The sequence below is a fragment of the Coregonus lavaretus genome, assembly GCF_964263955.1.
Source record: "Coregonus lavaretus genome assembly, contig: HAP1_SCAFFOLD_4044, whole genome shotgun sequence".
Taxonomy (NCBI): Eukaryota; Metazoa; Chordata; class Actinopteri; order Salmoniformes; family Salmonidae; genus Coregonus; species Coregonus lavaretus.
The window spans coordinates 1-54666 of NW_028156451.1; the positions used below are offsets into that span (position 1 = coordinate 1).

Here is a 54666-nt window from a genome sequence, read left to right on the forward strand (position 1 = left end):
GAGAGAAAGAGAGAGAGAGAGAGAGAGAGAGAGAGAGAGAGAGAAGAGAGAGAGAGAGAGAGAGAGAGATAGAGAGAGAGACAGAGAGAGAGAGAGAGAGAGAGAGAGAGAGAGAGAGAGAGAGAGAGAGAGAGAGAGATAGAGAGAGAGACAGAGAGAGAGAGAGAGACAGAGAGGGAGACAGAGAGAGAGAGAGAGTTGAAGGAAGTGTGTATCTGTATGTCCTGCTGAGATGAAATGTATTGCAGCCTGCCTTCCTTGTCTTGCGCCAATATAACATCATTCAACAGAATCATCCAAAGGAATACAAGATCATTCCAATCCAGACACATTTAGATCTTACGGCTGTTGGGCTGGACTTCCTTTGAAAAGATCCTGTGGTTTCACATATCATCACATCTCCGTACAGTTTCAGTACAGTTAGTTCACACAGGGTCTCAGTCCAACATACTGCACCCTCAGAACAGGACAGTTTTAAACCTAATTCTATGATCGTTGGTACAGTAGGCACGGTCCCAGTCCAACATACTGTACTGAGATTCAAAATGGTCACCACACCACTTTCTTTGGTAAAAAGCTGAGGGATGGGGCTGGGGAAAATGTAACCACTGTCAAATTCATAGACAGAGCTATGGATGCAAGGACTGACCATCCAGGAGATTAAAATGATAGTTTTAACCATGGATGTGCCAATCCCAGATTGCCACTTTCAAGATATCTAGTACAGAACATTCCTTTATAATGTACCTTGAACCCCAGGCTGATGTTCATGGAGCCGTACTCAGGTGTTCCTGGGTTCTCACAGGTCGTCCTGGATGGTTCTAGAAGGACATAGATCATAATCACCCTGGGTTATTATTATGATGATGAGTCTGTCATATCTACGGAAGCATAGATTGCACTTTGTGGAGACTCTTAAACGTATGGGGGGGGCCGATTCAGACCAGAGTTATGCGCACGTAAATGGTGTGTCTGCAGATACGCTGTATTCTGACCTTGACTTAATTCCCTCATAATTCCACCACCTCTACGCGCGATGAAACGATTAATAAGGTTCCAAGTTGAACAACATCTGCTTTCTTTTTTCCTATAGAAATAACACCATTCTCCATGCGCTGTCATTTACTAATGAATAAGAGCTATTGATAAGAGCCAGGTAAATGAGTAAGCTGTTTGGATAAGGGGATTGTAAATATAAATTATACTTGTTTTAGATCTAATTTACCTTATGGAGACGAATGTGAAACCAGTCATATGGCAGCAAACTGAAACATATCAACATATAAACTTTTCCACAGTGAAGTTTATGAAACGCTGGCCTTATAACCTGCAGGGACGATATTTGGAGACCAAAGCTATAGGCTTCTAGCCTCCTACGAACCATCCTGACCTCGCAAGCTTACGTTCTGTTTCGCTCCGTGTAGCAGTAAACAGAACGTAAGCTTGCGAGGTCAAGATGTTTCACGCGAGGCTAATAGTTTGCGAGGTCAAGATGTTTCACGCGAGGCTAATAGTTTGCGAGGTCAAGATGTTTCACGCGAGGCTAATAGTTTGCGAGGTCAAGATGTTTCACGCGAGGCTAATAGTTTGCGAGGTCAAGATGTTTCACGCGAGGCTAATAGTTTGCGAGGTCAAGATGTTTCACGCGAGGCTAATAGGCTTCTGTAGCTTCTTCTGCGCAAATGACAGTTTAGCGCCAACGCTACTGAGTTCATTTATGATTTCTAGAATGTTTGAATTTTTAAAAACAATTTGTATCATGTTAAATATTAGCCACTATAGGTACATTTTGGATCATTCCATTACATCGTTAGTTGAACAATTGAATCAAACCACTGTATTAATGATTCACCAATATATTTTGTGCGTAAAGGCTCTCCAAATCATTTTTTTGATTATTCAAAAGTACTTTCCTAACCCTAAATAATATTTAAAAAAAATATATATATATAAGTATTTTTTAATCTACCAATTGGTGCTGAAAAGGACACGAATATGCATGTATTTACATCCCTTTCTTTCATTGGTCCCTAATATTCTGAACCCCTTCCCTCCATATATTCTAGTGAGTCTGTCGAGAAAATTCGAATTAAAGGTACACCAAATTTAAAGGGATGGTTTAGATAAATGTATTGAAAACCCTATTGAACGAAAACTCCACGAGAAAATCCGTTGGCCCAAAAAGTGGGAGGGTTTTCTGCAGTTTAATAAAATGTACGTAGCACGCGCAAGGGAACCACGCCTGCAAAGCCGGTTACACACCTGCATAAGGTAAGTCTGAAAAACCGACTACTGAGAAGTGTGTAGGAAAGGCGTGCCAAGGAAAAGGTGTACATTTCCTGTCTGAATCGGGCCCAAGAGGTTTACTCTGTCATTACTGCATGTGATAATATATCATGGAGGGGTATTTATGACATTAGAACAGCTACCCAACTAGCCCACCTTGATAATCATGATGATTATTAACTATGGTAACTATGACAACTGTGCCAGTGACATTTTTGCAACGTTGATTGGTGTTGTTACCTATAGACCGTCTATAGACCGTAGCTGTTACAGTATGATGTTGTTACCTATAGACCGTCTATAGACCGTAGCTGTTACAGTATGATGTTGTTACCTATAGACCGTCTATAGACCGTAGCTGTTACAGTATGATGTTGTTACCTATAGACCGTCTATAGACCGTAGCTGTTACAGTATGATGTTGTTACCTATAGACCGTCTATAGACCGTAGCTGTTACAGTATGATGTTGTTACCTATAGACCGTAGCTGTTACAGTATGATGTTGTTACCTATAGACCGTAGCTGTTACAGTATGATGTTGTTACCTATAGACCGTCTATAGACCGTAGCTGTTACAGTATGATGTTGTTACCTATAGACCGTCTATAGACCGTAGCTGTTACAGTATGATGTTGTTACCTATAGACCGTAGCTGTTACAGTATGATGTTGTTACCTATAGACCGTCTATAGACCGTAGCTGTTACAGTATGATGTTGTTACCTATAGACCGTAGCTGTTACAGTATGATGTTGTTACCTATAGACCGTCTATAGACCGTAGCTGTTACAGTATGATGTTGTTACCTATAGACCGTCTATAGACCGTAGCTGTTACAGTATGATGTTGTTACCTATAGACCGTCTATAGACCGTAGCTGTTACAGTATGATGTTGTTACCTATAGACCGTAGCTGTTACAGTATGATGTTGTTACCTATAGACCGTCTATAGACCGTAGCTGTTACAGTATGATGTTGTTACCTATAGACCGTAGCTGTTACAGTATGATGTTGTTACCTATAGACCGTAGCTGTTACAGTATGATGTTGTTACCTATAGACCGTCTATAGACCGTAGCTGTTACAGTATGATGTTGTTACCTATAGACCGTCTATAGACCGTAGCTGTTACAGTATGATGTTGTTACCTATAGACCGTAGCTGTTACAGTATGATGTTGTTACCTATAGACCGTCTATAGACCGTAGCTGTTACAGTATGATGTTGTTACCTATAGACCGTCTATAGACCGTAGCTGTTACAGTATGATGTTGTTACCTATAGACCGTCTATAGACCGTAGCTGTTACAGTATGATGTTGTTACCTATAGACCGTAGCTGTTACAGTATGATGTTATTACCTATAGACCGTAGCTGTTACAGTATGATGTTGTTACCTATAGACCGTCTATAGACCGTAGCTGTTACAGTATGATGTTGTTACCAATAGACCGTAGCTGTTACAGTATGATGTTGTTACCTATAGACCGTAGCTGTTACAGTATGATGTTGTTACCTATAGACTGCCTATAGACCGTAGCTGTTACAGTATGATATTGTTACCTAAAGACCGTCTATAGACCGTAGCTGTTACAGTATGATGTTGTTACCTATAGACTGTCTATAGACCGTAGCTGTTACAGTATGATGTTGTTACCTATAGACCGTCTATAGACCGTAGCTGTTACAGTATGATGTTGTTACCTATAGACCGTCTATAGACCGTAGCTGTTACAGTATGATGTTGTTACCTATAGACCGTAGCTGTTACAGTATGATGTTGTTACCTATATACCGTCTATAGACCGTAGCTGTTACAGTATGATGTTGTTACCTATAGACCGTCTATAGACCGTAGCTGTTACAGTATGATGTTGTTACCTATAGACCGTAGCTGTTACAGTATGATGTTGTTACCTATAGACCGTCTATAGACCGTAGCTGTTACAGTATGATGTTGTTACCTATAGACCGTAGCTGTTACAGTATGATGTTGTTACCTATATACCGTCTATAGACCGTAGCTGTTACAGTATGATGTTGTTACCTATAGACTGCCTATAGACCGTAGCTGTTACAGTATGATGTTGTTACCTATAGACCGTAGCTGTTACAGTATGATGTTGTTACCTATAGACCGTAGCTGTTACAGTATGATGTTGTTACCTATAGACTGCCTATAGACCGTAGCTGTTACAGTATGATATTGTTACCTAAAGACTGTCTATAGACCGTAGCTGTTACAGTATGATGTTGTTACCTATAGACTGTCTATAGACCGTAGCTGTTACAGTATGATGTTGTTACCTATAGACCGTCTATAGACCGTAGCTGTTACAGTATGATGTTGTTACCTATAGACCGTCTATAGACCGTAGCTGTTACAGTATGATGTTGTTACCTATAGACCGTAGCTGTTACAGTATGATGTTGTTACCTATATACCGTCTATAGACCGTAGCTGTTACAGTATGATGTTGTTACCTATAGACCGTCTATAGACCGTAGCTGTTACAGTATGATGTTGTTACCTATAGACCGTAGCTGTTACAGTATGATGTTGTTACCTATAGACCGTCTATAGACCGTAGCTGTTACAGTATGATGTTGTTACCTATAGACCGTAGCTGTTACAGTATGATGTTGTTACCTATATACAGTCTATAGACCGTAGCTGTTACAGTATGATGTTGTTACCTATAGACTGCCTATAGACCGTAGCTGTTACAGTATGATGTTGTTACCTATAGACCGTAGCTGTTACAGTATGATGTTGTTACCTATAGACCGTAGCTGTTACAGTATGATGTTGTTACCTATAGACCGTCTATAGACCGTAGCTGTTACAGTATGATGTTGTTACCTATATACCGTAGCTGTTACAGTATGATGTTGTTACCTATAGACTGCCTATAGACCGTAGCTGTTACAGTATGATGTTGTTACATATAGACCGTCTATAGACCGTAGCTGTTACAGTATGATGTTGTTACCTATAGACCGTAGCTGTTACAGTATGATGTTGTTACCTATAGACCGTCTATAGACCGTAGCTGTTACAGTATGATGTTGTTACCTATAGACTGCCTATAGACCGTAGCTGTTACAGTATGATGTTGTTACCTATAGACCGTAGCTGTTACAGTATGATGTTGTTACCTATAGACCGTAGCTGTTACAGTATGATGTTGTTACCTATATACCGTCTATAGACCGTAGCTGTTACAGTATGATGTTGTTACCTATATACCGTAGCTGTTACAGTATGATGTTGTTACCTATAGACTGCCTATAGACCGTAGCTGTTACAGTATGATGTTGTCACCTATATACTGTCTATAGACCGTAGCTGTTACAGTATGATGTTGTTACCTATAGACCGTCTATAGACCGTAGCTGTTACAGTATGACGTTGTTACCTACCTATGCATCGTGGCTGAGAGCCGCTCCAGATGCTGTCGTCCTGACAGATGCGTGTAGTTGACCCCACCAGGACATAGGGGGCGCTACAGCTGAACGTAACCTCTGACTTGTAGATGAAACTACGTCCTTCTCTTTTCCCCTTGGCTGGGGTACCAGGGTCTCCACAGAACTTGGCTGGAATGGAGAGACCCAAAACATTGGCTTTAGTTCACTGGATTCATACTGACTTTATAAATTAAACATATTCCTCACTCGTGTTTGTTTCATCTATGTGTATAGTGCAGATCATGTGGCATATTATATGGCTGGAGTGGAGAGGAGAGACCCAAAACCCTGGCTTTAACATTTATTCCAGGGATGTCCAACTCATTCCATGGTGGGCCCAGTGGCTGCTGGTTTTGTTATTTCCTTTCAATTTGTTTCCAATGAAGACCTAGACAACCAGGTGAGGGGAGTTCCTAACTAATCAATGAAGACCTAGACAACCAGGTGAGGGGAGTTCATAACTAATCCATGAAGACATAGACAACCAGGTGAGGGGAGTTCCTTATCTAATCAATGAAGACCTAGACAACCAGGTGAGGGGAGTTCCTAACTAATCAATGAAGACCTAGACAACCAGGTGAGGGGAGTTCCTAACTAATCAATGAAGACCTAGACAACCAGGTGAGGGGAGTTCCTAACTAATCAATGAAGACCTAGACAACCAGGTGAGGGGAGTTCCTAACTAATCAATGAAGACCTAGACAACCAGGTGAGGGGAGTTCCTAACTAATCAATGAAGACCTAGACAACCAGGTGAGGGGAGTTCCTAACTAATCAATTAAGACCTAGACAACCAGGTGAGGGGAGTTCCTAACTAATCAATGAAGACCTAGACAACCAGGTGAGGGGAGTTCCTAACTAATCAATGAAGACCTAGACAACCAGGTGAGGGGAGTTCCTAACTAATCAATGAAGACCTAGACAACCAGGTGAGGGGAGTTCATAACTAATCCATGAAGACATAGACAACCAGGTGAGGGGAGTTCCTTATCTAATCAATGAAGACCTAGACAACCAGGTGAGGGGAGTTCCTAACTAATCAATGAAGACCTAGACAACCAGGTGAGGGGAGTTCCTAACTAATCAATGAAGACCTAGACAACCAGGTGAGGGGAGTTCCTAACTAATCAATGAAGACCTAGACAACCAGGTGAGGGGAGTTCCTAACTAATCAATGAAGACCTAGACAACCAGGTGAGGGGAGTTCCTAACTAATCAATGAAGACCTAGACAACCAGGTGAGGGGAGTTCCTAACTAATCAATGAAGACCTAGACAACCAGGTGAGGGGAGTTCCTAACTAATCAATGAAGACCTAGACAACCAGGTGAGGGGAGTTCCTAACTAATCAATGAAGACCTAGACAACCAGGTGAGGGGAGTTCCTAACTAATCAATGAAGACCTAGACAACCAGGTGAGGGGAGTTCCTAACTAATCAATGAAGACCTAGACAACCAGGTGAGGGGAGTTCCTAACTAATCAAGGAAGACCTAGACAACCAGGTGAGGGGAGTTCCTAACTAATCAATGAAGACCTAGACAACCAGGTGAGGGGAGTTCCTAACTAATCAATGAAGACCTAGACAACCAGGTGAGGGGAGTTCCTAACTAATCAATGAAGACCTAGACAACCAGGTGAGGGGAGTTCCTAACTAATCAATGAAGACCTAGACAACCAGGTGAGGGGAGTTCCTAACTAATCAATGAAGACCTAGACAACCAGGTGAGGGGAGTTCCTAACTAATCAATGAAGACCTAGACAACCAGGTGAGGGGAGTTCCTAACTAATCAATTAAGACCTAGACAACCAGGTGAGGGGAGTTCCTAACTAATCAATGAAGACCTAGACAACCAGGTGAGGGGAGTTCCTAACTAATCAATGAAGACCTAGACAACCAGGTGAGGGGAGTTCCTAACTAATCAATGAAGACCTAGACAACCAGGTGAGGGGAGTTCCTAACTAATCAATGAAGACCTAGACAACCAGGTGAGGGGAGTTCCTAACTAATCAATGAAGACCTAGACAACCAGGTGAGGGGAGTTCCTAACTAATCAAGGAAGACCTAGACAACCAGGTGAGGGGAGTTCCTAACTAATCAATGAAGACCTAGACAACCAGGTGAGGGGAGTTCCTAACTAATCAATGAAGACCTAGACAACCAGGTGAGGGGAGTTCCTAACTAATCAATGAAGACCTAGACAACCAGGTGAGGGGAGTTCCTAACTAATCAATGAAGACCTAGACAACCAGGTGAGGGGAGTTCCTAACTAATCAATGAAGACCTAGACAACCAGGTGAGGGGAGTTCCTAACTAATCAATGAAGACCTAGACAACCAGGTGAGGGGAGTTCCTAACTAATCAATTAAGACCTAGACAACCAGGTGAGGGGAGTTCCTAACTAATCAATGAAGACCTAGACAACCAGGTGAGGGGAGTTCCTAACTAATCAATGAAGACCTAGACAACCAGGTGAGGGGAGTTCCTAACTAATCAATGAAGACCTAGACAACCAGGTGAGGGGAGTTCCTAACTAATCCATGAAGACCTAGACAACCAGGTGAGGAGAATTCAAGCACAAGGGAGGAGTGGAAACGCACAGACACATTCGGCCCTCCATGGAACCAGTTTGAGCCCTGTGATTCATTCTTCAATAGGAAATGGAAAGGGGGATACCTAGTCAGTTGCACAACTGAATGTGTTCAACCGAAATGTGTCTTCCGCATTTAACCCAACCCCTCTGAATCAGAGAAGGGTTCAAGCAGCAAAGCCGTGAGAAACTATCGGATTGGTTGGCCTTCATTATTATGGATTTGAATCCCCATTCACTGACACCTCAGTGACCGCTAGTCTTGCTGGGGTCCTCCTGGGACATCACGGTTTGAAACAGATACATAACTAAAACATATTCCACATAACTAAAACATATTCCACATAACTAAAACATATTCCACATAACTAAAACATATTCTTCAGTCATGGGCCGATCATATGGCATATTATATGGTGGGAGTGGAGAGGAGAGACCCAAACATAGGCTTTAGTTCAATGGTTTATGATTTCTTGATTCTTGATTAAGTGATTTCTTGATTCTTGATTAAGTGATTTCTTGATTCTTGATTAAGTGATTTCTTGATTCTTGATTAAGTGAAGCCTTAGCAACCTCCACTGTGTTCTTCTTTTGTATTCTTGATTTGGATCCACTTGATTTGGATCCACTGTGCTCTTCTTTGTATTCTTGATTTGGATCCCCATTAAGTGAAGCAATCTCCACTGTGCTCTTCTTTGGCACATAACTAAAACATTCTGTTGTTTTTTTTATCCATCTTTTATCCATGGGTAGATCATATGGTATCATATGGTATGTCACTTTAATTTGCATTATTTTCAAGCGATTCAATCAGGTATTTCATTCACAACAATCAAATCACCAGCCACCAGCCACCAGTGAATAATTAAGAGGGTACCTTGAACAGAGACTCCAGCGGCCGCGGGGTGAAGATGGGGCGAGACACCCCAAGTTACATCTAAATAATTACCCTCTTCAAAAAATTTATTTCCTGACAATGGCCTTGGGGTTAACAACACAACTGAAGCCATCTATGCCAGACAGTATAAAAACTCAGAGCTCTTGCCTCTCTGGGATGCGTCCCAAATGGCCCCCCCTACTCCCTATATACTGCAGTACACTACTTCTGACTAGAGCACAGATCAAAAGTCTTGCACTACAAAGGGAATAGGGTGCCATTTTGGGACCCCCCTGCAGTAGCGGAGGGGAGGGAACCTGTGGATCACCACTCCTCCACTCCTCCACTGTCTGCCTAATCAAATGGATTAGGACCACCAGGAGCAGAAGCAGATGTGTCAGCTGTTCTCCCTCTCCTTCAGCTTATCCTCATCAGAAGGGTTTAAGTTAGCTTCAGGCTTTAGCCGCTTGATGCTTCATCATAAGAAAGCAGAGAGAGAGAGAGAGAGAGAGGGAGAGAGAGGGAGAGAGACCAGAGTCGGCTGGCTTGCGTCCCAAATGGCAGACTATTCCCCCTATTTAGTGCACTACTTTCGACCAGCGTTCATAGGGATCTGATCAAAAGTATGATCAGAAGCAGTGCACTATATAGGGAATGGTGTGACATTTGGGACGTAATCAGAGTCACTGTGTTCAGTCGCGCAGTGATTCCATGGGAATCAGGCAGCACTACGGGGATCAAAGTCAACAATGTGGCTCCGGCTGCAGCTTGCAGCTCCTCAGGACTTGACATCTGCCTCATGCTGCAGGTCTGTGGCTCCGGCTGCAGCCTGCAGCTCCTCAGGACTTGACATCTGCCTCATGCTGCAGGTCTGTGGCTCCGGCTGCAGCCTGCAGCTCCTCAGGACTTGACATCTGCCTCATGCTGCAGGTCTGTGGCTCCGGCTGCAGCTTGCAGCTCCTCAGGACTTGACATCTGCCTCATGCTGCAGGTCTGTGGCTCCGGCTGCAGCCTGCAGCTCCTCAGGACTTGACATCTGCCTCATGCTGCAGGTCTGTGGCTCCGGCTGCAGCCTGCAGCTCCTCAGGACTTGACATCTGCCTCATGCTGCAGGTCTGTGGCTCCGGCTGCAGCCTGCAGCTCCTCAGGACTTGACATCTGCCTCATGCTGCAGGTCTGTGGCTCCGGCTGCAGCCTGCAGCTCCTCAGGACTTGACATCTGCCTCATGCTGCAGGTCTGTGGCTCCGGCTGCAGCCTGCAGCTCCTCAGGACTTGACATCTGCCTCATGCTGCAGGTCTGTGGCTCCGGCTGCAGCCTGCAGCTCCTCAGGACTTGACATCTGCCTCATGCTGCAGGTCTGTGGCTCCGGCTGCAGCCTGCAGCTCCTCAGGACTTGACATCTGCCTCATGCTGCAGGTCTGTGGCTGGAGATACGTTAGTGTTTTCTATATCTCATTCTCTGACCAAGATTACAAAAACGAAAACAGTCTGTCTGCAAATATTACTATCTTAAAACTACAGTCTATCACTTTATTTCACGTCTTCCTCGATACTGATATTTTTCTAAATGTTTCAGACAAATGAATTGTGAATTCATTCCCTCTTAGGCGTTAGTGAAATGCCAACAGATAAAGGTCCTAATGACTGAACACACTGCAAGGGTCCTGATGGACCCGTCTGCTGTCACACATTCCAACAACCGTTCTCAATATTCCGACAATGACTGTCAATATTCCGCTGGCATTCTAGAGAGTTAAGGACCCAAAAAAAGGTAACAGGGCCATTAGTCATGGCTGTGAGCGGCAGCCTCAGTGATAACCTTCTGTTTCGTTTAAATATAACGTGGATGGGATGGATGGCTGGGGGCCAGAACTTGCTGTGCATAACAAATAGGCCTGGAGTTAAACCTGCCTGTGGACTCAGGCTCGGAGTCTACTAATTTTTTTTCCCTTGATTAGTTTTCTATGCTTTCCAGTTATCAGTATGCATGCAGAGAGAGGCCGGACAGTTGCAGAGTTGTTAGAATCATAGGCAATGTCCCAAATGGCACCCTATTCCCTATATAGTGCACTGCTTTAGACCAGAGCCCTATGGGTGACATTTGGGACACAACGCGACTCTCTCTAACCCTGCTGGACAGGTGAACTGCAGATATGTTGTTGTTGTTGTTGATGCTGTCGCCTAGCAGTGAAGATGTACCTGTATCTTTAGTAATATTATAAGATAATTGCAGTAAGAACAATGAGGGATCTAGTAGTGTTATTATTATATACTGTACTGTACTGATGTGGTGTGAATCTAGTGTTATTACTATATACTGTACTGCTGTGGTGTGAATCTAGTGTTATTACTATATACTGTACTGCTGTGGTGTGAATCTAGTGTTATTACCATATACTGTACTGCTGTGGTGTGAATCTAGTGTTATTACCCTATACTGTACCGCTGTGGTGTGAATCTAGTGTTATTACTATATACTGTACTGTACTGCTGTGGTGTGAATCTAGTGTTATTACTATATACTGTACTGTACTGCTGTGGTGTGAATCTAGTGTTATTACTATATACTGTACTGCTGTGGTGTGAATCTAGTGTTATTACTATATACTGCACTGTACTGCTGTGGTGTGAATCTAGTGTTATTACTATATACTGTACCGCTGTGGTGTGAATCTAGTGTTATTACTATATACTGTACTGTTGTGGTGTGAATCTAGTGTTATTACTATATACTGTACTGTTGTGGTGTGAATCTAGTGTTATTACCATATACTGTACTGTTGTGGTGTGAATCTAGTGTTATTACTATATACTGTACTGCTGTGGTGTGAATCTAGTGTTATTACCGTATACTGTACTGTTGTGGTGTGAATCTAGTGTTATTACTATATACTGTACTGTACTGCTGTGGTGTGAATCTAGTGTTATTACTATATACTGTACTGTACTGCTGTGGTGTGAATCTAGTGTTATTACCATATACTGAACTGTTGTGGTGTGAATCTAGTGTTATTACTATATACTGTACTGTACTGCTGTGGTGTGAATCTAGTGTTATTACTATATACTGTACTGTACTGCTGTGGTGTGAATCTAGTGTTATTACCATATACTGAACTGTTGTGGTGTGAATCTAGTGTTATTACTATATACTGTACTGTACTGTTGTGGTGTGAATCTAGTGTTATTACTATATACTGTACTGTACTGTTGTGGTGTGAATCTAGTGTTATTACCCTATACTGTACTGCTGTGGTGTGAATCTAGTGTTATTACTATATACTGTACTGTTGTGGTGTGAATCTAGTGTTATTACCCTATACTGTACTGCTGTGGTGTGAATCTAGTGTTATTACTATATACTGTACTGTACTGCTGTGGTGTGAATCTAGTGTTATTACTATATACTGTACTGTACTGCTGTGGTGTGAATCTAGTGTTATTACTATATACTGTGCTGCTGTGGTGTGAATCTAGTGTTATTACCCTATACTGTACTGCTGTGGTGTGAATCTAGTGTTATTACCCTATACTGTACTGCTGTGGTGTGAATCTAGTGTTATTACTATATACTGTACTGCTGTGGTGTGAATCTAGTATTATTACCCTATACTGTACCGCTGTGGTGTGAATCTAGTGTTATTACTATATACTGTACTGTACTGCTGTGGTGTGAATCTAGTGTTATTACCCTATACTGTACTGCTGTGGTGTGAATCTAGTGTTATTACTATATACTGTACCGCTGTGGTGTGAATCTAGTGTTATTACTATATACTGTACTGTACTGCTGTGGTGTGAATCTAGTGTTATTACCCTATACTGTACTGTTGTGGTGTGAATCTAGTGTTATTACTATATACTGTACTGCTGTGGTGTGAATATAGTGTTATTACCCTATACTGTACTGTTGTGGTGTGAATCTAGTGTTATTACTATATACTGTACTGCTGTGGTGTGAATCTAGTGTTATTACCCTATACTGCACCGCTGTGGTGTGAATCTAGTGTTATTACTATATACTGTACTGCTGTGGTGTGAATCTAGTGTTATTACTACATACTGTACTGCTGTGGTGTGAATCTAGTGTTATTACCCTATACTGTACTGTACTGCTGTGGTGTGAATCTAGTGTTATTACTATATACTGTACTGTACTGCTGTGGTGTGAATCTAGTGTTATTACCCTATACTGTACTGCTGTGGTGTGAATCTAGTGTTATTACTATATACTGTACTGTACTGATGTGGTGTGAATCTAGTGTTATTACTATATACTGTACTGTACTGCTGTGGTGTGAATCTAGTGTTATTACTATATACTGTACCGCTGTGCTGTGAATCTAGTGTTATTACTATATACTGTACTGTACTGTTGTGGTGTGAATCTAGTGTTATTACCCTATACTGTACTGCTGTGGTGTGAATCTAGTGTTATTACTATATACTGTACTGTACTGATGTGGTGTGAATCTAGTGTTATTACTATATACTGTACTGTACTGCTGTGGTGTGAATCTAGTGTTATTACTATATACTGTACCGCTGTGCTGTGAATCTAGTGTTATTACTATATACTGTACTGTACTGCTGTGGTGTGAATCTAGTGTTATTACCCTATACTGTACTGTTGTGGTGTGAATCTAGTGTTATTACTATAAACTGTACTGCTGTGGTGTGAATCTAGTGTTATTACCCTATACTGTACTGCTGTGGTGTGAATCTAGTGTTATTACTATATACTGTACTGTACTGATGTGGTGTGAATCTAGTGTTATTACTATATACTGTACTGCTGTGGTGTGAATCTAGTGTTATTACTATATACTGTACTGTACTGATGTGGTGTGAATCTAGTGTTATTACTATATACTGTACTGCTGTGGTGTGAATCTAGTGTTATTACTATATACTGTACTGCTGTGGTGTGAATCTAGTGTTATTACTACATACTGTACTGTACTGCTGTGGTGTGAATCTAGTGTTATTACTATATACTGTACTGTACTGCTGTGGTGTGAATCTAGTGTTATTACCCTATACTGTACTGCTGTGGTGGGAATCTAGTGTTATTACTATATACTGTACTGCTGTGGTGTGAATCTAGTGTTATTACCCTATACTGTACCGCTGTGGTGTGAATCTAGTGTTATTACCCTATACTGTACTGTTGTGGTGTGAATCTAGTGTTATTACTATATACTGTACTGCTGTGGTGTGAATCTAGTATTATTACCCTATACTGTACCGCTGTGGTGTGAATCTAGTGTTATTACTATATACTGTACTGTACTGCTGTGGTGTGAATCTAGTGTTATTACTCTATACTGTACTGCTGTGGTGGGAATCTAGTGTTATTACTATATACTGTACCGCTGTGCTGTGAATCTAGTGTTATTACTATATACTGTACTGTACTGCTGTGGTGTGAATCTAGTGTTATTACCCTATACTGTACTGTTGTGGTGTGAATCTAGTGTTAATACTATAAACTGTACTGCTGTGGTGTGAATCTAGTGTTATTACCCTATACTGTACTGTTGTGGTGTGAATCTAGTGTTATTACTATATACTGTACTGCTGTGGTGTTAATCTAGTGTTATTACCCTATACTGCACCGCTGTGGTGTGAATCTAGTGTTATTACTATATACTGTACTGCTGTGGTGTGAATCTAGTGTTATTACTACATACTGTACTGTACTGCTGTGGTGTGAATCTAGTGTTATTACTATATACTGTACTGTACTGCTGTGGTGTGAATCTAGTGTTATTACTATATACTGTACTGTACTGATGTGGTGTGAATCTAGTGTTATTACTATATACTGTACTGTACTGCTGTGGTGTGAATCTAGTGTTATTACCCTATACTGTACCGCTGTGGTGTGAATCTAGTGTTATTACTATATACTGTACTGTACTGCTGTGGTGTGAATCTAGTGTTATTACTACATACTGTACTGTACTGCTGTGGTGTGAATCTAGTGTTATTACTATATACTGTACTGTACTGCTGTGGTGTGAATCTAGTGTTATTACTATATACTGTACTGTACTGCTGTGGTGTGAATCTAGAGTTATTATTATATACTGTACTGCTGTGGTGTGAATCTAGTGTTATTACTATATACTGTACTGTACTGCTGTGATGTGAATCTAGTGTTATTACTATATACTGTACTGCTGTGGTGTGAATCTAGTGTTATTACCCTATACTGTACTGCTGTGGTGTGAATCTAGTGTTATTACTATATACTGTACTGCTGTGGTGTGAATCTAGTGTTATTAATATATACTGTACTGCTGTGGTGTGAATCTAGTGTTATTACTATATACTGTACTGTACTACTGTGGTGTGAATCTAGTGTTATTACTATATACTGTACTGTACTACTGTGGTGTGAATCTAGTGTTATTACCCTATACTGTACTGCTGTGGTGTGAATCTAGTGTTATTACTATATACTGTGCTGCACTGTTGTGGTGTGAATCTAGTGTTATTACTATATACTGTATTGTACTGCTGTGGTGTGAATCTAGTGTTATTACTATATACTGTACTGTACTACTGTGGTGTGAATCTAGTGTTATTACTATATACTGTACTGTACTGCTGTGGTGTGAATCTAGTGTTATTACTATATACTGTACTGTACTGCTGTGGTGTGAATCTAGTGTTATTACTATATACTGTACTGTTGTGGTGTGAATCTAGTGTTATTACTATATACTGAACTGTACTGCTGTGGTGTGAATCTAGTGTTATTACCCTATACTGTACCGCTGTGGTGTGAATCTAGTGTTATTACTATATACTGTACTGTTGTGGTGTGAATCTAGTGTTATTACTATATACTGTACTGTTGTGGTGTGAATCTAGTGTTATTACTATATATTGTACTGTACTGCTGTGGTGTGAATCTAGTGTTATTACCCTATACTGTACTGTTGTTGTGAGAATCTAGTGTTATTACTATATACTGTACTGCTGTGGTGTGAATCTAGTGTTATTACTATATACTGTACTGTTGTGGTGTGAATATAGTGTTATTACTATATACTGTACTGTACTGCTGTGGTGTGAATATAGTGTTATTACTATATACTGCACTGTACTGCTGTGGTGTGAATCTAGTGTTATTACTATATACTGTACTGTACTGCTGTGGTGTGAATCTAGTGTCATTACTATATACTGTACTGTACTGCTGTGGTGTGAATCTAGTGTTATTACTATATACTGTACTGTTGTGGTGTGAATCTAGTGTTATTACTATATACTGTACTGTACTGCTGTGGTGTGAATCTAGTGTTATTACTATATACTGTACTGTACTACTGTGGTGTGAATCTAGTGTCATTACTATATACTGTACTTCTGTGGTGTGAATCTAGTGTTATTACCCTATACTGTACTGTACTGCTGTGGTATGAATCTAGTGTTATTACTATATACTGTACTGTACTGCTGTGGTGTGAATCTAGTGTTATTACTATATACTGTACTGTACTGCTGTGGTGTGCATCTAGTTTTATTACTATATACTGTACTGTACTGCTGTGGTGTGAATCTAGTGTTATTACTATATACTGTACTGCTGTGGTGTGAATCTAGTGTTATTACTATATACTGTACTGTACTGCTGTGGTGTGAATCTAGTGTTATTACTATATACTGCACTGTACTGCTGTGGTGTGAATCTAGTGTTATTCCTATATACTGTACTGTACTGCTGTGGTGTGAATATAGTGTTATTACTATATACAGTATTGTAGTGCTGTGGTGTGAATCTAGTGTTATTACCATATACTGTACTGCTGTGGTGTGAATCTAGTGTTATTACTATATACTGTACTGTACTGCTGTGGTGTGAATCTAGTGTTATTACTATATACTGTACTGTACTGCTGTGGTGTGAATCTAGTGTTATTACTATATACTGTACTGCTGTGGTGTGAATCTAGTGTTATTACTATATACTGTACTGTACTGCTGTGGTGTGCATCTAGTGTTATTACTATATACTGTACTGTACTGCTGTGGTGTGAATCTAGTGTTATTACTATATACTGTACTGCTGTGGTGTGAATCTAGTGTTATTACAATATACTGTACTGTACTGCTGTGGTGTGAATCTAGTGTTATTACTATATACTGTACTGCTGTGGTGTGAATCTAGTGTTATTACTATATACTGTACTGTACTGCTGTGGTGTGAATCTAGTGTTATTACTATATACTGTACTGTTGTGGTGTGAATCTAGTGTTATTACTATATACTGTACTGCTGTGGTGTTAATCTAGTGTTATTACCCTATACTGCACCGCTGTGGTGTGAATCTAGTGTTATTACTATATACTGTACTGCTGTGGTGTGAATCTAGTGTTATTACTACATACTGTACTGTACTGCTGTGGTGTGAATCTAGTGTTATTACTATATACTGTACTGTACTGCTGTGGTGTGAATCTAGTGTTATTACTATATACTGTACTGTACTGATGTGGTGTGAATCTAGTGTTATTACTATATATTGTACTGTACTGCTGTGGTGTGAATCTAGTGTTATTACCCTATACTGTACCGCTGTGGTGTGAATCTAGTGTTATTACTATATACTGTACTGTACTGCTGTGGTGTGAATCTAGTGTTATTAATACATACTGTACTGTACTGCTGTGGTGTGAATCTAGTGTTATTACTATATACTGTACTGTACTGCTGTGGTGTGAATCTAGTTTTATTACTATATACTGTACTGCTGTGGTGTGAATCTAGTGTTATTACTATATACTGTACTGTACTGCTGTGATGTGAATCTAGTGTTATTACTATATACTGTATTGTACTGCTGTGGTGTGAATCTAGTGTTATTACCCTATACTGTACTGCTGTGGTGTGAATCTAGTGTTATTACTATATACTGTACTGCTGTGGTGTGAATCTAGTGTTATTACTATATACTGTACTGCTGTGGTGTGAATCTAGTGTTATTACTATATACTGTACTGTACTACTGTGGTGTGAATCTAGTGTTATTACTATATACTGTACTGTACTACTGTGGTGTGAATCTAGTGTTATTACCCTATACTGTACTGCTGTGGTGTGAATCTAGTGTTATTACTATATACTGTACTGTACTGCTGTGGTGTGAATCTAGTGTTATTACTATATACTGTACTGTACTGATGTGGTGTGAATCTAGTGTTATTACTATATACTGTACTGTACTGCTGTGGTGTGAATCTAGTGTTATTACCCTATACTGTACTGCTGTGGTGTGAATCTAGTGTTATTACTATATACTGTACTGTACTGCTGTGGTGTGAATCTAGTGTTATTAATACATACTGTACTGTACTGCTGTGGTGTGAATCTAGTGTTATTACTATATACTGTACTGTACTGCTGTGGTGTGAATCTAGTGTTATTACTATATACTGTACTGTACTGCTGTGGTGTGAATCTAGTGTTATTACTATATACTGTACTGTACTGCTGTGATGTGAATCTAGTGTTATTACTATATACTGTATTGTACTGCTGTATGTGAATCTAGTGTTATTACCCTATACTGTACTGCTGTGGTGTGAATCTAGTGTTATTACTATATACTGTACTGCTGTGGTGTGAATCTAGTGTTATTACTATATACTGTACTGCTGTGGTGTGAATCTACTGTTATTACTATATACTGTACTGTACTACTGTGGTGTGAATCTAGTGTTATTACTATATACTGTACTGTACTACTGTGGTGTGAATCTAGTGTTATTACCCTATACTGTACTGCTTTGGTGTGAATCTAGTGTTATTACTATATACTGTACTGTACTGTTGTGGTGTGAATCTAGTGTTATTACTATATACTGTATTGTACTGCTGTGGTGTGAATCTAGTGTTATTACTATATACTGTACTGTACTACTGTGGTGTGAATCTAGTGTTATTACTATATACTGTACTGTACTGCTGTGGTGTGAATCTAGTGTTATTACTATATACTGTACTGTACTGCTGTGGTGTGAATCTAGTGTTATTACTATATACTGTACTGTACTGCTGTGGTGTGAATCTAGTGTTATTACTATATACTGCACTGTACTGCTGTGGTGTGAATCTAGTGTTATTACTATATACTGCACTGTACTGCTGTGGTGTGAATCTAGTGTTATTACCCTATACTGTACCGCTGTGGTGTGAATCTATTGTTATTACTATATACTGTACTGTTGTGGTCTGAATCTAGTGTTATTACTATATACTGTACTGCTGTGGTGTGAATCTAGTGTTATTACCATATACTGTACTGTTGTGGTGTGAATCTAGTGTTATTACTATATACTGTACTGCTGTGGTGTGAATCTAGTGTTATTACCATATACTGTACTGTTGTGGTGTGAATCTAGTGTTATTACTATATACTGTACTACTGTGGTGTGAATCTAGTGTTATTACCATATACTGTACTGCTGTGGTGTGCATCTAGTGTTATTACTATATACTGTACTGTTGTGGTGTGAATCTAGTGTTATTACTATATACTGAACTGTACTGCTGTGGTGTGAATCTAGTGTTATTACTATATACTGCACTGTACTGCTGTGGTGTGAATCTAGTGTTATTACTATATACTGTACTGTACTGCTGTGGTGTGAATCTAGTGTTATTACTATATACTGTACTGTACTGCTGTGGTGTGAATCTAGTGTTATTACTATATACTGTACTGTACTGCTGTGGTGTGAATCTAGTGTTATTACTATATACTGCACTGTACTGCTGTGGTGTGAATCTAGTGTTATTACTATATACTGCACTGTACTGCTGTGGTGTGAATCTAGTGTTATTACCCTATACTGTACCGCTGTGGTGTGAATCTATTGTTATTACTATATACTGTACTGTTGTGGTCTGAATCTAGTGTTATTACTATATACTGTACTGCTGTGGTGTGAATCTAGTGTTATTACCATATACTGTACTGTTGTGGTGTGAATCTAGTGTTATTACTATATACTGTACTGCTGTGGTGTGAATCTAGTGTTATTACCATATACTGTACTGTTGTGGTGTGAATCTAGTGTTATTACTATATACTGTACTACTGTGGTGTGAATCTAGTGTTATTACCATATACTGTACTGCTGTGGTGTGCATCTAGTGTTATTACTATATACTGTACTGTTGTGGTGTGAATCTAGTGTTATTACTATATACTGAACTGTACTGCTGTGGTGTGAATCTAGTGTTATTACTATATACTGCACTGTTGTGGTGTGAATCTAGTGTTATTACTATATACTGAACTGTACTGCTGTGGTGTGAATCTAGTGTTATTACTATATACTGCACTGTACTGCTGTGGTGTGAATCTAGTGTTATTACTATATACTGTACTGTACTGCTGTGGTGTGAATCTAGTGTTATTACTATATACTGTACTGTACTGCTGTGGTGTGAATCTAGTGTTATTACTATATACTGTACTGTACTGCTGTGGTGTGAATCTAGTGTTATTACTATATACTGCACTGTACTGCTGTGGTGTGAATCTAGTGTTATTACTATATACTGCACTGTACTGCTGTGGTGTGAATCTAGTGTTATTACCCTATACTGTACCGCTGTGGTGTGAATCTATTGTTATTACTATATACTGTACTGTTGTGGTCTGAATCTAGTGTTATTACTATATACTGTACTGCTGTGGTGTGAATCTAGTGTTATTACCATATACTGTACTGTTGTGGTGTGAATCTAGTGTTATTACTATATACTGTACTGCTGTGGTGTGAATCTAGTGTTATTACCATATACTGTACTGTTGTGGTGTGAATCTAGTGTTATTACTATATACTGTACTACTGTGGTGTGAATCTAGTGTTATTACCATATACTGTACTGCTGTGGTGTGCATCTAGTGTTATTACTATATACTGTACTGTTGTGGTGTGAATCTAGTGTTATTACTATATACTGAACTGTACTGCTGTGGTGTGAATCTAGTGTTATTACTATATACTGCACTGTACTGCTGTGGTGTGAATCTAGTGTTATTACTATATACTGTACTGTACTGCTGTGGTGTGAATCTAGTGTCATTACTATATACTGTACTGTACTGCTGTGGTGTGAATCTAGTGTTATTACTATATACTGTACTGCTGTGGTGTGAATCTAGTGTTATTCCTATATACTGTACTGTACTGCTGTGGTGTGAATCTAGTGTTATTACTATATACTGTACTGCTGTGGTGTGAATCTAGTGTTATTACTATATACTGTACTGTACTGCTGTGGTGTGAATCTAGTGTCATTACTATATACTGTACTGTACTGCTGTGGTGTGAATCTAGTGTTATTACTATATACTGTACTGTTGTGGTGTAAATCTAGTGTTATTACTATATACTGTACTGTACTGCTGTGGTGTGAATCTAGTGTTATTACTACATACTGTACTGTACTACTGTGGTGTGAATCTAGTGTCATTACTATATACTGTACTGCTGTGGTGTGAATCTAGTGTTATTACTATATACTGTACTGCTGTGGTGTGAATCTAGTGTTATTACTATATACTGTACTGTACTGCTGTGGTGTGAATCTAGTGTTATTACTATATACTGTACTGTACTGATGTGGTGTGAATCTAGTGTTATTACTATATACTGTACTGCTGTGGTGTGAATCTAGTGTTATTACTATATACTGTACTGCTGTGGTGTGAATCTAGTGTTATTACTATATACTGTACTGTACTGCTGTGGTGTGAATCTGGTGTTATTACTATATACTGTATTGTAGTGCTGTGGTGTGAATCTAGTGTTATTACCATATACTGTACTGCTGTGGTGTGAATCTAGTGTTATTACTATATACTGTACTGTACTGCTGTGGTGTGAATCTAGTGTTATTACTATATACTGTACTGTACTGCTGTGGTGTGAATCTAGTGTTATTACTATATACTGTACTGCTGTGGTGTGAATCTAGTGTTATTACTATATACTGTACTGTACTGCTGTGGTGTGAATCTAGTGTTATTACTATATACTGTACTGTACTGCTGTGGTGTGAATCTAGTGTTATTACTATATACTGTACTGTACTGCTGTGGTGTGCATCTAGTGTTATTACTATATACTGTACTGTACTGCTGTGGTGTGAATCTAGTGTTATTACTATATACTGTACTGCTGTGGTGTGAATCTAGTGTTATTACTATATACTGTACTGCTGTGGTGTGAATCTAGTTTTATTACTATATACTGTACTGTACTGCTGTGGTGTGAATCTAGTGTTATTACCCTATACTGTACTGATGTGGTGTGAATCTAGTGTTATTACTATATACTGTACTGTACTGCTGTGGTGTGAATCTAGTGTTATTACTATATACTGTACTGTACTGCTGTGGTGTGAATCTAGTGTTATTACTATATACTGTACTGTACTGCTGTGGTGTGAATCTAGTGTTATTACTATATACTGTACTGCTGTGGTGTGAATCTAGTGTTATTACTATATACTGTACTGTACTGCTGTGGTGTGAATCTAGTGTTATTACTATATACTGTACTGTACTGCTGTGGTGTGAATCTAGTGTTATTACCCTATACTGTACTGCTGTGGTGTGAATCTAGTGTTATTACTATATACTGTACTGTACTGATGTGGTGTGAATCTAGTGTTATTACTATATACTGTACTGTACTGCTGTGGTGTGAATCTAGTGTTATTACTATATACTGTACCGCTGTGCTGTGAATCTAGTGTTATTACTATATACTGTACTGTACTGTTGTGGTGTGAATCTAGTGTTATTACCCTATACTGTACTGCTGTGGTGTGAATCTAGTGTTATTACTATATACTGTACTGTACTGATGTGGTGTGAATCTAGTGTTATTACTATATACTGTACTGTACTGCTGTGGTGTGAATCTAGTGTTATTACTATATACTGTACCGCTGTGCTGTGAATCTAGTGTTATTACTATATACTGTACTGTACTGCTGTGGTGTGAATCTAGTGTTATTACCCTATACTGTACTGTTGTGGTGTGAATCTAGTGTTATTACTATAAACTGTACTGCTGTGGTGTGAATCTAGTGTTATTACCCTATACTGTACTGCTGTGGTGTGAATCTAGTGTTATTACTATATACTGTACTGTACTGATGTGGTGTGAATCTAGTGTTATTACTATATACTGTACTGCTGTGGTGTGAATCTAGTGTTATTACTATATACTGTACTGTACTGATGTGGTGTGAATCTAGTGTTATTACTATATACTGTACTGCTGTGGTGTGAATCTAGTGTTATTACTATATACTGTACTGCTGTGGTGTGAATCTAGTGTTATTACTACATACTGTACTGTACTGCTGTGGTGTGAATCTAGTGTTATTACTATATACTGTACTGTACTGCTGTGGTGTGAATCTAGTGTTATTACCCTATACTGTACTGCTGTGGTGGGAATCTAGTGTTATTACTATATACTGTACTGCTGTGGTGTGAATCTAGTGTTATTACCCTATACTGTACCGCTGTGGTGTGAATCTAGTGTTATTACCCTATACTGTACTGTTGTGGTGTGAATCTAGTGTTATTACTATATACTGTACTGCTGTGGTGTGAATCTAGTATTATTACCCTATACTGTACCGCTGTGGTGTGAATCTAGTGTTATTACTATATACTGTACTGTACTGCTGTGGTGTGAATCTAGTGTTATTACCCTATACTGTACTGCTGTGGTGGGAATCTAGTGTTATTACTATATACTGTACCGCTGTGCTGTGAATCTAGTGTTATTACTATATACTGTACTGTACTGCTGTGGTGTGAATCTAGTGTTATTACCCTATACTGTACTGTTGTGGTGTGAATCTAGTGTTATTACTATAAACTGTACTGCTGTGGTGTGAATCTAGTGTTATTACCCTATACTGTACTGTTGTGGTGTGAATCTAGTGTTATTACTATATACTGTACTGCTGTGGTGTTAATCTAGTGTTATTACCCTATACTGCACCGCTGTGGTGTGAATCTAGTGTTATTACTATATACTGCACTGCTGTGGTGTGAATCTAGTGTTATTACTACATACTGTACTGTACTGCTGTGGTGTGAATCTAGTGTTATTACTATATACTGTACTGTACTGCTGTGGTGTGAATCTAGTGTTATTACTATATACTGTACTGTACTGATGTGGTGTGAATCTAGTGTTATTACTATATACTGTACTGTACTGCTGTGGTGTGAATCTAGTGTTATTACCCTATACTGTACCGCTGTGGTGTGAATCTAGTGTTATTACTATATACTGTACTGTACTGCTGTGGTGTGAATCTAGTGTTATTACTACATACTGTACTGTACTGCTGTGGTGTGAATCTAGTGTTATTACTATATACTGTACTGTACTGCTGTGGTGTGAATCTAGTGTTATTACTATATACTGTACTGTACTGCTGTGGTGTGAATCTAGAGTTATTATTATATACTGTACTGCTGTGGTGTGAATCTAGTGTTATTACTATATACTGTACTGTACTGCTGTGATGTGAATCTAGTGTTATTACTATATACTGTACTGCTGTGGTGTGAATCTAGTGTTATTACCCTATACTGTACTGCTGTGGTGTGAATCTAGTGTTATTACTATATACTGTACTGCTGTGGTGTGAATCTAGTGTTATTACTATATACTGTACTGCTGTGGTGTGAATCTAGTGTTATTACTATATACTGTACTGTACTACTGTGGTGTGAATCTAGTGTTATTACCCTATACTGTACTGCTGTGGTGTGAATCTAGTGTTATTACTATATACTGTACTGCACTGTTGTGGTGTGAATCTAGTGTTATTACTATATACTGTATTGTACTGCTGTGGTGTGAATCTAGTGTTATTACTATATACTGTACTGTACTACTGTGGTGTGAATCTAGTGTTATTACTATATACTGTACTGTACTGCTGTGGTGTGAATCTAGTGTTATTACTATATACTGTACTGTACTGCTGTGGTGTGAATCTAGTGTTATTACTATATACTGTACTATACTGCTGTGGTGTGAATCTAGTGTTATTACTATATACTGTACTGTACTGCTGTGGTGTGAATCTAGTGTTATTACTATATACTGAACTGTACTGCTGTGGTGTGAATCTAGTGTTATTACCCTATACTGTACCGCTGTGGTGTGAATCTAGTGTTATTACTATATACTGTACTGTTGTGGTGTGAATCTAGGGTTATTACTATATACTGTACTGCTGTGGTGTGAATCCAGTGTTATTACCATATACTGTACTGTTGTGGTGTGAATCTAGTGTTATTACTATATACTGTACTGCTGTGGTGTGAATCTAGTGTTATTACCATATACTGTACTGTTGTGGTGTGAATCTAGTGTTATTACTATATACTGTACTGTACTGCTGTGGTGTGAATCTAGTGTTATTACCCTATACTGTACTGTTGTTGTGAGAATCTAGTGTTATTACTATATACTGTACTGCTGTGGTGTGAATCTAGTGTTATTACTATATACTGTACTGTTGTGGTGTGAATATAGTGTTATTACTATATACTGTACTGTACTGCTGTGGTGTGAATCTAGTGTTATTACTATATACTGCACTGTACTGCTGTGGTGTGAATCTAGTGTTATTACTATATACTGTACTGTACTGCTGTGGTGTGAATCTAGTGTCATTACTATATACTGTACTGTACTGCTGTGGTGTGAATCTAGTGTTATTACTATATACTGTACTGTTGTGGTGTGAATCTAGTGTTATTACTAGATACTGTACTGTACTGCTGTGGTGTGAATCTAGTGTTATTACTATATACTGTACTGTACTACTGTGGTGTGAATCTAGTGTCATTACTATATACTGTACTGCTGTGGTGTGAATCTAGTGTTATTACCCTATACTGTACTGTACTGCTGTGGTATGAATCTAGTGTTATTACTATATACTGTACTGTACTGCTGTGGTGTGAATCTAGTGTTATTACTATATACTGTACTGTACTGCTGTGGTGTGCATCTAGTGTTATTACTATATACTGTACTGTACTGCTGTGGTGTGAATCTAGTGTTATTACTATATACTGTACTGCTGTGGTGTGAATCTAGTGTTATTACTATATACTGTACTGTACTGCTGTGGTGTGAATCTAGTGTTATTACTATATACTGCACTGTACTGCTGTGGTGTGAATCTAGTGTTATTACTATATACTGTACTGTACTGCTGTGGTGTGAATCTAGTGTTATTACTATATACTGTACTGTACTGCTGTGGTGTGAATCTAGTGTTATTACTATATACTGTACTGCTTTGGTGTGAATCTAGTGTTATTACTATATACTGTACTGCTGTGGTGTGAATCTAGTGTTATTACTATATACTGTACTGCTGTGGTGTGAATCTAGTGTTATTACTATATACTGTACTGTACTGCTGTGGTGTGAATCTAGTGTTATTACTATATACTGTACTGTACTGATGTGGTGTGAATCTAGTGTTATTACTCTATACTGTACTGCTGTGGTGTGAATCTAGTGTTATTACTATATACTGTACTGCTGTGGTGTGAATCTAGTGTTATTCCTATATACTGTACTGTACTGCTGTGGTGTGAATCTAGTGTTATTACTATATACTGTATTGTAGTGCTGTGGTGTGAATCTAGTGTTATTACCATATACTGTACTGCTGTGGTGTGAATCTAGTGTTATTACTATATACTGTACTGTACTGCTGTGGTGTGAATCTAGTGTTATTACTATATACTGTACTGTACTGCTGTGGTGTGAATCTAGTGTTATTACTATATACTGTACTGCTGTGGTGTGAATCTAGTGTTATTACTATATACTGTACTGTACTGCTGTGGTGTGCATCTAGTGTTATTACTATATACTGTACTGTACTGCTGTGGTGTGAATCTAGTGTTATTACTATATACTGTACTGCTGTGGTGTGAATCTAGTGTTATTACAATATACTGTACTGTACTGCTGTGGTGTGAATCTAGTGTTATTACTATATACTGTACTGCTGTGGTGTGAATTTAGTGTTATTACTATATACTGTACTGTACTGCTGTGGTGTGAATCTAGTGTTATTACTATATACTGTACTGTTGTGGTGTGAATCTAGTGTTATTACTATATACTGTACTGCTGTGGTGTTAATCTAGTGTTATTACCCTATACTGCACCGCTGTGGTGTGAATCTAGTGTTATTACTATATACTGTACTGCTGTGGTTTGAATCTAGTGTTATTACCCTATACTGTACCGCTGTGGTGTGAATCTAGTGTTATTACTATATACTGTACTGTACTGCTGTGGTGTGAATCTAGTGTTATTAATACATACTGTACTGTACTGCTGTGGTGTGAATCTAGTGTTATTACTATATACTGTACTGTACTGCTGTGGTGTGAATCTAGTTTTATTACTATATACTGTACTGCTGTGGTGTGAATCTAGTGTTATTACTATATACTGTACTGTACTGCTGTGATGTGAATCTAGTGTTATTACTATATACTGTATTGTACTGCTGTGGTGTGAATCTAGTGTTATTACCCTATACTGTACTGCTGTGGTGTGAATCTAGTGTTATTACTATATACTGTACTGCTGTGGTGTGAATCTAGTGTTTTTACTATATACTGTACTGCTGTGGTGTGAATCTAGTGTTATTACTATATACTGTACTGTACTACTGTGGTGTGAATCTAGTGTTATTACTATATACTGTACTGTACTACTGTGGTGTGAATCTAGTGTTATTACCCTATACTGTACTGCTGTGGTGTGAATCTAGTGTTATACTATATACTGTACTGTACTGCTGTGGTGTGAATCTAGTGTTATTACTATATACTGTACTGTACTGATGTGGTGTGAATCTAGTGTTATTACTATATACTGTACTGTACTGCTGTGGTGTGAATCTAGTGTTATTACCCTATACTGTACTGCTGTGGTGTGAATCTAGTGTTATTACTATATACTGTACTGTACTGCTGTGGTGTGAATCTAGTGTTATTAATACATACTGTACTGTACTGCTGTGGTGTGAATCTAGTGTTATTACTATTTACTGTACTGTACTGCTGTGGTGTGAATCTAGTGTTATTAATATATACTGTACTGTACTGCTGTGGTGTGAATCTAGTGTTATTACTATATACTGTACTGTACTGCTGTGATGTGAATCTAGTGTTATTACTATATACTGTATTGTACTGCTGTGGTGTGAATCTAGTGTTATTACCCTATACTGTACTGCTGTGGTGTGAATCTAGTGTTATTACTATATACTTTACTGCTGTGGTGTGAATCTAGTGTTATTACTATATACTGTACTGCTGTGGTGTGAATCTACTGTTATTACTATATACTGTACTGTACTACTGTGGTGTGAATCTAGTGTTATTACTATATACTGTACTGTACTACTGTGGTGTGAATCTAGTGTTATTACCCTATACTGTACTGCTTTGGTGTGAATCTAGTGTTATTACTATATACTGTACTGTACTGTTGTGGTGTGAATCTAGTGTTATTACTATATACTGTATTGTACTGCTGTGGTGTGAATCTAGTGTTATTACTATATACTGTACTGTACTACTGTGGTGTGAATCTAGTGTTATTACTATATACTGTACTGTACTGCTGTGGTGTGAATCTAGTGTTATTACTATATACTGTACTGTACTGCTGTGGTGTGAATCTAGTGTTATTACTATATACTGTACTGTACTGCTGTGGTGTGAATCTAGTGTTATTACTATATATTGCACTGTACTGCTTTGGTGTGAATCTAGTGTTATTACTATATACTGCACTGTACTGCTGTGGTGTGAATCTAGTGTTATTACCCTATACTGTACCGCTGTGGTGTGAATCTATTGTTATTACTATATACTGTACTGTTGTGGTCTGAATCTAGTGTTATTACTATATACTGTACTGCTGTGGTGTGAATCTAGTGTTATTACCATATACTGTACTGTTGTGGTGTGAATCTAGTGTTATTACTATATACTGTACTGCTGTGGTGTGAATCTAGTGTTATTACCATATACTGTACTGTTGTGGTGTGAATCTAGTGTTATTACTATATACTGTACTGCTGTGGTGTGAATCTAGTGTTATTACCATATACTGTACTGCTGTGGTGTAAATCTAGTGTTATTACTATATACTGTACTGTTGTGGTGTGAATCTAGTGTTATTACTATATACTGAACTGTACTGCTGTGGTGTGAATCTAGTGTTATTACTATATACTGCACTGTACTGCTGTGGTGTGAATCTAGTGTTATTACTATATACTGTACTGTACTGCTGTGGTGTGAATCTAGTGTCATTACTATATACTGTACTGTACTGCTGTGGTGTGAATCTAGTGTTATTACTATATACTGTACTGCTGTGGTGTGAATCTAGTGTTATTACTATATACTGTACTGTACTGCTGTGGTGTGAATCTAGTGTTATTACTATATACTGTACTGCTGTGGTGTGAATCTAGTGTTATTACTATATACTGTACTGTACTGCTGTGGTGTGAATCTAGTGTCATTACTATATACTGTACTGTACTGCTGAGGTGTGAATCTAGTGTTATTACTATATACTGTACTGTTGTGGTGTGAATCTAGTGTTATTACTATATACTGTACTGTACTGCTGTGGTGTGAATCTAGTGTTATTACTATATACTGTACTGTACTACTGTGGTGTGAATCTAGTGTTATTACTATATACTGTACTGTTGTGGTGTGAATCTAGTGTTATTACTATATACTGTACTGCTGTGGTGTTAATCTAGTGTTATTACCCTATACTGCACCGCTGTGGTGTGAATCTAGTGTTATTACTATATACTGTACTGCTGTGGTTTGAATCTAGTGTTATTACCCTATACTGTACCGCTGTGGTGTGAATCTAGTGTTATTACTATATACTGTACTGTACTGCTGTGGTGTGAATCTAGTGTTATTAATACATACTGTACTGTACTGCTGTGGTGTGAATCTAGTGTTATTACTATATACTGTACTGTACTGCTGTGGTGTGAATCTAGTTTTATTACTATATACTGTACTGCTGTGGTGTGAATCTAGTGTTATTACTATATACTGTACTGTACTGCTGTGATGTGAATCTAGTGTTATTACTATATACTGTATTGTACTGCTGTGGTGTGAATCTAGTGTTATTACCCTATACTGTACTGCTGTGGTGTGAATCTAGTGTTATTACTATATACTGTACTGCTGTGGTGTGAATCTAGTGTTATTACTATATACTGTACTGCTGTGGTGTGAATCTAGTGTTATTACTATATACTGTACTGTACTACTGTGGTGTGAATCTAGTGTTATTACTATATACTGTACTGTACTACTGTGGTGTGAATCTAGTGTTATTACCCTATACTGTACTGCTGTGGTGTGAATCTAGTGTTATACTATATACTGTACTGTACTGCTGTGGTGTGAATCTAGTGTTATTACTATATACTGTACTGTACTGATGTGGTGTGAATCTAGTGTTATTACTATATACTGTACTGTACTGCTGTGGTGTGAATCTAGTGTTATTACCCTATACTGTACTGCTGTGGTGTGAATCTAGTGTTATTACTATATACTGTACTGTACTGCTGTGGTGTGAATCTAGTGTTATTAATACATACTGTACTGTACTGCTGTGGTGTGAATCTAGTGTTATTACTATTTACTGTACTGTACTGCTGTGGTGTGAATCTAGTGTTATTAATATATACTGTACTGTACTGCTGTGGTGTGAATCTAGTGTTATTACTATATACTGTACTGTACTGCTGTGATGTGAATCTAGTGTTATTACTATATACTGTATTGTACTGCTGTGGTGTGAATCTAGTGTTATTACCCTATACTGTACTGCTGTGGTGTGAATCTAGTGTTATTACTATATACTTTACTGCTGTGGTGTGAATCTAGTGTTATTACTATATACTGTACTGCTGTGGTGTGAATCTACTGTTATTACTATATACTGTACTGTACTACTGTGGTGTGAATCTAGTGTTATTACTATATACTGTACTGTACTACTGTGGTGTGAATCTAGTGTTATTACCCTATACTGTACTGCTTTGGTGTGAATCTAGTGTTATTACTATATACTGTACTGTACTGTTGTGGTGTGAATCTAGTGTTATTACTATATACTGTATTGTACTGCTGTGGTGTGAATCTAGTGTTATTACTATATACTGTACTGTACTACTGTGGTGTGAATCTAGTGTTATTACTATATACTGTACTGTACTGCTGTGGTGTGAATCTAGTGTTATTACTATATACTGTACTGTACTGCTGTGGTGTGAATCTAGTGTTATTACTATATACTGTACTGTACTGCTGTGGTGTGAATCTAGTGTTATTACTATATATTGCACTGTACTGCTTTGGTGTGAATCTAGTGTTATTACTATATACTGCACTGTACTGCTGTGGTGTGAATCTAGTGTTATTACCCTATACTGTACCGCTGTGGTGTGAATCTATTGTTATTACTATATACTGTACTGTTGTGGTCTGAATCTAGTGTTATTACTATATACTGTACTGCTGTGGTGTGAATCTAGTGTTATTACCATATACTGTACTGTTGTGGTGTGAATCTAGTGTTATTACTATATACTGTACTGCTGTGGTGTGAATCTAGTGTTATTACCATATACTGTACTGTTGTGGTGTGAATCTAGTGTTATTACTATATACTGTACTGCTGTGGTGTGAATCTAGTGTTATTACCATATACTGTACTGCTGTGGTGTAAATCTAGTGTTATTACTATATACTGTACTGTTGTGGTGTGAATCTAGTGTTATTACTATATACTGAACTGTACTGCTGTGGTGTGAATCTAGTGTTATTACTATATACTGCACTGTACTGCTGTGGTGTGAATCTAGTGTTATTACTATATACTGTACTGTACTGCTGTGGTGTGAATCTAGTGTCATTACTATATACTGTACTGTACTGCTGTGGTGTGAATCTAGTGTTATTACTATATACTGTACTGCTGTGGTGTGAATCTAGTGTTATTACTATATACTGTACTGTACTGCTGTGGTGTGAATCTAGTGTTATTACTATATACTGTACTGCTGTGGTGTGAATCTAGTGTTATTACTATATACTGTACTGTACTGCTGTGGTGTGAATCTAGTGTCATTACTATATACTGTACTGTACTGCTGAGGTGTGAATCTAGTGTTATTACTATATACTGTACTGTTGTGGTGTGAATCTAGTGTTATTACTATATACTGTACTGTACTGCTGTGGTGTGAATCTAGTGTTATTACTATATACTGTACTGTACTACTGTGGTGTGAATCTAGTGTCATTACTATATACTGTACTGCTGTGGTGTGAATCTAGTGTTATTACCCTATACTGTACTGTACTGCTGTGGTGTGAATCTAGTGTTATTACTATATACTGTACTGTACTGCTGTGGTGTGAATCTAGTGTTATTACTATATACTGTACTGTACTGCTGTGGTGTGCATCTAGTGTTATTACTATATACTGTACTGTACTGCTGTGGTGTGAATCTAGTGTTATTACCCTATACTGTACTGCTGTGGTGTGAATCTAGTGTTATTACTATATACTGTACTGTTGTGGTGTGAATATAGTGTTATTACTATATACTGTACTGTACTGCTGTGGTGTGAATCTAGTGTTATTACTATATACTGCACTGTACTGCTGTGGTGTGAATCTAGTGTTATTACTATATACTGTACTGTACTGCTGTGGTGTGAATCTAGTGTCATTACTATATACTGTACTGTACTGCTGTGGTGTGAATCTAGTGTTATTACTATATACTGTACTGTTGTGGTGTGAATCTAGTGTTATTACTAGATACTGTACTGTACTGCTGTGGTGTGAATCTAGTGTTATTACTATATACTGTACTGTACTACTGTGGTGTGAATCTAGTGTCATTACTATATACTGTACTGCTGTGGTGTGAATCTAGTGTTATTACCCTATACTGTACTGTACTGCTGTGGTATGAATCTAGTGTTATTACTATATACTGTACTGTACTGCTGTGGTGTGAATCTAGTGTTATTACTATATACTGTACTGTACTGCTGTGGTGTGCATCTAGTGTTATTACTATATACTGTACTGTACTGCTGTGGTGTGAATCTAGTGTTATTACTATATACTGTACTGCTGTGGTGTGAATCTAGTGTTATTACTATATACTGTACTGTACTGCTGTGGTGTGAATCTAGTGTTATTACTATATACTGCACTGTACTGCTGTGGTGTGAATCTAGTGTTATTACTATATACTGTACTGTACTGCTGTGGTGTGAATCTAGTGTTATTACTATATACTGTACTGTACTGCTGTGGTGTGAATCTAGTGTTATTACTATATACTGTACTGCTTTGGTGTGAATCTAGTGTTATTACTATATACTGTACTGCTGTGGTGTGAATCTAGTGTTATTACTATATACTGTACTGCTGTGGTGTGAATCTAGTGTTATTACTATATACTGTACTGTACTGCTGTGGTGTGAATCTAGTGTTATTACTATATACTGTACTGTACTGATGTGGTGTGAATCTAGTGTTATTACTCTATACTGTACTGCTGTGGTGTGAATCTAGTGTTATTACTATATACTGTACTGCTGTGGTGTGAATCTAGTGTTATTCCTATATACTGTACTGTACTGCTGTGGTGTGAATCTAGTGTTATTACTATATACTGTATTGTAGTGCTGTGGTGTGAATCTAGTGTTATTACCATATACTGTACTGCTGTGGTGTGAATCTAGTGTTATTACTATATACTGTACTGTACTGCTGTGGTGTGAATCTAGTGTTATTACTATATACTGTACTGTACTGCTGTGGTGTGAATCTAGTGTTATTACTATATACTGTACTGCTGTGGTGTGAATCTAGTGTTATTACTATATACTGTACTGTACTGCTGTGGTGTGCATCTAGTGTTATTACTATATACTGTACTGTACTGCTGTGGTGTGAATCTAGTGTTATTACTATATACTGTACTGCTGTGGTGTGAATCTAGTGTTATTACAATATACTGTACTGTACTGCTGTGGTGTGAATCTAGTGTTATTACTATATACTGTACTGCTGTGGTGTGAATTTAGTGTTATTACTATATACTGTACTGTACTGCTGTGGTGTGAATCTAGTGTTATTACTATATACTGTACTGTTGTGGTGTGAATCTAGTGTTATTACTATATACTGTACTGCTGTGGTGTTAATCTAGTGTTATTACCCTATACTGCACCGCTGTGGTGTGAATCTAGTGTTATTACTATATACTGTACTGCTGTGGTGTGAATCTAGTGTTATTACCCTATACTGTACCGCTGTGGTGTGAATCTAGTGTTATTACTATATACTGTACTGTACTGCTGTGGTGTGAATCTAGTGTTATTAATACATACTGTACTGTACTGCTGTGGTGTGAATCTAGTGTTATTACTATATACTGTACTGTACTGCTGTGGTGTGAATCTAGTTTTATTACTATATACTGTACTGCTGTGGTGTGAATCTAGTGTTATTACTATATACTGTACTGTACTGCTGTGATGTGAATCTAGTGTTATTACTATATACTGTATTGTACTGCTGTGGTGTGAATCTAGTGTTATTACCCTATACTGTACTGCTGTGGTGTGAATCTAGTGTTATTACTATATACTGTACTGCTGTGGTGTGAATCTAGTGTTATTACTATATACTGTACTGCTGTGGTGTGAATCTAGTGTTATTACTATATACTGTACTGTACTACTGTGGTGTGAATCTAGTGTTATTACTATATACTGTACTGTACTACTGTGGTGTGAATCTAGTGTTATTACCCTATACTGTACTGCTGTGGTGTGAATCTAGTGTTATACTATATACTGTACTGTACTGCTGTGGTGTGAATCTAGTGTTATTACTATATACTGTACTGTACTGATGTGGTGTGAATCTAGTGTTATTACTATATACTGTACTGTACTGCTGTGGTGTGAATCTAGTGTTATTACCCTATACTGTACTGCTGTGGTGTGAATCTAGTGTTATTACTATATACTGTACTGTACTGCTGTGGTGTGAATCTAGTGTTATTAATACATACTGTACTGTACTGCTGTGGTGTGAATCTAGTGTTATTACTATTTACTGTACTGTACTGCTGTGGTGTGAATCTAGTGTTATTAATATATACTGTACTGTACTGCTGTGGTGTGAATCTAGTGTTATTACTATATACTGTACTGTACTGCTGTGATGTGAATCTAGTGTTATTACTATATACTGTATTGTACTGCTGTGGTGTGAATCTAGTGTTATTACCCTATACTGTACTGCTGTGGTGTGAATCTAGTGTTATTACTATATACTTTACTGCTGTGGTGTGAATCTAGTGTTATTACTATATACTGTACTGCTGTGGTGTGAATCTACTGTTATTACTATATACTGTACTGTACTACTGTGGTGTGAATCTAGTGTTATTACTATATACTGTACTGTACTACTGTGGTGTGAATCTAGTGTTATTACCCTATACTGTACTGCTTTGGTGTGAATCTAGTGTTATTACTATATACTGTACTGTACTGTTGTGGTGTGAATCTAGTGTTATTACTATATACTGTATTGTACTGCTGTGGTGTGAATCTAGTGTTATTACTATATACTGTACTGTACTACTGTGGTGTGAATCTAGTGTTATTACTATATACTGTACTGTACTGCTGTGGTGTGAATCTAGTGTTATTACTATATACTGTACTGTACTGCTGTGGTGTGAATCTAGTGTTATTACTATATACTGTACTGTACTGCTGTGGTGTGAATCTAGTGTTATTACTATATATTGCACTGTACTGCTTTGGTGTGAATCTAGTGTTATTACTATATACTGCACTGTACTGCTGTGGTGTGAATCTAGTGTTATTACCCTATACTGTACCGCTGTGGTGTGAATCTATTGTTATTACTATATACTGTACTGTTGTGGTCTGAATCTAGTGTTATTACTATATACTGTACTGCTGTGGTGTGAATCTAGTGTTATTACCATATACTGTACTGTTGTGGTGTGAATCTAGTGTTATTACTATATACTGTACTGCTGTGGTGTGAATCTAGTGTTATTACCATATACTGTACTGTTGTGGTGTGAATCTAGTGTTATTACTATATACTGTACTGCTGTGGTGTGAATCTAGTGTTATTACCATATACTGTACTGCTGTGGTGTAAATCTAGTGTTATTACTATATACTGTACTGTTGTGGTGTGAATCTAGTGTTATTACTATATACTGAACTGTACTGCTGTGGTGTGAATCTAGTGTTATTACTATATACTGCACTGTACTGCTGTGGTGTGAATCTAGTGTTATTACTATATACTGTACTGTACTGCTGTGGTGTGAATCTAGTGTCATTACTATATACTGTACTGTACTGCTGTGGTGTGAATCTAGTGTTATTACTATATACTGTACTGCTGTGGTGTGAATCTAGTGTTATTACTATATACTGTACTGTACTGCTGTGGTGTGAATCTAGTGTTATTACTATATACTGTACTGCTGTGGTGTGAATCTAGTGTTATTACTATATACTGTACTGTACTGCTGTGGTGTGAATCTAGTGTCATTACTATATACTGTACTGTACTGCTGTGGTGTGAATCTAGTGTTATTACTATATACTGTACTGTTGTGGTGTGAATCTAGTGTTATTACTATATACTGTACTGTACTGCTGTGGTGTGAATCTAGTGTTATTACTATATACTGTACTGTACTACTGTGGTGTGAATCTAGTGTCATTACTATATACTGTACTGCTGTGGTGTGAATCTAGTGTTATTACCCTATACTGTACTGTACTGCTGTGGTGTGAATCTAGTGTTATTACTATATACTGTACTGTACTGCTGTGGTGTGAATCTAGTGTTATTACTATATACTGTACTGTACTGCTGTGGTGTGCATCTAGTGTTATTACTATATACTGTACTGTACTGCTGTGGTGTGAATCTAGTGTTATTACCCTATACTGTACTGCTGTGGTGTGAATCTAGTGTTATTACTATATACTGTACTGCTGTGGTGTGAATCTAGTGTTATTACTATATACTGTACTGTACTGCTGTGGTGTGAATCTAGTGTTATTACTATATACTGTACTGTACTGATGTGGTGTGAATCTAGTGTTATTACTATATACTGTACTGCTGTGGTGTGAATCTAGTGTTATTACTATATACTGTACTGCTGTGGTGTGAATCTAGTGTTATTACTATATACTGTACTGTACTGCTGTGGTGTGAATCTGGTGTTATTACTATATACTGTATTGTAGTGCTGTGGTGTGAATCTAGTGTTATTACTATATACTGCACTGTACTGCTGTGGTGTGAATCTAGTGTTATTACCCTATACTGTACCGCTGTGGTGTGAATCTATTGTTATTACTATATACTGTACTGTTGTGGTCTGAATCTAGTGTTATTACTATATACTGTACTGCTGTGGTGTGAATCTAGTGTTATTACCATATACTGTACTGTTGTGGTGTGAATCTAGTGTTATTACTATATACTGTACTGCTGTGGTGTGAATCTAGTGTTATTACCATATACTGTACTGTTGTGGTGTGAATCTAGTGTTATTACTATATACTGTACTGCTGTGGTGTGAATCTAGTGTTATTACCATATACTGTACTGCTGTGGTGTAAATCTAGTGTTATTACTATATACTGTACTGTTGTGGTGTGAATCTAGTGTTATTACTATATACTGAACTGTACTGCTGTGGTGTGAATCTAGTGTTATTACTATATACTGCACTGTACTGCTGTGGTGTGAATCTAGTGTTATTACTATATACTGTACTGTACTGCTGTGGTGTGAATCTAGTGTCATTACTATATACTGTACTGTACTGCTGTGGTGTGAATCTAGTGTTATTACTATATACTGTACTGCTGTGGTGTGAATCTAGTGTTATTACTATATACTGTACTGTACTGCTGTGGTGTGAATCTAGTGTTATTACTATATACTGTACTGCTGTGGTGTGAATCTAGTGTTATTACTATATACTGTACTGTACTGCGGTGGTGTGAATCTAGTGTCATTACTATATACTGTACTGTACTGCTGTGGTGTGAATCTAGTGTTATTACTATATACTGTACTGTTGTGGTGTGAATCTAGTGTTATTACTATATACTGTACTGTACTGCTGTGGTGTGAATCTAGTGTTATTACTATATACTGTACTGTACTACTGTGGTGTGAATCTAGTGTCATTACTATATACTGTACTGCTGTGGTGTGAATCTAGTGTTATTACCCTATACTGTACTGTACTGCTGTGGTGTGAATCTAGTGTTATTACTATATACTGTACTGTACTGCTGTGGTGTGAATCTAGTGTTATTACTATATACTGTACTGTACTGCTGTGGTGTGCATCTAGTGTTATTACTATATACTGTACTGTACTGCTGTGGTGTGAATCTAGTGTTATTACCCTATACTGTACTGCTGTGGTGTGAATCTAGTGTTATTACTATATACTGTACTGCTGTGGTGTGAATCTAGTGTTATTACTATATACTGTACTGTACTGCTGTGGTGTGAATCTAGTGTTATTACTATATACTGTACTGTACTGATGTGGTGTGAATCTAGTGTTATTACTATATACTGTACTGCTGTGGTGTGAATCTAGTGTTATTACTATATACTGTACTGCTGTGGTGTGAATCTAGTGTTATTACTATATACTGTACTGTACTGCTGTGGTGTGAATCTGGTGTTATTACTATATACTGTATTGTAGTGCTGTGGTGTGAATCTAGTGTTATTACCATATACTGTACTGCTGTGGTGTGAATCTAGTGTTATTACTATATACTGTACTGTACTGCTGTGGTGTGAATCTAGTGTTATTACTATATACTGTACTGTACTGCTGTGGTGTGAATCTAGTGTTATTACTATATACTGTACTGCTGTGGTGTGAATCTAGTGTTATTACTATATACTGTACTGTACTGCTGTGGTGTGAATCTAGTGTTATTACTATATACTGTACTGTACTGCTGTGGTGTGAATCTAGTGTTATTACTATATACTGTACTGTACTGCTGTGGTGTGCATCTAGTGTTATTACTATATACTGTACTGTACTGCTGTGGTGTGAATCTAGTGTTATTACTATATACTGTACTGCTGTGGTGTGAATCTAGTTTTATTACTATATACTGTACTGTACAGCTGTGGTGTGAATCTAGTGTTATTACCCTATACTGTACTGCTGTGGTGTGAATCTAGTGTTATTACTATATACTGTACTGTACTGCTGTGGTGTGAATCTAGTGTTATTACTATATACTGTACTGTACTGCTGTGGTGTGAATCTAGTGTTATTACTATATACTGTACTGTACTGCTGTGGTGTGAATCTAGTGTTATTACTATATACTGTACTGCTGTGGTGTGAATCTAGTGTTATTACTATATACTGTACTGTACTGCTGTGGTGTGAATCTAGTGTTATTACTATATACTGTACTGCTGTGGTGTGAATCTAGTGTTATTACAATATACTGTACTGTACTGCTGTGGTGTGAATCTAGTGTTATTACTATATACTGTACTGTACTGCTGTGGTGTGAATCTAGTGTTATTACTATATACTGTACTGTACTGCTGTGGTGTGAATCTAGTGTTATTACTATATACTGTACTGTACTGCTGTGGTGTGAATCTATTGTTATTACTATATACTGTACTGTACTGCTGTGGTATGAATCTAGTGTTATTACTATATACTGTACCGCTGTGGTGTGAATCTAGTGTTATTACCCTATACTGTACTGTACTGCTGTGGTGTGAATCTAGTGTTATTACTATATACTGTACTGCTGTGGTGTGAATCTAGTTTTATTACTATATACTGTACTGTACTGCTGTGGTGTGAATCTAGTGTTATTACCCTATACTGTACTGCTGTGGTGTGAATCTAGTGTTATTACTATATACTGTACTGTACTGCTGTGGTGTGAATCTAGTGTTATTACTATATACTGTACTGTACTGCTGTGGTGTGAATCTAGTGTTATTACTATATACTGTACTGTACTGCTGTGGTGTGAATCTAGTGTTATTACTATATACTGTACTGCTGTGGTGTGAATCTAGTGTTATTACTATATACTGTACTGTACTGCTGTGGTGTGAATCTAGTGTTATTACTATATACTGTACTGCTGTGGTGTGAATCTAGTGTTATTACAATATACTGTACTGTACTGCTGTGGTGTGAATCTAGTGTTATTACTATATACTGTACTGTACTGCTGTGGTGTGAATCTAGTGTTATTACTATATACTGTACTGTACTGCTGTGGTGTGAATCTAGTGTTATTACTATATACTGTACTGTACTGATGTGGTGTGAATCTATTGTTATTACTATATACTGTACTGTACTGCTGTGGTGTGAATCTAGTGTTATTACTATATACTGTACTGCTTTGGTGTGAATCTAGTGTTATTACTATATACTGTACTGCTGTGGTGTGAATCTAGTGTTATTACTATATACTGTACTGTACTGCTGTGGTGTGAATCTAGTGTTATTACTATATACTGTACTGTACTGATGTGGTGTGAATCTAGTGTTATTACTATATACTGTACTGCTGTGGTGTGAATCTAGTGTTATTACTATATACTGTACTGCTGTGGTGTGAATCTAGTGTTATTACTATATACTGTACTGTACTGCTGTGGTGTGAATCTAGTGTTATTACTATATACTGTACTGTAGTGCTGTGGTGTGAATCTAGTGTTATTACCATATACTGTACTGCTGTGGTGTGAATCTAGTGTTATTACTATATACTGTACTGTACTGCTGTGGTGTGAATCTAGTGTTATTACTATATACTGTACTGCTGTGGTGTGAATCTAGTGTTATTACTATATACTGTACTGCTGTGGTGTGAATCTAGTGTTATTACTATATACTGTACTGCTGTGGTGTGAATCTAGTGTTATTACTATATACTGTACTGTACTGCTGTGGTGTGAATCTAGTGTTATTACTATATACTGTACTGTACTGATGTGGTGTGAATATAGTGTTATTACTATATACTGTACTGTACTGCTGTGGTGTGAATATAGTGTTATTACCCTATACTGTACTGCTGTGGTGTGAATCTAGTGTTATTACTATATACTGTACTGTTGTGGTGTGAATCTAGTGTTATTACTATATACTGTACTGTACTGCTGTGGTGTGAATCTAGTGTTATTACTATATACTGTACTGTACTGCTGTGGTGTGAATCTAGTGTTATTACTATATACTGTACTGCTGTGGTGTGAATCTAGTGTTATTACTATATACTGTACTGTACTGCTGTGGTGTGAATCTAGTGTTATTACTATATACTGTACTGCTGTGGTGTGAATCTAGTGTTATTACTATATACTGTACTGCTGTGGTGTGAATCTAGTGTTATTACTATATACTGTACTGTACTGCTGTGGTGTGAATCTAGTGTTATTACTATATACTGTACTGCTGTGGTGTGAATCTAGTGTTATTACTATATACTGTACTGTACTGCTGTGGTGTGAATCTAGTGTTATTACTATATACTGTACTGTACTGATGTGGTGTGAATCTAGTGTTATTACTATATACTGTACTGCTGTGGTGTGAATCTAGTGTTATTACTATATACTGTACTGCTGTGGTGTGAATCTAGTGTTATTACTATATACTGTACTGTACTGCTGTGGTGTGAATCTAGTGTTATTACTATATACTGTATTGTAGTGCTGTGGTGTGAATCTAGTGTTATTACTATATACTGTACTGTACTGCTGTGGTGTGAATCTAGTGTTATTACTATATACTGTACTGTACTGCTGTGGTGTGAATCTAGTGTTATTACTATATACTGTACTGCTGTGGTGTGAATCTAGTGTTATTACTATATACTGTACTGCTGTGGTGTGAATCTAGTGTTATTACTATATACTGTACTGCTGTGGTGTGAATCTAGTGTTATTACTATATACTGTACTGCTGTGGTGTGAATCTAGTGTTATTACTATATACTGTACTGTACTGCTGTGGTGTGAATCTAGTGTTATTACTATATACTGTACTGTACTGCTGTGGTGTGAATATAGTGTTATTACTATATACTGTACTGTACTGCTGTGGTGTGAATATAGTGTTATTACCCTATACTGTACTGCTGTGGTGTGAATCTAGTGTTATTACTATATACTGTACTGTTGTGGTGTGAATCTAGTGTTATTACTATATACTGTACTGTACTGCTGTGGTGTGAATCTAGTGTTATTACTATATACTGTACTGTACTGCTGTGGTGTGAATCTAGTGTTATTACTATATACTGTACTGCTGTGGTGTGAATCTAGTGTTATTACTATATACTGTACTGTACTGCTGTGGTGTGAATCTAGTGTTATTACTATATACTGTACTGCTGTGGTGTGAATCTAGTGTTATTACTATATACTGTACTGCTGTGGTGTGAATCTAGTGTTATTACTATATACTGTACTGTACTGCTGTGGTGTGAATCTAGTGTTATTACTATATACTGTACTGCTGTGGTGTGAATCTAGTGTTATTACCCTATACTGTACTGCTGTGGTGTGAATATAGTGTTATTACTATATACTGTACTGCTGTGGTGTGAATCTAGTGTTATTACTATATACTGTACTGCTGTGGTGTGAATCTAGTGTTATTACTAATATTCAGCAGTTTAAGTGCTGCACTAAGGACCCAGCTCTGTAATGGCTCTGCACTGTTCTGGACTCAGTAGACCAAATCTACTGGGGACCATAGAGGAAGCATTTCCTGTACAATATGCATCATTATCACTTTTCAGGATTTACATGATCAGCACTTTTTCCTATTGTTTCATTCTCAACTCTCCTAGCTCTGCATTGTAGCCAGCCTACCTATATTTCATCACAATATAGAAGACAACATGCTATTTTTATACAGTACAATGTGTAATCTACATGTTTGTACAGAGCTGAACACCTCAGAAAGAATACGCCATGGCAATCTACATGTTTGTACAGAGCTGAACACCTCGGAAACAATACGCCATGGCAATTGCCACCAACCTGACACACCCACTCAACCAGGAGAACCAGCTGCTACCATCGGGCCGCCGATACAGAGTCCATCTTATAAAACCACCAGAGGCCAGAAATCATTCATCAGTATTATTCCCCCCCGGAATTTCCGAACTGAATTAGGAACTGTATCCATGCGTTGTCTGCTGTAGATTGTGACACATGTGTCTTAATGCACCTATTGGTGATGCTGTGTTGTTGTTTGTTGAGATGCAAGAAAGGGGACACACAATAAATCATTATTATCTACGTGTTTGTACACGTTGAATACCTGTATCTTTAAAACTCTTTGTACAGAGTTGAAAAGCTCAGTAGCAACACATTGCTATCTAGGTGTTTTGTACAGAATTGAATCCCTGTATGTATCTCTAAAACAACACATTGCTGTGCGACAGTCGGGAGAGGAGAAGAAAAATATGAAGGCGTTCGTTGTGTTTGACTCACGCAGACACTGAGGCAGATCCCCTCTCCAGGAGCCCAGACCCACACAGGTCAGGATAGCTGGGAAGGAGAGCTCATATCCGGGCAGGCAGCTGTAGCTCACACTGGTCCCCCACTCAAACACTGACCCCTCCAGGAGGCCGTTATGGATGTCAGGGGGCCGAGGGCAGGTCACCACTGAGGAGAGAGAGGATGGAAAGATGCATTTGTCAACTCTTTATTTTTTTATTTTTTTTATTATTTATTTGTCATTTTTAGCAGATGCTCTCATCCAGAGCGACTTACAGTTAGTGAGTGCATACAGTTTTTTTTTATAGGCCAATAGAAAAGTTTGCTTAGAAAATCTAGTGTTAAAACCAACGCATTTCCTGGGGAATCCTGGTTTTTGAGGGGTATATCAATCATTGAGGAGACAGATGGACAGACGGGTGGGCAGAGGGGAGGCAGGAGGGACAGACGAGGCAAAGTTAAGGCCTGGATACACAAGGCGATTAGAGAAAACACTAATCAACACGTCTTTTCTCCTTTTATGATGCTAGTTCAGTGCTCCTTGTATCTAACTATAGGACACACCAGATCTCTATAGATTATATTGTGACCCTATATATAGAATGATGCTAGTTCAGAGCTATAGATTATATTGTGTGTGTGTGTGTGTGTGAGCATTTATCTGACTAGGAATTACTGTTGTGAGACAATGGCTAGATCCCAAATGGCACCCTATTCCCTATATAGTGCACTGCTTTTGACCAAAGCCCTATGGGGAAGAAGAAAGAATTTTGCCCACGCTACAACTATATAGGTCCACTAATACAGGACTAGTAAAGGTCCAGTGGTACAGACGTCTATATAGGTCCACTAATACAGGACTAGTAAAGGTCCAGTGGTACAGACGTCTATATAGGTCCACTAATACAGAACTAGTAAAGGCCCAGCGCACTACCTTTGTGAACACATTTTATTTTTCTCCCAAAATAATTGTTTGGGTTATTAATATTTTTTTTTATTCCGATTTTTCAGGGGGTTCTGCAGCACCACTAGTTCTCTGCATGAGGAGGCATGACCTTTGTGAAACACTGCACAATACCCCAACTAAACCCTGTAAAGAATGGTTGGTTTAGTGCTTTGTTTCTTTTGCCAAATACGTAATATTTCTATATTCGTATAGCGTGTAGCTACCGAGCACAGAATCTTTCGGGGTGTCAATAATTTTGACCCCTACTTTTTTGAGAAAAAAAAAAAGTATTTATTGTTTCTCTGAGCAATTGTATTAGTGTAAAAAATAATTGTATAATAAAATACTATAATTTTTAGCGTTCAATATAGCTCAGTATTTGAATTATTTATTTTACACAGTCATTATTGCTCATCTTTATCAAGAGTGTCAATAATTTCAGACCCCACTGTACATGACCTACCAAGCTGCTCAGAATACTTAATTTCTGTCAATGCTGTTTTATCCCTCCTTGACCATAAGGAATGCATAAACACTTCAACAACAGGGAGTTGTTTCTTTGTGTTTCTCTTGAGTCCTTGAGAAAGGCACTTTTATCTCTCCGTTTCCCAAATGGTTACCATTTCAGATGCAGACACTTTATCTGAATTACATCCATAAATATAAATATCCAGCTGGTTGCAGAATGATTCAAACGAGTCACCCTGATTATTACAATAACAGTGACATACAGTACGAACCGCACAACATCCACAATTACCTCCGAGACTTCCAACAGGCAGGCAGCACTGAATAACAAGTAGAACTGTAAAACTGTCCCTGTTTCCCAAACGCTAAGTAGCCTAGCTAGCTGGTATTATTGCATCTTAGCTGAACATGAAAACTCAGGATCCCTAGACTCAGGAATCCTGCTGGCCGCCAAAAAACTCAGGATCCCTAGACTCAGGAATCCTGCTGGATGCCAAAAAGAACTCAGGATCCCTAGACTCAGGAATCTTGCTGGCTGCCAACAACTCAGCATCCCTAGACTCAGGAATCCTGCTGGATGCCAAAAAGAACTCAGGATCCCTAGACTCAGGAATCTTGCTGGCTGCCAACAACTCAGCATCCCTAGACTCAGGAATCCTGCTGGATGCCAAAAAGAACTCAGGATCCCTAGACTCAGGAATCTTGCTGGCTGCCAACAACTCAGGATCCCTAGACTCAGGAATCCTGCTGGCTGCCAACAACTCAGGATCCCTAGACTTAGGAATCCTGCTGGATGCCAAAAAAACTCAGGATCCCTAGACTCAGGAATCTTGCTGGCTGCCAACAACTCAGGATCCCTAGACTTAGGAATCCTGCTGGATGCCAAAAAAACTCAGGATCCCTAGACTCAGGAATCTTGCTGGCTGCCAACAACTCAGGATCCCTAGACTCAGGAATCCTGCTGGCTGCAGCTTCGAATGTGTCACATACAGCTAGCTACAGCCTTGCTACAGCCTGGCATATCTCTATCTGCCAATAAGCAGCGAGCAGCACATCCCAGCCTGCCTGGTGGTCTGTGATAGGATGACCAGCTGCCCCTGCATTATGACAGTATCAAGGCTGCGTTCCAAAATCAAAATCACCCTGTCTGCACCTCACCATCTTCAAGTTAAAGGCAATCATGCAGAAACAAAGGATGGCCTGAAATAGAGGACGTGATTGTTTTTCCTCAGTCTCAGACAGTCTCAGAACAGACAATGATTCTCTTACTTCTTCTTCTACCCTTTTGCTCCTGAGCTGCCAGATGAATAAAAAAAGCTGTGATTAACCAACTGTATTCTACTATTAAGATGCTGTTGATGATGCACTGGCTGCTTACATCAGATCGGCATCGAGGGAGACGTCTCTGCATACACAACAGACCTGGGTTGAAATACTATTTGAAATAATTTAAAATGCTGTATCTGTGCTTGATTGAGCTTGTCTGATGCAATGGAACCCAATAGAAAAGTTTCAAAAGGGGCAAACCCCGCCCACCTGTCACTCCAGGCAAAAAAAACGCTCAAAGTATTTGAAAGATTTCGAATAGTATTTCAACCCAGGTTTGATACACAACACATTACGTCTGAATGTTATCCTGAACTATGCTTAGCAGCCCTGTTCCAGTTTATCTTTAGTAGTTGTCCCATTAATACAGAGTACCAGATTAATAATCAAATCTTTCCAGGTCTCTTTTATTTTATTAAATTTACCCGGATAAAAAATAAATGGTAGGAAGTGCAGGTGGGAGGGAGGGAATAGCACTATTGCAGCCCCTCTATAGAAGCCCCTCTGGCTCTCTGACTAAGTAATGAATATACTGGTAGAATTAGAATGATTAAGAATGATTCTTCTCATTCTATTTCTATGGTGGTAACTATTATGGACTGTGTCTATAAAAATGTACAGTGGGGGGAAAAAAAGTATTTAGTCAGCCATCAATTGTGCAAGTTCTCCCACTAAAAAGATGAGAGAGGCCTGTAATTTTCATCATAGGTACACGTCAACTATGACAGACAAATATAGATTTTTTTCTCTCCAGAAAATCACATTGTAGGATTTTTTAATGAATTTATTTGCAAATTATGGTGGAAAATAAGTATTTGGTCACTTACAAACAAGCAAGATTTCTGGCTCTCACAGACCTGTAACTTCTTCTTTAAGAGGCTCCTCTGTCCTCCACTCGTTACCTGTATTAATGGCACCTGTTTGAACTTGTTATCAGTATAAAAGACACCTGTCCACAACCTCAAACAGTCACACTCCAAACTTCACTATGGCCAAGACCAAAGAGCTGTCAAAGGACACCAGAAACAAAATTGTAGACCTGCACCAGGCTGGGAAGACTGAATCGCCAGGGTTGTGGGTTCGATTCCCACGGGGGGCCAGTATAAAAAAATATGTATTCACTAACTGTAAGTCGCTCTGGATAAGAGCGTCTGCTAAATGACTAAAATGTAAATGTAAGCAGCTTGGTTTGAAGAAATCAACTGTGGGAGCAATTATTAGGAAATGGAAGACATACAAGACCACTGATAATATCCCTCGATCTGGGGCTCCACGCAAGATCTCACCCCGTGGGGTCAAAATGATCACAAGAACGGTGAGCAAAAATCCCAGAACCACACGGGGGGACCTTGTGAATGACCTGCAGAGAGCTGGGACCAAAGTAACAAAGCCTACCATCAGTAACACACTACGCCGCCAGGGACTCAAATCCTGCAGTGCCAGACGTGTCCCCCTGCTTAAGCCAGTACATGTCCAGGCCTGTCTGAAGTTTGCTAGAGTGCATTTGGATGATCCAGAAGAGGATTGGGAGAATGTCATATGGTCAGATGAAACCAAAATATAACTTTTTGGTAAAAACTCAACTTGTCGTGTTTGGAGGACAAATAATGCTGAGTTGCATCCAAAGAACACCATACCTACTGTGAAGCATGGGGGTGGAAACATCATGCTTTGGGGCTGTTTTTCTGCAAAGGGACCAGGACGACTGATTCGTGTAAAGGAAAGAATGAATGGGGCCATGTATCGTGAGATTTTGAGTGAAAACCTCCTTCCATCAGCAAGGGCATTGAAGATGAAACGTGGCTGGGTCTTTCAGCATGACAATGATCCCAAACACACCGCCCGGGCAACGAAGGAGTGGCTTCGTAAGAAGCATTTCAAGGTCCTGGAGTGGCCTAGCCAGTCTTCAGATCTCAACCCCATAGAAAATCTTTGGAGGGAGTTGAAAGTCCGTGTTGCCCAGCGACAGCCCCAAAACATCACTGCTCTAGAGGAGATCTGCATGGAGGAATGGGCCAAAATACCAGCAACAGTGTGTGAAAACCTTGTGAAGACTTACAGAAAACATTTGACCTGTGTCATTGCCAACAAAGGGTATATAACAAAGTATTGAGAAACTTTTGTTATTGACCAAATACTTATTTTCCACCATAATTTGCAAATAAATTCATTAAAAATCCTACAATGTAATTTTCCGGATAGTTGACGTGTACCTATGATGAAAATTACAGGCCTCTCTCATCTTTTAAGTGGGAGAACTTGAACAATTGGTGGCTGACTAAATACTTTTTCCCCCCACTGTATATAGTATGTATAAGCTGGAAGTAGAGGCCTAAGCATTGTTGTTCACTAGTTTACTCCAATTAGGGAAGGGGTGTTGGGGTTGGAAAGTAATAAAGGGAAATATATATATTTTTAAAGGAAATGTATATATATATGTATGTACATGTATTTATATGTATGTATGTGTATGTATATATATATATATATATATATATATATACAGTTGAAGTCGGAAGTTTACATATACCTTAGCCAAATACAATTACACTCAGTTTTTCACAATTCCTGACATTTATTCCTAGGAAAAAGTTCCTGTCTTAGGTCAGATAGGATCACCACTTTATTTTAAGAATGTGAAATGTCAGAATAATAGTAGAGAGAATGATTTATTTAAGCTTTTATTTCTTTCATCACATTCCCAGTGGGTCAGAAGTTTACATACACTCAATTAGTATTTGGTAGCATTGCCTTTAAATTGTTTAACTTGGGTCAAACGTTTTGGGTAGCCTTCCACAAGCTTCCCACAATAAGTTGGGTGAATTTTGGCCCATTCCTCCTGACAGAGCTGGTGTAACTGAGTCAGGTTTGTAGGCCTTGCTCGCACACGCTTTTCAGTTCTGCCCACAACATTGTCCATTTGGAAGACCCATTTGCGACCAAGCTTTAACTTCCTGACTGATGTCATGAGATGTTGCTTCAATATATCCACATAATTTTCCTTCCTCTTGATGCCATCTATTTTGTGAAGTGCACTAGTCCCTCCTGCAGCAAAGCACCCCCACAGCATGATGCTGCCACCCCCGTGCTTCACGGTTGGGATGGTGTTATTCGGCTTGCAAGCACAATCTTTTTCCTCCAAACATAACGATGGTCATTATGGCCAAACAGTTCTATTTTTGTTTCATCAGACCAGAGGACATTTCTCCAAAAAGTACGATCTTTGTCCCCATGTGCAGTTGCAGACCGTAGTCTGGCTTTTTTATGGCAGTTTTGGAGCAGTGGCTTCTTCCTTACTGAGTGGCCATTCAGGTTATGTCGATATAGGACTCGTTTTACTGTGAATATAGATAATTTTGTACATGTTTCCTCCAGCATCTTCACAAGGTCCTTTGCTGTTGTTCTGGGATTGATTTGCACTTTTCGCACCAAAGTACGTTCATCTCTAGGAGACAGAACGCGTCTCCTTCCTGAGCGGTATTACGGCTGCGTGGTCCCATGGTGTTTATACTTGCGTACTATTGTTTATACAGATGAACGTGGTACCATCAGGCATTTGGAAATTGCTCCCAAGGATGAACCAGACTTGTGGAGGTCTACCATTATTTTTCTGAGGTCTTGGCTGATTTCTTTAGATTTTCCCATGATGTCAAGCAAAGAGGCACTGAGTTTGAAGGTAGGCCTTGAAATACATCCACAGGTACACCTCCAATTGACTCAAATGATGTCAATTAGCCTATCAGAAGCTTCTAAAGCCATGACATCATTTTCTGGATTTTCCCAAGCTGTTTAAAGGCACAGTCAACTTAGTGCATGTAAACTTCTGACCTACTGGAATTGTGATACACTGAATTATAATTATAATCTGTCTGTAAACAATTGTTGGAAAAATTACTTGTGTCATGCACAAAGTAAATGTCCTAACCGACTTGCCAAAACTATAGTTTGTTAACAAGAAATTTGTGGAGTGGTTGAAAAATGAGTTTTAATGACTCCAACCTAATTGTATACAATCAACACCACAGGCCTTTTTGGGTTGGAGGGTTTGTATTTTGTCCTGTAGTTCATTCAATGTAAATGGAGAATCCAGTGGGTTCTGGTAGTCTTTAATAGTTGATTCTATGATTTGCATTTGTTCATGTAAATGTTTTTGCTGTTTGTTCTTTGTTATAGGGCCAAAAAGATTGGAGAAGTGGTTTACCCATACTTCTCCGTTTTGGATAGATAGCTCTTCGTGTTGTTGTTTGTTTAGTGTTTTCCAATTTTCCCAGAAGTGTTTAGAGTCTATGGATTCTTCAATTACATTGAGCTGATTTCTGACATGCTGTTCCTTCTTTTTCCGTAGTGTATTTCTGTATTGTTTTAGTGATTCACCATAGTGAAGGCGTAGGCTCAGGTTTTCTGGGTCTCTGTGTTTTTGGTTGGATAGGTTTCTCAATATCTTTCTTAGGTTTTTACATTCTTCATCAAACCATTTGTCATTGTTGTTAATTTTCTTAGGTTATCTGTTAGAGATTTTTAGATTTGATAGGGAAGCTGATCTCTCTCTCTCTCTCTCTCTCCCCCTCTCTCCCTCTCCCTCTCCCTCTCTCTCTCTCTCTCCCCCTCTCCCTCCCCCTCTCCCTCTCCCTCTCCTGTGATCACCATCAGAGCTATACGTGCAGGGATCTATCCAGCAGACCACCATAGGACAGCTTAATAATGGAACAGATAGCAGGAAATATTACTGCTCGGGTGTGTGAGAGGTTGGCGTGTTCTTAAGAACTCTGTCTGAGGGGACTTGTAAAAAGTGTGTGTGTGAGAGTGTGTGTGTGTGAGGGAGTGTGTGTGAGGGAGTGTGTGTGAGGGAGTGTGTATGAGGGAGTGTGTGTGTGTGTGTTTGGTTTTACTCACATTGTGGGGACAAGAAGTGCTCACAATGATAGTAAAACAAGGAAAAGGGACATTTCCCCCACAAGGAAACAGGCTATTATAGACTTAAGGGTTAGGGGTTAGGGTTAGGGGTTAGGGGTTAGGGGAAAATAGGATTTTGAATGGGAATCAATTGTTTGGTCCCAACAAGGATAGTAAAATAAACGTGTGCGTGCGTGCGCGTGTGTGCGTGCGTTCGTGATGTAGGAGTGTGATCTCGGAACCCAGAACCAAATCTTGCTTCGTGCCACCTACAATATCTTCCATTTATATTAACGTCAGTCATGGTAGATTAGCAGGAGTATGACACTGAGGGTGGACAGATGCAGCAGGGATTAAACATCCAGTATGAACCCAAGTCAACAGCCTCCTTAGTTCATTGTCTAAAAAAGGCTCCATGTCATCTGAGTGTGTGTGTGTGTGTGTGTGTGTGTGTGTGTGTGTGTGTGTGTGTGTGTGTGTGTGTGTGTGAATGGGCAATCCTGTGCTCTGTTATTGCAGAGATCTGTTCCTTAGCAACCATGTCCCATTTGCCTTGTCAGTCCGTCGTGCTCCTCGTGGCTCGTCGCTCGCTGCCTTCCTGGCGCCACTGCAGCACGTAATCTGCACAAGATATTGGGTACGTCCCAAATGGCCCCCTATTCCCTATATACTACCTTATAACGTGGTTCGGGTAGTGCACTATACAGTACACAGGGTGACATTTGAGATGCAACCATTTAGTTTTGGACTTTGTCGCCAGATATGCAAATGTATTGCTTCTCTGTGCAATAAATTCTTCTGCTTCATGAGAGCAGCAAGGATATCCTCCCTGGGAGAGTGAAGTTGAACGTTCATCTAACCAGAACAGAAGAGAGCCAGGGGTGTGATTCTTCCATTAGAATACTGTAGCTGTAAATAATGTGTGATACAGAATAGAGCTTCTTCACTCATTACTTTTAACATCTAGGGCCTGACTCACAGTTGAGATAACAACACAACTTGGACTTTCCCCTAAATCATTCATTGATATCAAAGGGAGACTTGAGTAAGGATCTGTTGACACTGTTTGTGGAAGGAAGATATTTAATTGGTTTTAGCCGGCAGAATAATTGATTAGAACGAGGGTTGCGAAATTCTGGTAACTTCTGCCCCGGTTTTCCAGTAATCCTAGTTGAAAGAATCCTGGAATTACAAGGGAATAAGTAGACTCAAAGATCCGGGAATCCTCCAACCAAGATTTCTGGGAAACCAGGAAATTTGGGGAAAATTAACGGAATTTTGCTAACTACAACTAATAAAATGGCTTTGTAACATATTTTATTTCCAGTAATCTGAACGGACCCATATCATCACCACCACCACCATCATCATCATCATCATCATCAGATGTCGTACCTTTGCAGATGGGTGTGATGGCACTCCAGGTGCCGTTGTGGGTACAGGTGCGAGCTGTGGCCCCGCCTGCCTCTATCAGGTATCCAGGCTGGCACATGAAGGTGATGATCTGGCCCACAGTGAAGTCCTCTCCAAACCTCAGACCATTAGCAGGAACACCTGGGTCTCCACAACTGATCACTGGTGGGACAATACAGAGAGAGACAGGGAGAGGGATCGACATTAGATCGACATCTTGAACGTTCAGTGGTTGTGTTGTAGCCTCGGTCCCAGATCAGTGGTTGTGTTGTAGCCTGGACCCATATCAGTGGTTGTGTTGTAGCCTGGACCCAGATCAGTGGTTGTGTTGCTAACTTTTGACTACCATTGTTGACATGTCATGCATACATTCAGAGAGACTGGTTACATAGTGAACAGATCTGTGACCAATTGACCCTTCGCTAAGCCCTGCACCAGAATTTTGGGCAACCAATCGCAGCGCTCCATGGATAGCAACTGTCGTAATGTCCGACACCTCGAACAAGATCACATTGAAATCGCATCGCATGAAAGCCAATGAGTGCTATGGCAAAAAATTGAGAGTTTTCATGAAAAATGTAGTTTCAATGGCTAAATAATTGAACCTGGGGTACTTGCTACTGCGATTCCTAAAATGCGTAGCCTGTTGATGGAGTATTTTTGGAATCCGAAATAATACTTTTGTTACATTGTTTGCTAGCTCAGCTGGTTAGCTAGCTCTCAGTCTCATTGACCACCAAACATTGCTAATGCTAGCTAGCTAGCCACTTAATACAAGTTGTTTTCTAAAAATGTATGTTAGCTAGCGAAGTTAATCATGTTATTAATACAACTCCCATCTGCTGTCGACATCAGGACATGAAGAGAGAGAGTAGAGAGAGAGCGAGAGAGAGAGGGAAGAGAGAGAGAGGGAGAGGGAGAGGGAGAGGGAGAGAGAGAAAGAGAGAGAGAGGGAGAGGGAGAGAGGAGAGAGAGAGAGAGAGAGAGAGAGAGAGAGAGAGAGAGAGGGAGAGGGAGAGGGAGAGGGAGAGGGAGAGAGAGAAAGAGAGAGAGAGAGAGAGAGAGAGAGGGAGGGAGAGGGAGAGGGAGAGGGAGAGGGAGAGGGAGAGGGAGAGGAGAGGGAGAGGGAGAGGGAGAGGGAGAGGGAGAGGGAGAGGGAGAGGGAGAGGGAGAGAGAGAGAGAGAGAGAGAGGAGAGGGAGAGGGAGAGGGAGAGGGAGAGGGAGAGGGAGAGGGAGAGGAGAGGGAGAGAGAGAGAGAGAGAGAGAGAGAAGAGAGAGAGAGAGAGAGAGAGGGAGGGAGAGGGAGAGGGAGAGGGAGAGGGAGAGGGAGAGGGAGAGGGAGAGGGAGAGGGAGAGGGAGAGGGAGAGGAGAGGGAGAGGGAGAGGGAGAGAGAGAGAGAGAGAGAGAGAGAGAGAGAGAGAGAGAGAGCGAGGGAGAGGGAGAGGGAGAGGGAGAGGGAGAGGGAGAGGGAGGAGAGGGAGAGAGAGAGAGAGAGAGAGAGAGAGAGTTAGCTCCAAAAGTGGTTAGTAGCTTTGACATGCGTGCTGACATCGAAAT

At 38.9% G+C, this 54666-nt stretch overlaps 1 protein-coding gene across 1 annotated transcript; it reads right to left on the bottom strand.

Annotated features, from left to right (window-relative positions):
* Positions 1 to 747: 747 nt before the first annotated feature.
* LOC311126319 (CUB and sushi domain-containing protein 3-like) lies at positions 748 to 53269 on the bottom strand (the record flags this gene model as incomplete). Its single annotated transcript, XM_084200328.1, has 4 exons — positions 748 to 821; positions 5712 to 5885; positions 44056 to 44229; positions 53090 to 53269. Coding segments are annotated over 4 exons (602 nt in total), but the record flags the coding sequence as incomplete, so codon positions are not given.
* Positions 53270 to 54666: the final 1397 nt, after the last annotated feature.